The sequence below is a fragment of the Gorilla gorilla genome, chromosome Y, assembly GCF_029281585.2.
Source record: "Gorilla gorilla gorilla isolate KB3781 chromosome Y, NHGRI_mGorGor1-v2.1_pri, whole genome shotgun sequence".
Taxonomy (NCBI): Eukaryota; Metazoa; Chordata; class Mammalia; order Primates; family Hominidae; genus Gorilla; species Gorilla gorilla.
This window is the reverse complement of record NC_073248.2, coordinates 25,098,447-25,170,535: the sequence shown is the minus strand read 5'-3', so window position 1 is coordinate 25,170,535 and position 72,089 is coordinate 25,098,447. Positions and strand designations below refer to the sequence as shown.

The following is a 72,089-nucleotide window of genomic DNA, read 5'->3' as shown; positions in this document are numbered from 1 at the left end:
ATTTTATTTTCAAAATAAATTATATGAGAAATAATCTGTAGCGTCAGAGACTCTAGGAAGCATCTCCATTCCAGCTGTACTGGTTCCAAGTCTAATTAAACACTACAGATTATAGCAGAAAATCCTGGCTCCACCCACACTTCTACTCCCTCAAACAAGACACAAGTAACCACAACATCCAGCTCAGAACTCAAGATCTGTCCAAAGCAGGTCCACATGTAGGAATCACCAAGGGTATCAACAGACACAGCCAGAGAGGTGTTTGCGGTGTGCATCATGAAGTCCAGCCTTTGACTGTAGACCAACTGTCCAGTCTGGAAGGAAACTTCTTTGGAGGATGCCAGTGCTAGAGGCATAAGCCACGATTGAAGTGCAGCCATAGAGGGGTCCATCATGTTACTGCAAATGGCCAGAAGGCAGAGGAAAGGGTCAGAAAAGATGAGGAAGAGTGTGGCAACATCATGGTCAGGCCCCTGCTGGTACATCTCACCACCCTGAACTGACCTGGAGGACACAGAGAACACCATATTTTAGTGGGCAGAGGCTCTCTCAGGCCCGAGCGGTAGGACCTGGAAAGAAACTGAAGCCAAGCTCAGGAATGTGTGTTCCTGTTTCAATTTGGCCACTGGTGGCTGTGGGCCCCAGGATATCACAAATTGCAATGCCTTTACCATTTTCCCTGTGGCTGCGAAGATGGGGCAGGCTATGATTGACTTGGCCCCCTTGAGACACTTAATAAAGCCTATTACTGAAAACCCATAATACGTTAGCACTTTATTTACAATGACCTTCAATGAAGTATTGTTCTCCAGTATTGAAAATAGGAAAACAATTAACAAGAGCATAATACTTATGTGAGTAAATGATGGTTGATTATAAAGAACAATTAGGCAGCCATTCATAACAAAGAATTGGTATTTCATGAATTCTCACTGTGTCTTAATGGTACTCTTAGGCTTTGGATAAGCACCACCACTTAACCTTTACCACAATCCCCATGGCAGGTTCTGGTACCATCTCTATTTTACAGGTGAGAGGTCACATGAACATTCCTAGGGTCACACACCTGGGCAGTGCAGGATCTAAATATAAGCAGGCACAAGAGGTTTCAAGAAAGATGCTAATATCATAATGGTATGTGGAAAGGAGCAAATGTGCACATGGTGTGAAGGCCAGACAAGATGTAGGCCAGCCAGTGAGAACAGGGTGGAGAAAGCAAAAAAAACCCTGCAATTCAGGTTTTTCAGTAGTACAGGTTTAAATTATGTGTTCAATAAAACTAGATGTATAAGCACTTAAATATAAAATTTACCTTGCAGTGGCTCATACCTATAATCCCAGCACTTTGGGAGGCTGAGGTGGGCAGATTATGAGATCAGGAGACCAAGGCTGTCCTGGCTAACATGGTGAAACACCATCTCTACTAAAAGTACAAAAAATTAGCAACGGAATGGTGTCACACACCTGTAGTTCCTGCTACTTAGGAGGCTGAGGAAGGACAATGGTGTGAACCCTGGAGGTGGAACTTGTAGTCAGCCAAAATTATGCTACTGCACTCCTCCCTGGGAGACAGAATGACACTCCATCTCAAAAAAAAAAAATTGCCTTTGAAAATGCATCCTATTTTTTACTAGGGGTGTTCCAAGATGGCCAAATAGGAACAGCTCCAGTTTGCAGCTCCCAGCATGACTGATGCAGAAGACAGGTGATTTTTGCATTTCCAACTGAGGTAACTGTTTCATCTCATTGGGACTGGTTGGACAGCAGGTTCAGTCCACAGAGGGTGAGCTGAAGCAGGGCAGGGCGTCATCCCTCCTGAGAAGGGCAAGTAGTTGGGGGATTTCCCTTTCCTAGCCAAGGGAAGCCATAACAGACTACCTGGAAAAACAGGGCATTCCCACCCAAATACTGCACTTTTTCCAAAGTCTTAGCAACCCGCAGACAAGGTAATTTTCTCCCATGCCTTGCTTGGTGGGTCTCATACCCACGGAGCCTTGCTCACTGCTAGCACAGCAGTCTGAGATCAAGCTATGAGGTGGTAGCCTGGCTGGGGCAGGGGCATCCACCATGTCAAAGGCTTGAGTAGGTAAACAAAGCAGTCAGGAAGCTTGAACTGAGTGGAGTCCACCACTGCTTAACAAGGCCTACTGCCTCTAGACTACACCTCTGTGGGCAGGGCATAGCTGAACAAAAAGCAGCATACAACTTCTGCATATTTGATCATCCCTGTCTGACAGCTGTGAAGAGAGCAGTGGTTCTTCTAGCACTGTGTTTGAGCTCTGAGAACAGACAGACTGCCTTCTTACATGGGTCCCTGACCACTGTGTAGCCTAACTAAGAGACACCTCCCAGTATGGGTGGATAGACACCTCATATAGGAGGCTGCCCCTCTTGGGCAAAGCTTCCAGAGGAAAGATTAGGCAGCAATATTTGCTGTTCTGCAATGTTTACTGTTCTTCAGCCTCCACTGGTAATACCCAGGCAAACAGAATCTGGAATGGAACTCCACCAAACTCCAACAGACATGCAGCTGAGGGACCTGACTGTTAGAAGAAAAACTAACAAACAGAAAGGAATAGCATCAACATCAATATAAGGATCATCTACACCAAAACACCATCTGTAGGTCACCAATATCAAAGACCAACAGTAGACAAAATCACAAAGATGGGGAGAAACCAAAGCAGAAAACTGAAAATTATAAAAATCAGAGCACCTCTTCTCCTCCAAAGGTTTGCAGCTCCTCACAAGTAATTAAACAAAACTGGACAGGGAATAACTTTGATGAGTTGACAGAAGTATGCTTCAGAAGGTTGGTAATAACAAACTTCTCCTAGCTACAGGAGCATGTTCGAATCCATTGCAAGGAAGCTACAAACCATGAAAAAGGATTAAACAAATGGCTAACTAGAATAATCAGTGTAGAGAAGAACTTAAATGACCTGATGGAGCAGAAAACCATGACACGAGAACTTCCTGATGCATGCACAAGCTTCAATAGCTGATTCCATCAAGTGGAAGAAAAAATATCAGTGATTGAAGATCACATTCATCAAATAAAGTTAGAAGACAAGGTTAGAGAAAAAAGAGTAAAAAGAAAGCCTCCAAGAAATATGGTACTAAGTGAAAAGAGCAAATCTACGTTTGATTGGTGTACCTGAAAATGATGGAAAGAATGGAACCAAGTTGGGAAACACTCTTCAGAATATTACCCAGTAGAACCTCCCCAATCTAGCAAGGCAGGCCAACATTCAAATTCAGGAAACACAGAGAACACCACAAAGATACTTCACAAGAACAACAACCCCAAAACACACAATTGTCAGGTACACCAAGGTTGAAATGAAGGAAAAAATGTTAAGTTCACCAGAGAGAAAGGTCGAGTTACCCACAAAGGGAAGCCCATCAGATTAACAGCGGATCTCTTGGCAGAAACCCTACAAGCCAGAAGGAAGTTGGGGCCAACATTCAACATTCTTAAAGAAAAGGATTTTCAATCCAGAATCTTATATCCAGCCAAACTAAGCTTTATATGTGAAGAAGAAATAAAATCCTTTAAAGTCAAGCAAATGCTGAGAGATTTTGTCACCACCAGGCCTGTCTTACAAGAGCTCCTGAATGGAGCACTAAACATAGAAAGGAAAAACTGGTACCAGCCACTGAAAAAATATGCCAAATTGTAAAGACCATCAATGCTATGAAGAGACTGCATCAATTAATGGGTAAACTACCTGGTGAACATCATAATGACAGGATCAAATTCACACATGACAATATTCACTTTAAATGTAAATAGGCAAAATGGCCCAATTAAAAGACACAGACTGGCAAATTGGAAAAAGAGTGAAGACTCATCAGTGTGTGGTATTCAGGAGACTCATCCCATATGCAAAGATACACATAGGCTCAAAATAAAGGGATGGAAGAACATCTACCAAGCAAATGCAAAGCAAAAAAATGCATAGTTGGCAATCCTCATCTCTGATAAAAACTGACTTATAACCAACAAAGAACAAAAGAGACAAAGAAGGCCATTACAACATAGTAAGGGGATCAATTCACAAAGAAGAGCTAACTATCCTAAATATATATGCACCCAATGCATTAGCACCCAGATTCATAAAGCAAGTTCTTAAGAGACCTACAAAGAGACTTAGACCCCACACAATAATAATGGGAGACTTTAACACCCCAGTCAATATTAGACAGATCAATGAGACAGAAGGTTAACAAGGATATGCAGGACCTGAACTCATCTCTGCAGCAAACAGACCTAATAGACATCTACAGAACACTCCAACCCAAATCACCAGCATATACAAGACAAGGATGCCCTCTCTTACCACTCCAATTCAACATAGTGTTGGAAGTTCTGGCCAGGGCAGTCAGGCAGGAGAAATAAATAAAAGGTATTCAATTAGGAAATAAGGAAGTCAAATTGTCCTGTTTTCCAGTGACATGACTGTATATTTAGAAAACCCCATTGACTCAGCCCAAAATCTCCTTAAGCTGATAAGCACCTGCAGCAAAGTCTCAGGGTACAAAATCAATGGGCAAAAATCGCAAGCATTCCTATACACTGCTAACAGACAAACAGAAAGCCAAATCATGAGTAAATTCCCATTCACAATTGCTACAAAGAGAATAAAATACCTAGGAGTACAACTTACAGGGGATGTGAAGGACCTCTTTCAGGAGAACTACAAACCACTGCTCAACAAAATAAAAAAGGACACAAACAAATGGAAGACTATTCTATGATCATGGATACGAAGAATCAATATCTTGAAAATGGCCATAGTGCCCAATGTAATTTGTACATTCAATGCCAACCTCATCAAGCTACCAATGACTTTCTTCAGAGAGTTGGAAAAAACTACTTTAAAGCACACATGGAACCAAAAAAGAGCTTGCATTGCCAAGACAATCTTAAGCAAAAAGAACGAAGCTGGAGGCATTAAGCTACCTGATTTCAAACTATACTACAAGGCCACAGTAACCAAAATAGCATGGTACTCATACCAAAACAGGTGTATTGACCAATGGAACAGAAGAGAGGCCTCAGAAATAACACCACACATCTACAATCATCTTATCTTTGAAAAACCTGAAAAAAGAAGAAATGGGGAAAGGATTCCCTGTTAATAAATGGTGCTAGGAAAACTGGCTAGCCATATGTAGAAAGTTGAAATTGGATCCCTTCCTTACATCTTACAGAAAAATGAATTCAAAATGGATTAAAGACTTAAATGGATTTAGACCTAAAACCATAAAAACCCTAGAAAAAAAAAACCAAGGCAATACCATTCAGGACATAGGCATGGGCAAGAGCTTCATGACTAAAACACCAAAAGCAATGGCAACAAAAGGCAAAATAGACAAATGGGATCTAATTAAACTAAAGAACTTTCACAAGGCAAAAGAGACTACCATCAGAGTAAACAGGAAACCTATAGAATGGGAGAAAATTTTTGCAATCTACCTATCTGACAAAGGGCTAATATCCAGAATCTACAAAGAACACAAACAAATTTACATGAATTTACATGAATTTCATGTTGTTTTGAATGAAAAAAAACCAAACAACCTCATCAAAAACTGGGCAAAGGATATGAACAAACACTTCTCAAAAGAAGACATCTATGCAGCCAATAGATATATGAAAAAATGTTCATCATCTCTAGTCTTCAGAGAAATGCAAATCAAAGCCACAGTGGTATACCATATCACACCAGTTAGAATGGTGATGATTAAAAACTTAGGAAACAACAGATGCTGGAGAGGATGTGGAGAAATAGGAACGCTTCTACACTGTTGATGGGAGTGTAAATTAGTTCAACCATTGTGGTAAACAGTGTGGGGATTCCTCAAGGATCTAGAGCTAGAAATACCATTTGACCCAGCAATCCCATTACTGGGTATATACCCAAAGGATTATAAATCATGCTACTATAAAGACACATGCACACGTATGTTTATTGTGGCACTATTCACAATAGCAAAGACTTGGAACCAACCCAAATGTCCACTAATGATAGACCAGATTAAGAAAATGTGGCCCATATACTCCATGGAATACTATGCAGCCATAAAAAAGATGAGTTTATGTCCTTGGCAGAGACATGGATGAAGCTAGAAACTATCATTCTCAGCAAACTGTCACAAGGACAGGAAACCAAACACCACATGTTCTCACTCATAGATGGGAATTGAACAATGAGATCAATTGGACACAGGGCATGGAATATCACATACTGGGGCCTGCTCAGGAATAGGGGTCTAGGGGAGGGACAGCATTAGGAGAAATACCTAATGTAAATGATGAGTTGATGGGTGCAGCAAACCAACATGGTACGTGAATACCTATGTATCACACCTGCACATTGTGCACATAACTTAAAGTATAATAATAATTTTTTTAAAAAATAAATAAATAACAATGCATCCTATTATGTGCATTTCATGTGTATGACATGATGCTATGGGATACATATTGATATTTCAAAGGCTACTATACTGAAGCACATTAACATATTTGTAATCTCACATAGTTACTGCTATAGTTTGGATATTTGCCTTTACAAACTTCATGCTGAAATTTGATCACCAGTGTTGGAGGTGAGGTTGAGTGGGAGATGCTTGGTTCATGGGGTTGGATACCTTGTGAAGAGCTTGGTATTATTCTCGTGATAAGAAGGGAGTTCTTGTCCTATTATATTTTGATAGGTCATTTTACAAAAAAGCCTGGCTCTACCCTCCCTTCTGTTGCATATATGTGAGATTATACAATATTTTTCCTTCTGTGTCTGGTTTATTTCACTTAGCAGAATTTCTTATAAGCTCCTCCATGTTTTGGCAAATAGCAAGATCTCATTCTTGTTTAGGGCTAAATAATATTTCATTGTACTGGACATTAAGGTTGTTTTCATATCTTAGCTATTGTTAATAATGCTGCAATGAATGTGAGAGTGCGGATATCTCTAAGAAGTAGTGATTTCCTTTGGTTATATGTCTAAAGGAAGAGTTGGTGAGGCATATGATAGTTCTATTTTTAATTTTCCAGAAACTTCCATGCCAATTTTTATAATGGCTATACATTACCAGCAACACTCCGCATGAGTTTCATTTTCTTTTTACAGTGAGCCGAGATTCTGCCACTGCACTCCAGCCTGGGTGACAGAGTGAGACTCCTTCTCAAAAAAATAAGATAAATAAGTATAAAAAGAGTTTCATTTTCTCTACATCCTAGCCCACATTTGTGATCTTTTGAGTTTTTGATAATAGCTATCCCACGTGAGTTATGCAAGGTCTCAAAATACCTTTGATTTAAATTTTTTCTGATGATTAATGATATTGAATAAGTTTCAAATAACTGTTGCCCATTTTTATGTGTTCCTTGGAGAAATGTCAATTCAGAGCTTCTGCTCATCTTTTAATTTTGTAATTGGTTTTCCTCCTAATAAGTTGTACAAGTTCTTTATAAATTTTAGATCTTGACCCATCATCAGATATATAGCTTGATAATATATTTCCCAATATTTAGGATATTGTATTCTGTTGATTTTTTCCTTTACTGTGCAAAAGCTTTTCATTTTCTGTAGTCTTGCTCATTTATTTTTGTTTACACAGACTGAGTTTTTAATATGGTATCCAAATTAATTATTACCAAGGCCAATGTTCAGGAGCATTTTCTATGTTCTGTTCAAGGTGTTTTAGAGGTTGCAGTCTTAAATTTAGAATTTTTCAACTCATCTGTTGATTTTTGTGTATGATGTAAAATGTGTGTCCAATTTTGTTCTTTTGCATGTGGAAATCTAGTTTTCCCAGCACTATTCATAGAAGAGATGATCCTCTTCTCATGATAACATTTTGCTGCACATTTCCAAAACTAATTGACTGTATATGCTTGGACTTATTTCTGGACTCTGTTCTGTTCATTTGGCCATGTTTCTGTGTTCACGCCAGTTTCAAACAAGGTAGTGTGATTCTTCCTACTTCATTTTTCTTTCTCAAGAATTGTTTTGACCATATAGGGCCTTCTATATTGCTATTCAAATTTCATATTTTGTTTTCTATTTCTGTGTAGAATGCCATTGAAAATTTGATTGGAGTCCATCATCTGCAAATAGAGGTAATTTTACTTCTTGCTTTATAATTTGGTTACATTTTATTGTTTTTCTTGTCACATTACTCCTGCCAGTACTTTCAGTACTATGTTAAATACAAGTGGAAAGAGTGGGCCTCCTCTGGTTATACCAGATCTCATTTGAAAACCATTCAATTTTTCCTTTTGATGATATAGTGTGCTTTTTTTCTTAAATGGCCTTTAATACAAATAATCTTTCTTTCTTTCTGTATCTAAACTGTTGAGGGTTTTTCATCAAGAAAGGGTGTTGGAAATTTTCAAACTGTTTTGCCACATTAATTGGGATGTATATATGTTTTTAATATTTTATTCTGTTAATGTGATGAATCACACTGATTTACTTGTATATCTAACCAGCCTTGCATGCTGGGATATATAATCTTGGCCATGATGTATAATATTTTTGGCTTGTTGTTGGATTCAGATTGCTAATATTTTATGGAGAATATTTGCTCAAATGTTTATCAGAGAGATTGGCCTATAGTTCTCACTTCTCATATTTTTGTTTGCCTTTGTGTCAAGGTGATATAGGCCTCATAAAAAAAAGTTTGGAAGCATTGCATTTAACTGTTTTTTTTGAAGACTTTGAAGCATATTAATATTCTTTTCTGAAAATGTGGTAGAATTCATCTGTAAAGCCATCTGTTGTTTAGCTTTTCTTTGTTGGAAAGCTTTACAAAATCACTCTTCATTCTTCATTTGTAATTGATTTGTTTACATTGTTTCTTCCTGACTCAATCTTTGTAGGTTATATTTTTCTATGGATGTATCCATTTCACTAGGTTTTCCAAGTTGTTATTATATGTGTTCAGAATTATTCCCTTTGATTCTTTTATATTTCTAACGTGCCTGTGGTAACTGTAATATAATTTTTATATCTAGCTAAGGGTTTGTTGATTTTTTTCCAAAAAAACTCTGAATTTTATTGATTATTTCTATGACGTTTATGTTCCCTATTTGATTTATGTCTATTTCAATTATTATTATTTTATTCATTGTGTTAATTTTGAATTTAGTTGTTTTTGCGTCTAGTATGTTAGGTACAATGAAATGTTGCTTATTTGGAATCATTATACTTTTTTTTAATGTATGCATTTATTGCTATAATCTTCCATAATAATGCTGCTTCACGGCACACAATAGGCTTAAGTATGTTGTGTTTCCACTATCATTTGCCTCAAGATATTTTTGAATTTTTCTTTTTATTTTTCTTTTCTTCGATTGGTTATTTAGGAGCGATGTTTTAAAAATGTTCATGTATTCGTGATTATTTTTTCCAAGATTCCTCCTGTTACTGATTTTTGGTTTGCTACCATGGTGGTCTGAAACAATATTAAATATGCTTTTAGCCATCTTACTTTTGTTAAGACTTGTTTTATGGCCTAACATATGGTCTATCTTAGAGAATCTTCTATGTGTGTTACAGCAAAATATATTTTCGGCTGCTACAGGGTGAAAAGTTCTGTATATATCTGTTGGGTCTATTTAGTTAAAATGCCATTCAAATCCAGCATTTCCTTATTAATTTTCAGCATTTCCTTATTCTTTTTGATAACTGAGGTACTGAATTGTCCAACTATAATTTTATTGCCATTTTTTCTTCATTTCTATTTATCTTTGCTTTAAATATTTAGGTGCTCCAATGTTGAGTGTATCTGTGTATATATATAATTGTTATATCCTTTTGATGAATGGATTGCTTTATTATTAAATGATGACCTTCTCGGTCTTATGACAGGTTATGACTTGAAATCTCTTTTATCAGATATGAGGATAGCCACTCCTAATTTTTTTATTACCGTTTGCATAGGTTGTATTCTTCTATTCCTTCATTTTCAGCCTACGTTAGTCCTTAAAGATTAAGTGTGTCTTTTAGGTAACATGTAGTTGAATCTCATTTTTAAAATCCATTTGGTCACTCTACGTTTTTTAATTGCATAATTTAATTCATTTACATTCAAGGTAAGTATTGATAAGTAAGTTCTTACTACTGTTATCTCGTTAATTGTTTTCTGATTGAGTCATATCTCATTTTTTCCTTTCTTCCTCTCATGTCTGCTTTTAAATATTTAGCATTTAAATATTCTCAGTAGTGATATGCTTTAATTCGTTTGTCTTTACCATTGGTGTTGCTGCCATAGTTTTCGATGGTCATCAAAGGCTCAGAGAAAACATCTTATAGTTAATAATCAACTAGTTTAAGCTGACAACTTTTGTCACATAAAAACTCTAGACTTTTACCATCTCTTCCAATTATGTTTTTGACATCACAATTTGTATCTTTTAATACTATGTCTTCCTTGGAAATCTATTTTTGACAAGTTTTTTGCCGAATGATTTCAAGCTCCTCCATTTTTTGTTTATTTTCTCTTAGTGCTGTTAGAATTTTCATTATTTCTTGAAATTTGAGAGTTTGATTTTTATTTGTTTTGGTGTAGTTTTATGGTGTATAAATGTTTTCTGTAGTCTCTCATCTTTCTGAGGCAGTATATTTATATCTTTCTCAAATTTTTGAAAGTTCTCACTATTCATTTGAATGTGCTGTATATACCTTCCTCTTGCTGAGCTCTTTCATGAATATTGCTAAAACTTATGTTTGCTTAGTTTAGGTAATTTTGTATATCTGGTAAATATTCATCATCCTTTTGGATTGTTTTTCTGTTTTGTTGTTTGTGCATTGCCTAATTACCTGTGTTAATTTTCTTTTTATTTTTTGAGACAAATTCTCTTTTCTGTGTTGTTTTAGAGATCTGAGATTCCTGAAAACTGATATTTTGAATTATTGATCCAATAACCACTGATAGCCATCTCATTAATTAGCACTGGTCAATGGTTTATTGCTTTCTCCATTTAAGGAGGTTATAATTTCCTGTTTCATATTATTTCTTGTGGTTATACATCTATATCTTTTTATTGAAGGACTAGTTATTTAGTCCATTTTATTCTCTGTCTAATTTTGCATTTTATTGTATGTGATTGCTTTGAGTTTTCTTTAAGAAAATTGTGGGGGTTTTATTTGCTTGCTTTTGGCTAAGTCAGTGACTCTGTTTTGTCAATAGATGGTGCCTTAAGCCCAGATTTGTTTCAGCTCTAACAAACTTTGAAACACTGCTAGTATCCTATCTGAGAGATCTTGAAGGGGATGTCCTAACAGTGTAGGAAGGCTGTCTATAGGTTTGTGATTAAGGAAATTATGAAATATATCTCCTACCTCATGGTAATGCTGCACAGTCAGTTGGGTTTGGCATCTCCTGTGACTGAGATACCCAGGCTGGAGATGGTAGTCCTACCTTTCTGCTTCGTTCCTGGTTGTCCTGAGATTTTTTTCTCTTTTCAGGCACTAGCAATGCCTCCTTGGGCAAAGGCAGGAATAGGTCTCCTGCCAGGGAATCCAAAGTGGTGGGGAAACTGGTCATCCACTTCAACTTTATTTTATCCAGTGTAGTAACCATGAGTCACAGGAGGTTTTTTTTCTTTCTTTCTTTCTTTTTTTCACACTTGGTTGTCAGCAGACTAGGGGAAGAGTGTCATGAATATAAAAGACAAACATTCATATCATCTGCCTGGTTTCTTCACTTCTCTGTCACCCTAAGAGCTGCCTCATTATCATATTTGAGCTCTGATACATCACTGGTGATATCTCAGCACTGTATACCTGGTTTTGGTTTTTCCGTGTGTGTTCTTGGGGGGTTAGGGTTGGAGACGAATGATGGAAGCTTCCTTTATTATGACATTGTTTTTTAAAATACTCTCCTTTAGTTTGCACTTTTGCTGCTTCCTTGTGTATAAATTTATGTTATAAATTTTACATTTCTTCTGGTTTATCTATATGTTTACACATATATATTTCTCCACATTGATTTAGCTGCATTTCAGTAGTTTTAGTATGTTTTAATTTTTCATTTATCTGCCAAAATTATATAATTCCTTGCAGATTCTTCAGTTATCTATATGTTGTTGAAGAATGTATTTTTTTAGTTTCCAAATATTGTATATTTTTCAGTTTTTAGAAAATGAGTCTCAGCCAGGTGCAGTGGCTCATGTGTGTAATCTGAGCACCTTGACAGGCTGAGGTGGGTGGATCACCTGAGGTCAGGAGTTTGAGACCAGCCTCATCAATATGATGAAACTCTGTCTCCACTAAAATACAAAAATTAGGCAGCATGGTGGTGTGTGCCTGTAGTCACAGCTACTCAGGAGGCTGAGGCAGGAGAATCGCTTGAACATGAAAGGCAGAGGTTGCAATGAGCCAAGATCACACCACTGCATTCCAGCCTGGGTGACAGAATGAGACTCCATCTTATTTTAAAAAAGAAATGAAAGAACAAAAGAAGAAACAAAGAAAGAAAAGAAAATGGATCTCTAGTTTTACTCCATTGTGGTTGGAGAAAGCATCATGTGTGATTTCAGTAATATTAAATATAATGAGACTTGCTTTGTGGCCTACCATAAAGTCTATTCTGAAGATAGCACAGAAAATGATCCATATGCACTTTAGAAGAATGTGTAGTCAGCTTGTGGAGTGGAGTGTTTTGTATATGTCTGAGAGACTTACTTGGTTTATACTGCTTTTGAAGACCTTTGTTTCCTTATTGAACTTCAGTTTGGTCATTTCACACATTGTTGAAAGTGGGGTGTTGAGATCTCCAACTATAATTATTATTGCAGAACTGTCTATCTCCTCTAATCTATTCATTTTTGTTTCATATATCCTGAGAATCTGTCAGTAGGTATATATGTAAGTATCATATCTTCTTGCCTGAATTAAAATATTTTGATATTTGTATAGTTCTTCTAGCTCTATTTTGGTTACTGTTTGCATTATTTTTTCCCTCACTTTTAAAACATTTTAAAAGTTATTCTGCCAGTCTTTGATTTTTAACTGGATTTTAGTTTATTTGGATTGAAAATAATTGCTGACAATAATTTATTTTCCGATTTTGGCCCCTTTTATCTACAAGTTTTGTTGTTGTTGTTATTCTTAAATTCTTCTGTAACTACTCATTTTTACATTTGATTGCCTTTCTGGGGTACAATTTGACTCCCTCATTTCTCTTAAGTATATATGAGCAGTTATTTTCTTAGTGGTCATTAATGGTATTACAATTAATATCTTAAATTTATAATAATATAGTGTGAATTATAACAACGGAGTGTTGACATGATACAAAAATCATTTTCCCATACTGTTCTCCCTACCTTCCTATGTTTTTTTGTCAAAAATTGTTTGTTATACAATATGTGCTAAGAACCCATATATGTAATTATTGTTTTATTCTTTGTCATTTATTTTATCATTGAATTTTATTTTACTGCATGGAGACAGGGTTTCAGTCACACAGTCTAAACATGGTTCACAGCCTCGAGCTCCTGGGCTCAAGGGATCCTTCCACCATGCCCCCCCATGTACCTGGGACAGAAGTGCATGCCACCACAGCTGGCTAATTTTGTTTATTTTCTGTAGAGACAGGGTCACATGTTGTTGCCCTGGCTGGTCACAAACTCCTGGGCTCAAGGAAATCTCCCACCTTGGTTGGGATTACAGGTGTGAGATACTGTGCCTTACTTCTGGTCATTTAAATCTAGTAGAAAAATAAAGTCGCAGAACTCCCAAATACAATAATATTGGCTTTTCTATTTCCTGGAGTAATTACTTTATTGATGTTCTTTGTTTCTTTATCTGCAGATGAGTAACTATTTTTCTTTCATTCCTTACTTGTTTTTATCTTCTTTTGTAAGACTGATCTAGTAGTGGTGGTGTACTCCCTTTAATTCTGTTTGCTTGAAAATGCCTTATTTGCTCATAAATTTGAATTTTGGTTTGGCCAGATATTGAATTTATGATTGACTTTATTTTCTATTTCAGCACTTTAAAGATTTCATCACAGTGACTTATTTCCTCCATATTTTTAATGAGAAATTGGCTGTTAATGTCATGGAAGATAACTTGCATGTGATCAGTTACTTGTGTCTTGCTTCTTTTAAAGTTCCATATTTATTTGTCTTCCGTCAGTTTCAGTGCATGTGTTTCAGTGTGGATATCTCTGAGTTTATTCTTCCTGGAGTATCTTTTTCTTTGGAGATACTTGGATCAGTAGATTTGCATCTATCGGCACATTTGGGAAGTTTCAGCCACTGTTTTTTCAAATATATTTTTTCCCTGTTTTTCTTTTTCCAGTGAGACTCCCATTATGAATATGTTGATATTCTTGATGGCATCCCATGGCAACCTTAGTTTTTTCTTATTCTTGTTTCCCTTCTTGTTCGTTACACTGAATAATATCAAACAATCCATCTTCAAATTGCCTCATTATGCTTTCTGCATGCGCATGCATGCTATTCAGTCTTTCTAGTTACAGATTATTGATTTCATTTTTTAAAATAATTTAAATGTCTTTATTGGTATTTTCAATTTTGAATAACAGTTCTCCTGGGTTCACTAAGGTCTTTGAGAACATTAAAATGAAATGAAATCATCATTCTCAGTAAACTATCGCAAGAACAAAAAACCAAACACCGCATATTCCCACTCATAGGTGGGAATTGAACAATGAGAACACATGGACACAGGAAGGGGAACATCACACTCTGGGGACTGTTGTGGGGTGGGGGGAAGGGGGAGGGATAGCATTAGGAGATATACCTAATGCTAGATGACGAGTTAGTGGGTGCAGTGCACCAGCATGGCACATGTATACATATGTAATTAACCAGCACATTGTGCACATGTACCCTAAAACTTAAAGTATAATAATAAAATTTTTTTTAAATTAAATGAATTGAAATATTTCCCTAGTTAGTACATGCCTGGGATTCCTGAAGTAGTTTCTTTTAATTATGTTTTCTTTGAGTGTGCCTTTTTGTTGTTTTCCTTTGAATGCCTTTTATTTTATTGTTGAATGCTGAACACTTTGGATATTATTCAGCATATTTGGATAACAAATTAATGACCTCCACAATTGCTTAGTCTGTTGGTTGTTTAGTTGTTTAGCAATGCTCCAGAACTACTCTTGTAGTCTGTATTCTTTGTAATACATGGCCACTTAACCTGTGTTCTGTCACCCTTTTTTCATCTACTGTTCTTGGCACATTTTTAAAAAACAATCCAAGCAAAGAAAAAAAAGATGAAAGAAGGAAAAAAACACTGCCCAGACTTTGCATATGGAATCTTTGAGGAACTCTAGTGTTTAGCCCAAGTCAGGGAAAAATGAAAAGCTTTGGTGTCTTCTCCATGCATGCATCCCAAAGTGGACATACTTATATCCTACTAAATATACCAGTAGGAGTCTGTGTGTGGTGATTCATATCTGTAATCCCACCAATTTGAAAGGCTTAGGAGAACAAATCACTTGAGCCCAGAAGTACGAGCCAGCCTTGACAACATGGCAAGATCTCTTCTATATTAAACAAACATACAAAAATAAGCTGGTTGTGGCGGCCCATGCCTGTACTGTGAGATGCTGAGGTGGGAGGATAGGTGGAGTCCAGTGAAGTGAGATGATCAGGAGGCTGAGGTGGGAAGATCATTTGAACCCAAGAATGTTGAGGTTGCAGTGGACCATGATCATGCCACAGGACTCCAACATGGGCCACACGGCAAACTCTGTCTCTATTTAAAACCCAATCCAAAACAAACAACAACAAACTGAGAGTTTTTCAGAGCTGATTTTCCACATCCATTTTCTTCCCCAGCCTCTTCCTTCCAGGCATTTTGTTTGTGTACTGCTTGATCTGACTCTTATTCCTTGTTACAGGTGGCTCTGACTAGTATATTTCCTTTCCACAAATGCCTCGTAGGAGTCAAATTCTGGCCCCAAAAACGCTATGAGGAGGGCTAAAGAAAAGCCTCTGAGCTAATAATCTCCTAGGGAACCTCAGTCATTTTAAATCACACAAACACAATTCTTTGAGATAAGCTCTGTATTTTCCCCACATGCATCAAAAGCTGCATCTAGAATTTCATCTTCTTCACACTTGCCATGAAGTCATGGAGTGGGTGTTGATGGACAGTAAAAATACCGCAAATGTCTTGCCCAAACTTAGAGGCCCAGTCTTCCTTCCATTAAACAGTCCCCTGAGTTACCTTATTAGATTCCAGAGCTCTGAAAATCAATTCTGAGTTTTTTTTCTCTTTCTTATATCTCTTCACTTTTAAGCCAGTGAACTTTAATGACAGCTTAAAATAGAAACTTGATTAAATTTATGTTGCTTTTTAATGTTCAGAGAGATTTTTTTGAGATGGAGTCACTCTCTCACCCAGGCTAGAGGGCAGTGGCGTGATCTCAGCTCCCTGAAGCCTCTGCCTTCCAGGTTCAAGGGACTCTCTTGTCTCAGCCTCCTGAGTAGCTGGAATTACAGGCATATACCCCCATGCTTGACTAATGTTCTTATTTTTAGTAGAGAGGGGGTTTCACCAGGTTGGCCACGCTGGTCTCAAACACTTGACCTCAAGTCATCCACCTGCCTCAGCCTCCCAAAGTGCTGGGATTACAGGCACGGGCCATTGTGTCCAGACTGTTTTGTAAGATTTTATTTGAGGCTGCTTCCATCATTATCATGAGAGCCATTCTGTCTTTCATGTAATAAGAAATAGTTAATAAATACACATTTTTGTTAGTAACTTTTAAGTGATATAACTTTATTATTTTCCAAATTATTAAGACTTCAGTTAATTCATTTCACCACAGTATGGCAGTTGTAACAAATAATTAAGTTCCATCTTGGACCAGTTTAATCTCACAGTTTCTGACTAAACTATCTGAGTGTAAAAATTAACTCTCTAATTAGACTACATAATGTATAGCTTATATATTATTGTTACATTAGTGGTGTTTTATATAATTAAATGTAAGGGTGATATTTTGGGACATGATCACATTCATTTTGTAGAATCATACCCTCCTAAGAAGACAGAATTACACTGGGTAGTTGTGAGCATATCACTATGGAGTTCAAAACATACTCCTCAGATTTCACTGAGAAATGAAAAGTGAAATGTTATAACTGTTCTGGAAATGTGGCCCTAAACAATAAGGTGATGGCTTCTGTCTTCTATGATAAAAAGAAGGATAAATAATGAATTATTTGAGATTTTCCCACATGTTTGTTTCCTGTATTGTTTGGGTTTTAAATAATAAAACATCTAAATAATAAATGTCCTAATAAATTTAAGTAACAAAAACATTTCAATAAATTTTAAATATAAAACATTTATATTTAGTTATATGAATTAAATGGTCAGTGTACATTCATATAACTTCAACAGGGAAGAATATGTTAAGTTCACACCTCTAAGTGTCTCAAAGCTAGGATGGATAGAAATGGAAGGAAAGAGTAAAAAATACGTAAGCTTATCTATAACTCAAATAAAATCTTGTTTCATAAATAATGTATAGACTTGGTATTCAAAAATTCAATACTGAAATTACAAAGTTGTATTATTCATTATAATGTTAAACACTTATAGAGAGGTTATTATATCTCATAATTTTAGCTTAAAATGGAGGATATAATAGTAAATAACACTGAAATAGCTCCTGACTTCATAAAGTAACAGTTAATACAAAAGCGGAAAGGAAGAAGAATAGAAAGAAAATTAAAAGGGATGTGTTTCTTCATTAAAAAGAAGAATAATTCTAGACACTCAATGAAAAATAAATTGAATAGAGCAACAGAGAAGCAGGAAATAAATTAAAATATTGATATTATTATTTAGGGAACAATGCATGATGACCTCAACTGGAATGTATAAACAGCAACGAGAAAAAAAAAACATTTGTAAGTGGTAGATAATAAAAATATTATTGTAGATAAAATATGAAAGAGATGAGGAAAAATAATGAATTGGGAATATCCCCAGCTTTTATGTTATATAAATGATGTATTTTTGAACAAAAAAAAGATAGAAGAGAGAGGCATGAAGAATGTGTAAAGAAGTTCAGGGGAAGTTTTCAATTTAGCTCTCTTAATCTTGGGGTGCTAGTAAGAAAAAAAAGGCACAATGTGTAGGAATTCAGAGGTCATAACACTGGTTGAATTCCTTAGAACTGCAGGTTTAAAACCTAAAAGGCTTTTGTCTCAAAACAACATCAATAAAAAGCCAGGCGTGGTGGAGTGCATCTGTGGTCTCAGCTACCAAGGAGACCAATGTAGGAAGATTGCTTGAGTCCAGGAATTTGAGGCTGTACCAGTCAAGGTCTCACTACTGCACTCCAGGCTGAAAAAGAAAAAGGGAAGGGAAAAGGGAAAAAAGAAAGAGAAGTTAAAAGAGGTATTCTGCGTAGTTACATTAGTGGTCTAACGAACAGATATCTATGAGTTAAAATGAAGCAAAGGGCACTGACAATTAAATAGAGAAATCAGAAGAAAGTTGAGTCATGTAATCCAAAGCAAAATAGTATTTTAGGAATGAGGGTGTGAATCATTTCTATAGATACACATGACTGTTTGAGTAATATGCAACAGACAAATGAAATATGGGATTTAGTGACAAGTATAAGATATGATTCTAAAAAACAGGGTAAATGCCTGAAGAAAGGAGGGTAAAGAGAAATAAAATTAAACCTTGTCAGGGCAAACTCTTTCCATGAGTCTGGCTATCATGGAAAATAAGCAAATGAGTTGAGAATGGCATATCTAGGACTAAGACAAGCAGCATGTAGATCTAGTAAAGAAAATGATCAAGCTGGGTGTGGTGGTTAACACCTGTAATTCCAGCACTTTGGGAGGCTGAGAGGGTGGACCACTTGAGGTCAGTTTGAGACCAGTCTTGGCAACACGGTGAAACCTCGTCGCAATTAAAAATTCAAATATTAGCCAAGCATGGTAGTGCATGCCTCTAATGTCAGATTCTCAGGAGGCTGAGGTGGGAGAATCACCTGAATCCGGGAGGCCAAGGTTGCAGTGAGCCGAGATTGTGCCAGAGACTCGGTCTCAAAAAACTAAAATAAAATAAAATAAAATAAAAAGTAAAAAAATGGTCCTGCAGGTAGAGTGAAGAAGTCATGGTACAGGGAGACAACAAATAATAAGTAAATCAGTATTTTACAAAGCTGTGAAATCCAAAGAAAAAAGTGAAGAGGGTCATAGATAGGAACAGTAAAAAACATACACAAATCTACACAAGCTTTATTTTTGCTGGTGATTTCTTCTGAGAAAGAAACACAAAAGAAAGTATGAATAAGAAAGTTGCCTCCACTGCTTTGGTAGAAAAGGAAAGGAAAAAAAAAACAACAACAACAAAATGACAAAAATTGTACAATATTAAGCTTCAGTGTTCTTCATCCCTTCCCATGGTGATTCTTTCCCCAAGAAATAACAGAAACCAAATAGTCAAAATAGAAGAAAACATTATCGTATATTACTGTCTATGTATATTAAGACAAGTTTGTTTTAATTGTAATTCATTCTTTTAAAATTTTTATTTTAAATTAACAAATGTAAATATTTATGGGACACAAAGTGATTTTATAATGCATGTATATATTGCAAAAGAATTAAACTGGGCTAGCTACCATATCCATCACCTCACATATTTATCATTTCTTTATTTGTGGTAAGAATGTATAAATTAACCTTTTTAAACAATCTTTTTTTTTTTTTGAGATAGAGTTTTGCTCTTGTTGCCCACCTTTGAGTGCAGTGGTGCAATCTCAGCTCATTTCGACCTCTGCCTCCCGAGTTCAAGTTATTCTCTTACCTCAGCCACTCGAGTAGCTGGGATGACATGCGCATGCCACTGAACCCGGCTAATTCTTGTATTTTCAGTAAAGATGGTGTTTCATCATATTGGCCAGGCTGGCCTCCAATTCCTGACCTCTGGTGATCCTCCCGATGCCGTTAAGTGCTGGGATTTCAGACATGAGCCACCATGCCTGCCCTTTTTTATTACTATTACTACTATTATTATTATTATTAAGCAATTTTGAAGTTGACATTTATTAACAGTGGTCACCATTCTGTGCAATGGATCACCAGAACTTCTTCCTGTCTCATTGATTTTTTTTTTTTTTTACCATTTGACGAACATCTCCCCTTTCTCTATCCACTCCCATCACCACTGCACACTCCAATCTCTGACTACTTTTTGTGTGTTTGTTTAAAGAGTCAGTGCCTTTCTGTGTTGCCCAGGCTGGAGTACAGTAGTGCAACTATGGCTCACTGTGGCCTCAAACTTCTGACCTCAACTGATTCAACCACCTCATCCTCCCAAAGTGCTGGAGTTACAGGCATGAGCCACCACATCTCGCATATTCACTGCTTGAATGAGTTCAACGTTTTTAGATTTTACATACAATTGTGATAACTCCATACTTGTCTTTCTGTGCCTCTCTTATTACACTGAGCATAATATCTTCCAATTACATTCATTGAGTCACAAATAAATAAAAGAATTCCCTCCTTTTTTTAAGGCTGTATATGTGCCACATTTTATCTCTTGATCTGTTGATGAGCACTTGGGTTGTTACCAAATCTTGGCTGTTATTAATAATGCTGAGATGACTATAGGAGTGCAGATATCTCTTTGACATGCTAATTTTATATCCCTTGAGTACATATTCTGGAGTAGCCCGATCATATGGTAATTCTATTTTTAATTTTATTTTATTTTCAAAACCTCAATTCTGTAACCCAAAAAGCACAGGCTACAAAAGCACAACAAAAAGCAACTGGATCGGGTTACATCAAACTAAAATGTTTCTGCACAGCAAAGGGAAAAGGGAAACAAAGAGTAGAGTGAAGGGACAACCAAAATATTTGAAGAAAATATCTGCAAACCATATGCATGATAAAGGATGAATAATAAATACATAGAAGGAACTCAAGCCATTTAACAACAGCAACAAAAAATTAAGCCTATGAAATATGCTCAAATGACCTGAATTTACATTTCTCAAAAGAAGACTTACAACTGGCCAACAACTCTATATTTAATATTGATTGATTGAAGGATTCACTGATTGATCAATTTGAGATGGATTCTCACCCTGTCATCCAGGCCGGAGTGCAGTGATGTGATCTCAGCTCACTGAATCCTCCACCGACTGGTTTCCAGCAATTCTGCCTCAGCCTCCCTAGTAGCCGGGATAACAGGTGTGCGCTATGTTGCCCAGCTAATTTCTGAACAACTGTATATTTAAAGATGCTCAACACCACCAATCATCAGGGAAATGCAAATTAAAACCAACAGTGAGCCCTCCTCTCACACATGTTGCAATGGCTGTTATCAAGATGAAAGATGACAAGTGTTTTTGAGAAGGTAGAGCACAAAGAATCCTTGTGCACTGTTGTTCGGAATGTAAATTAGTATTTTAAATTATTAAACTAATGATTTCTTTTTAATAGAACAGCTTTTGTGCTTTAAGATGCATTAATATGAGTTGCTCTCTGTTAGTCAAAGTTTAATGAGAAAGATTTTAGTTACCTTAAGTTAATATAAATAGGAGCATGCTCATAAGACTTCTCTTTCAGGTTCTCCTTAAGAACAGAAGGGAACCTGTGGTAAGTACTCTTTCTGAAAAGAAAATGATCACTGATCATGTATACGGTAGATTACAAACACTTGTTAAATTAAACGCATAGGTTGCAAAAATGTACTAGGTGAAAAATGCATTATGGGTATTTATTCTGCTCAGTTTTTGGACCCAGATGGATTTTAGATTTTGTTTTATTTAAAAAGTGTACAATTATATTTAAGAAAACACAAATTACTAATGCATAGTCATAGGAGAAAAATCAACTTACTAGAAACTACTTCCAAGATTTTGCTGTTTATAATTTTTTATGAGTATCTTTATAAAGTCACATTCAGCCTCTTTACTCTTTGTTCTGTGAAAGTATATATGTATATTTTATGGATATTGCATATTTTTTATTGAAAATAACCACAACCCTTCTCCGTGAGTGATAGTAATTCCTCAGCTGCTTATTTTTATTCTTTTAATTGAGTTCTCTCTAGATGTTTACAAAATATCACAGTGCTTCTGGATGATTTTCAACATGTCCTGGCAATACTTTGCCTGATCACCTTGGGTGCAAATACTGACAGAAGAGGAGCATAAAGCCAATGGCTAATAGGTAGGTTATGATGAGCTACATGGCAATTAATGAGTCACAAGACTTCAGTAAAATTTTCCCTCCGAAGTACATAAATACCAATATTATTATCACATTTTCTAAAAACTGAAAGCTGTAGTACAGGATTCTATGGCCCACCTCTGTCTCTTGCCAATTATTTCCTCATTTGACTACTGCAGTTTTACTGCTGACCAGCAGGAGAAGTTTATGGCAGCATATACTAGCAAGATGAAGATAAGCATCCCTACTGTACCCACCATGCTGAAATTATTTTCTGTGTAGCTAGGAAGATGAGCTCCACTTTTCCAAAACTCCAGCCATGGTGCCAATAATAATACAAAATATATGATTAATAGAAAGGGTAGGCTCCTCAGTTTCAGAGATGCAGGGAAAAATGCCAGTCACTTCTTGTGAGATAATCACTAAGGAATGTCATATCATGACATAGATGAATTTTATCACCTGTAGCTTAATGTCAGCAAAGTTGTTGCTGGTGTGGATAGACAGCATATTGCAGTGAATGGCCCCAAACACAACTGATAAAAGGGAACATGTCATCAGCAATGCTATTAAAGATAAACATGAAAATATCAGAGAATAATTTTCATTACTAATGGCCCCTTTCTCTTTTAAACTTGCCATGTTAAGATATATTCCTCCCAACCCACCTCCTTCAGAAAATGATTTACTTAAAAAAAGGAAAAAAAATTTATTAACTTTCCATTATCAGGGATTTAGTGATTATATTCACGCAAATCATATATTACACCTTGGAAAAACAGATAACAAGTCAATACATATATACCCATCTTTATAAATGTATATACCCATTCCCTCAAAAAAAAACTGGAACAAATGAAATTGGATAGAGGCATTCATATCTGATGCTATAAGCTGTGACAGCACATAGAAAGAAGTCTTAATTAAGAAAAAATAAAATTACCTGAATTGCATCTTGAAAAGGTAGTTTCTGTGTTATAGAAAGTTAGAGTGTTAAGTATCAAATTACAGTGTAAAATAGTAGGTGAATGTAATATAAACTGTGTTTTAGACTATGGTGATAACAAGAAATAGGAAATAAGCTGTGGTGTTAAAGTAAATCCTGAAAGTGGAGCTGACAGATTTTGCTAAGTGATGGAATACAAGGTACTAGAGGAAAAGAAAAATTAAAACTTTTAGAAATTAAGTGTTATGTGTGTGCGTGTTTTGTTTGTGTGTATTTATGTAATTTTGTCAGAAAGTTTTTCATAAAAAAAATTTCATTTTTACATTATTCTCCCAATAATTACAGAAGGAAGAAAATCAAAATTATGAAGTAGTTGAATAATCAGTTTAAACAATTGTGTACTACATGCAGTTGAGAGAGTAAAAATTAATTTTACATATATAGGCAAGTTAAAAAAAATACAGTCTTCATACACAATGAAATGAAGCCAGAAACCAAAAAGAGGCTAAATAGTCATTACATATCTAAAGTAATTATTCATTTTCTAACACCATTTACAAAATGAATATCTAGAGTCCATTTATTCCTTCAGGAATACCCAAAGAGAAACTCTAAAGGAATAACATTTTTAACTGCATTTATGAGAAATAAGATTGAATAAAAATAAATGACCTATAAATTAAATTTCAGAAAGTAAATTTTAGCTGGGTGTAGTGACTTAAACCTGTAATCCTAACACTTTAGGAGGCTGAGGTGAGGAGATCACTTAAGCCCAACAACACCACCACCACCACCACCACCACACACACACACACACACACACACACACACACACACACAAATATTAGCCAGGCATAGTGGCACATGCATGTAGTCTCAACTATTCAGGAGGTGGAGGTGGGAGGATTGCTTGGGCAAGGGAAGTAGGCATAGGACTTTTTTGCTTTGGGACTTTTATTTCTCTATTCCCTGACCCCAGCACTTTGGCAGGCTGATATCCAGGGGTAATCTTGTAGAACAACTCCGGCAACAAATTAGAAACTATGACCTCAGTAGAATGGACTTGAATTCAAGTCAATATTCCTGCTGATTGAATACAGTAACCTGGGACAATGAATAAAGGTCAGAGGGCACATCATGGAAGTTCAGGCCTTGAGTGCACCCAGTGCTCAACCATTTTCTACAGGTGCAACTTGGCACTGAGTCAGCTTTGGCAGTCAAATTTCTCCAGCCATGAAAGTCTGCTTATTAGTGTTTCCCCTAGTGCTACCAGAGATGAAGCTAACATAGGCTTAAAGACCTTAATTTCCTTCTTCTTCTTGCCTTGAATCTCCAGACAGGCTTGCTGTGGAAGAAAGCTTCCAAACTAATCCAAACCATGGACACTGAATTAAGCACCTACATCACTGTGCAGACATTGATGCGTAGTCACAAGGATTATGATTGATGAGAGAAACATGATGGCATCAAGTTGTCAAAATAAGGTGCTGGTGGTGACTGACCCAAAAGTGATGGACGTGGACACACGGCCTGACAAGGAATTCAAAATAGTTATTTTAGGACAATGAGGTGGACTTCAGGTAAACACGAAGAATTCTGAAATTTATCAGAGAAACTTACCCTAGAGATTAACATAATGGAAGAAAAAAAACAGAAATCTTGAAGAATGAAACACAGAAAATAAAAAATGCAGTTGACAGCAGTGACAACAGAAGGGGTCAAGCAGAAAAACTCAAAGACAGGTCAATTGAAAATATAGTCAGAAGAGAAGACATAAATAAGATTCATGAGATTAATGGGATAACATCCAAAGAGCAAACGTGTCAGACACTGGCATTCAAAAGTGTGGTAGAGCTGGGCACGATGGCTCATGACTATATCCCCAGCACTTTGGGAGGTAGGCCAAGGCAGGTGGATCATATGTTGTCAAGAGCTTGAGAGAAGCCTGGCCAACATGGTGAAACCATTTGTCTATTAAAATAAAAAAGTAGCCAGGTATAGTAGTGGACATCTGTAATCCCAGCTACTCAGAAGGCTGAGTCAGGAGAATCACTGAAACTCAGGAGAGTTACTATAACCTAGGATGTGGAGGTTGCAGTGAGCTACAATCACACCATTGCACTCCAAACCTGAGAGACAAGAGCAAACCTCCATCTCAAAAAAAAAGTATAAAAAAAGAGTAGAAAGTTTATTTAGAGAAATAATAACAGAAACCTTTTCAAACTTTAATAAAAAATATAAACATTCTGCTACAGGAATATCAACGGCTTCCGATCAGATTCAATTTCAATGAAAATATACCCATGATTTAATATAATCAAACAACCAAATATCAAAGACAAAGAGACGAAACGGAATTAAGCACGAGAAAAAAAAGAAAATATTATATCAGGAATACACCTATATAAGTAATATATGCATATATATAATACAAATGTTAATAGATCCAAAGGAAGGAAAAAAGTGCAAGAAAATAATAAGAAACTTCAGCACCTTACTTTCTGCCATGAATAGATAATGCAGAGAGAATTCAACAAGTAAACATTGGATTAAAATGCCCTGTAGGGCAAATGCTAAAAACAGTTACTGAACTATCCATCCAAGAGCTATAGAATAAACAGTCTTCTCCACTGCATACGTAGAACATCTTCCAGCGTATATCATACATTAGGAAAAAACCCACATCTTAATGAATTTGAAAAGATCAAAGTGATATCAAGTATCTCTTTTGTAATTAATAATTCATAAGCACATCAAAATTAAACAACATACTCCTGAAAAACCACTGAGTCAATGAAGACATTAAAGAGAAAACACCATATTTCTTGAGACAAAATGGGAAACACAACACACCAAATCCTATGGCACACAACTAAAGTGGTTTTAAGAGGAAAGTTATGGCAATAAATGCCTTCATCTAAAAGAAGATATCAAATACACAACTTGATGTTTCAATCAAGGAATTAGAAAAACCAAAGTAACAAAAGCCCATAATAAAGAAAATCTGAGCCAAAAAAATATACCATAACTAACACCAGGAAACAAATTAATGGTAAGAAATCCAATAAGCAAAAAAAAAGTCACCTATTAAAGAAAAGCCCAGGACCTGATGTATTCACTGCTGCATTGTACCTACCACAAAAAAGAAACTACTGCCACTTTTTTTAACTTAAACAGAAGCAAAAACATAAAACAAAACAGGAAGATATGGGAACTGTTCCAACTCATTCCACTGGGAAGGCATTATGCTGATTACAAAACCAGACGAGGATACAAGAAAAAGGAGAAAACTACAGGCCAATATATCTGATAAACACAATGTAAAAATCCTCAAAAAAATACTGGGAAAATGACTTACAATGCACATGTAGAAAATCATTCACCATGATCAAGTGAGATTACAGGGATGCAGGAATGGTTTAATACATGAGAATTATTAAATGTCATAGATTACATTAACAAAATAAAGAACAAAATCTACGCAGTCATTTCAATAAGTAAAAAAACATTTGTCAAAATTCAACTTTTTTCACAATAAAATCTCTTAACAAATTATGCGTGAAACAACTGTAACTCAGCACAACAAATGACATAGACCCAAATAACTAGAAAACGCAGTATATGACAAACCCTTAGCTAATATCACACACTTAATGGGTCTTAAAATTTGAAAGCTTTGCTTTGAAGATCTGAAAGAAGACCAGGATGTTCACTTTCACTACTTACATTAACATAAAACTAAAAGTCCTTAGCAGAGCAATTAGACAAGAGAAAGTAAGAAAAGGTCCTCAAATTGGAAAGGAAGAAGGAAAATTGTCCATGTATGCTAATGACATAATATGGAAATCCTTAAACACACAAATAAAAGGAGTTAGAACTAATTCAGAAAGTCAGTAAAGTTTCAGTTTACAAAATCAACGTAAGCAATTCCGTAGCATTTCCATACACTAATAGCTAAATATCAAAAACAAAAAAAAAATAAGAAAAGGATCTCACTTACAATAGCTATGGGGAATAAAAAGGAGTAAATTTAACGAAGGAGGTAAAAAATATGCATTCTGAAAATTATGAAACATTAATAAAATGTTAAAATGACATAAACAAGTGGAAAGATATCTATGTTCATTGATTGGAAAAAGTAATATAGATAAATGATCCAATGGAGTGCTCAGATTGAATGCAATCTCCATCAAAACACCAATGGCATATTTCACAGAAATTGAAAAAATCCCTAAATTACTATGAAACCATAAAAAACCAACCCTGAATAGCCAAAGCTACCCTGAAGATGGCAGTGCCGTTGGGGAGTGAACCCACAGAACTGGAGATGTCACAATGCTATAAACCAATACAATAGAATACAGTGAGCAAAAATAAATTTACACCTGTGTAGCCAACTGATAGATATTCTGCAGAAGTGCCAAGAACACAAAATAAGGAAATGTCAGTCTCTTCAGTAAGTAGTCCTGGGAAAACGAGAGAGCTACATGCAGAAGAATATAATTAGAACCCTATCTCTCACCACATACAAAAATTAACTTAAATGGATTAAAAAACCTAGTACACTGGTGTGCACCTATGGTTTCTGCTATTCAGGGGTTTCAGATGGGAGGATCCCCTGAGCCTAGGTGTTCAAAGCTGTGGCATGAAACACTTATGCCACTCTACTCCACACTAGGTAATATAGTGAGACCTCATCTATAAGAATATATTTTTTAAAACATTTTAAAAAAAGATGTAATGAAAACATCAAACTGTCAAACTAGTAGAATAAATCACAAAACACATTTAATGATCTTGGTCTGGGCAATAATTTTTTTTGGATAAGACTTCAAAAACACAAGCAAAAAATGCACAAACAGAAAAATAAGGTTACATCCTATCAGAAAATTTACATACAGCAAAAAATAAAAATAAAGTAAAATAAATCACCAGAGTGATAGAATGAGGGCAAATATTTGCAAACTGTACATTAGACAAGGGGTTAATCAAAATATACAAGGAACTAAAAACAGATTCAAAAGAACAACAAAATAATAACCCAATTAAAAATAAGTGTCTTCTGTTTTTAAAAGAATATATATACACAGGTAACAGGTACATGTGTGTGTGTGTCTGTGTGTGTATGTATATAATATATATGTGTGTATGTGTATATCTATTTGTATGTATCTATGTATATATGTGTATGTATCTATGTATATATGTGTATGTATATATGTATATATGTGTGTGTATATATATGTGCATGTATATATCTGTATGTATATATATGTATATATATGTGTGTGTGTGTGTGTGTGTGTATATATATATATATATCAACATTTCTCATCATCAAAGAATTGCAACATCTACCTCCCAGTTTCAAGCGATTCCAGTGCCTCAGCCTCCTAAGTAGCTGGGATTACAGGGGAGTGCCACTATGCCCAGCTAGTTTTGTATTTTTAGTAGAGATGGGGTTTCACCATGCTAGCTAAGCTGGCCTCTAACTGCCAGCCTAAGGTGATCTGCCTACCTTGGCCTTTCAAAGTACTGGGATTAGAAGTCTAAGCCACCATGCTTGGCCTATTGCAAGAAATTTTATAAATTTCTTAAATTAAACTTGTAAAAAAGAAAAAGTTGGCCAGGCACGATGGCACACACCTGTAATCCCAACACTTTGGGAGGCCAAACATGGTAGATCACAAAGTCAGGAGCTTGAGACCAGCTGGGCCAATATAGAAAAATCCCATCTCTACTAAAAACACAAAAATTAGCTGGGCATGGTGGTGTGCACTACTCTGGAGGCTGAGGCAGGAGAATCCCTTGGACCTGGGAGTTGGAGGTTGCAGGGAGCTGAGATCACACCACTGTACTCCAGCCTGGGTAACAAAGTGAGACACTGTCTCCAAACAACAACTACAGCAACAAAATTAGGTATGTTTTTACTGCACAGAGATTTATTGGTTCTGATATTGTCAGGAGTTTTATTTATTTGTTGAGTTTTCTGGCTAATGTGTTGTTCATTTTTCATTGTTTCTGCTTAAGTCCTTTTCTTTCAGCAGATTCAGTCAATTAAATTTAAATTAGCTCCAGAGTATGGCCCAAAATCACTTCATGCATTGTCACTGGGATTAACACGTTGGCTTTTCAGGAGAGTTTATTGCCCTGCTAGTGTTACTAATTGCCCTTGCTATTACTAATTTTTATTTGCATAGAAGATTAAATCATGAGATTACACATTTTTGAATGTGTTTATAAACTTCTACACTTACATTTTTAATGAAAGGTAACACTTATCCCCATTGACTCCTACTTCTATAAAATGTATATAATTTTTCATACATTCTACTATCTTGGAACTCTAAATGCAGATCTGAGTGAATTACTTCTAATAAAATTTATAGTACTCATGAAAATCAGTACAGTAACAGACAGAAGTCGTATGGAAATGAATTGCTTAGCTACATTTTGGTATTCCAAGTCACAGCTACAAATTTAAAGATGTCTAGAAAATCTATCACTAACATGTTAAATCACATCAGTTGACAACATTTATGAGATTATTTTCGAGCCATATTCTTCTCACTCACTCTACTCTCATTACTTAATTTAAGCTTGTATATCTGTCCCTCATAACTATTTAGAAGGCCCACTAGACTGAATGAGAATATATCAAAAGGAACAGAAAAAAATGACTGACTTAATCCCATTTGCATTTTTTGAAAACTGTCATTACCTTATTATTGATAAAAATTGCTTAGGAAAATTTTCAAAAGTGTGAAAACTAAATAAAACTAAACACGGACACGTTTCAGTTAGAAGAACAATGATTATTACATCCTTAATCTTGTTAGCGAATGATTTATATTCTATTTACTTGTTGGAAACAGAGAATGAGAGATATTTGTGTCACTTACCACACTGCAGGGCCTAAAGGAAGAATGCACCAAAAAAAGTAATGCAGCTTTATTTCTCCTCAAGTCTGTTTTGCAAAACATTAGGCTAATTTGACCTAAAGTTACCTCCACAGTAATAAAGCTCATGGCAAATGACATCAGAATCTGTCACTAGCTTTTCAATTAATTTCAAACATATACAAAGCATAGGTGGCCTCACCACAGCAGGAAACAGTTAAGCAGAGAATGCTGAAAGGAAAGCTCATATGAGGTCTGTGCCCAAGGACCATTTCTTCTTCCAAAGATAAAACTTCTCCTGTACTTTCTTTGTCAGTCTCTTCAAATACCGTGTCCATTCTCAGCATGCCGCTAATTCAAACTCTTCTTGTCAGTGAATCCAGTATAGTTTGGTATCAAATCCAAACTGAAGAAAACAAGATTCTGTATAATTCACTATTCATGGAAAATATAAAAAGGTAAGTTTGGATCACTAATCACAATAAAAAAATCTATGTCTGGTTTAGGAAATATTGAACCATCACTTGACATAATTTAGTCAATTAGAGCATTTGACATAATTTAGTCAATATGGCAAATAAGTTGACATATTATTTCTTCAGCAAATATTGTTTTAAGGAAGTAGACAATAAAACTTCTATGAGGCATTAACTACCACTTAACACCAATAAGACAGTGCTGTCTTCAAGTGTATGAAAAAAGGTGTATATTTCTCATAAGTTTTCTTTTTGTGCCCTTCAGCCAATGTCTGCTGCTGACATCAACTAAAACAAAATGGCACAAGTCTAAGCCAGGTCTAACAATGATGACATTAAGAAAACGATTTAGCAGTTTTTTCTGATTGAGAAAGGAATACAAAATAATGAGTCCTTTAAGTTCCACTTATTGTTAGATGCTGGTCATTTTGCATTTAAAACACTGTTTCTTGGCTTGATTTAATGCTATGAAGTCATAAATCAAGTAACGTTTCAATTTAAATAGACAGAAATCCAGATTTTGCATGGTTATAGATCTAAACTCTATTTTGTTGCAGGGGTGGGGGTAAAATACCTCATGTTAGTTTCTTTCTAGACAAACTGCCCCAGAAATTACTGATATATTGTGAAGGTCAGTTAGTCATTATGTGTGGGAAGCAATATTAAACAAAAATGAACACAAAGGAATATAAAAGCAACAGTACTTTTAAATCAAGTAAATATTGGAACAGAATTTAGACAGGAAGATTTTTCTGACTAAAAATGCTGTTAGTATAATAAGAAAGCATGAAATGTGTAGGAGTCTAATGCAAATTACTAGCGAGAAAACACAATATTTCCCCACAAGATGTTGGTCATTTATTAAAATATATCAATGGGAAAAATAGAAGTAGTAGTTTAAAAAGTGAGAGGGAAGAATCAAGAAGTTACCTATTTTATTTTTATTTGATAACATGTTCATTTGCTGAACTTTCTTTGCATTACTTTTATTTTCATAACTTACCGTAAATATCCTTTCCTCCAATTTGTTAAGTTTTATGCTGCAGAGTATTAAATTCCTCAACTTCTGTTGTTTGTTACTCTGATCTAAATCACACCTTTAAATATATACACTTAACCTATTCAAAGACAAAACCTTTATCACATTTTAAGATACATCCTCTTGGACCCAACCCATCAATGTGATTAATCTTTTCCTCTTTCACATAATTTACTTCATTCACTTCTTCACTGTCCTAATTTCCTTGTCACACATTTATAAAAAATTCCATGTTTTACGATCCACAATAAAAAAACTGTCTCTTTTGGTACTGATCTTTTTCTCTAATTTTAGTTGCCACAGAGAATTTCTATTAGCTATTTCCTTTCCGTCAGTTCTTATTCTGTCTCAGGTTTTATCCCACAACAGTGAAGTCACAGTCCTTTGTCAAAGGTCATCAGTGACACCCTAATTGCTAAATTTAAAATATTTCCTTCAATTTCAGGTGAATATTTTTACCATTGATAATATGATGTCATTTGAAAATACCACTTACCTTTACCAGTCAGGCTTTCATCCCCAAGAGTCTACCAAATGTACTATATTTAAAAAAATCAACTTCCTTTTTGCCAAATATAATAGTTTTATTTAAAAAAAATTCTTGTCCTTGTTTTTAGTTTGTTTATTGAGACATGGTCTGTCTCTGTTGCCCAGGCTGGAGTGCAGTGTTGTGATCAGTAACTCACTGCAGCCTCAACCTCCCGGGGTCAAGCAATATTTCCACCCCACCCTCCCATGTGACTGTGACTACAGGCCACCCAGACTAGCTAATTTTGGTAGAAACAGAGCCTCTCCCTGTATCCCAGAATGGTCTTGATTTCCTGGGATCAAGCCATCTGCCTGTGTCAGGCTCCCAAAGTGCTGCCATTGGAGGTGTGAGCCACCAGGCCTGGCCAAATATAACAGTTATTTGTTAGTCTCCCTCTTCCTTGAACTATCTCTGATGAATTTACTCTCAATCTCCTAGTTATCTCTTCCTGTACGTTGGATTTCTAAATTGTGCTATGAGTCCCAAATTGTTATCTCCAGCCAGTCTCTTACCAAAGCCCAAATCATATATGACTCTATTGCACTTGCTCATGTTTAACAGGCAATCTGATCTCAAGGCTACACACTGAATTCTGATGCTCCTTCCAAACAACTTACTCCGTGTTTCCCGTTTCACCTGATAGTAATTACATCCTGTTGCAAAGGCCTAAAACTGTAAGGTCATCCTCAATGCTTTTCTTTTTATCTGATCATTTCTATTAATCCTTAAATTCTGCATGTTTTCCTTTTAAAACAGGTCCAGAATCTAATCATTTTCCCTGTTTCTCTTGCTGTCACCCAGATACAGGTCATCCACATTTCTCATCTGATTAGCTCAGCCTCTTTAGTGATCTCCTTCCTTCCACTATTACAACTATTACACTATTACCACTATTACAACAGTGTGAGTTATATCTCAGATACTACAAAATTAACCATTGTAAGGCACACATTCAGTGATTTTCAGGATATTCCCAATGCTAGGCAACCATCACTATTATTTAAATATAGAATGTTGGCTTTACCTTAAGAAGTAACTCTATCTATTAGCACTCAATCCCAGCTTCTGTTTTTCCTAAACTAAAACTGTGGTCTTTATAGTGCAACAAACAACCATGTATTATTTCCTTCTTATTATCTTTTGCATATCTTCTTCTACCATCCTCTTTCTTGTTCTGAGGCTCAGGATATACTAAGACTTCAGAGGTTTTGCTCTACTTGTTGTTTCAAGATGTTTGCTCAAATCTCCTTTGAGCTTATACCACTCACCTGCTTATGAATGAACCCACCGTCCTTATCCTTCTTACTTAAAAATAACATCACTGGTTGTTGTCACTACTTTCCCCTAAAACCAAAATGTAAGTTCCATCAGTACACGGATTTTTGTCTTTTGTCAGGTGAACTGGCCTAAACAATAACTGATATATTCACAGTCAATTTGATGCTTTTTATTTATTTATATGTATTTATTTATTTATTTTTGGCACGACGGTGGAGTGTGATTAAATCTTGCTCTGTTCCTCAAACTGGAGCAACAGGATCTCAGTTCACTGCAATCTCTGCCTTTCAGGTTCGAGCTATTCTCCTGCATGAGCCTCCTGAGTAGCTGGGATCACAGGTGCCCGCCAGCCCAACTGGCAGGTTTTTTTTTTGTTTGTTTTTCTGTTCCTTGTTTTTTGACATTTTTAGTACAGACGGGGTTTTGCCATGTTGGCAAGGCTGATCTCAAACTCCTGACCTCAGGTGGTCCACCTGCCTTGGCCCCCAGGAATTGTTTCGATTACAGGTGTGAGTAACCACGTCTGGCGTGATCTTTATTCTAAAAGATTCACAAACATAATTTCTGTAACAGACTTATTATTCAGTCTTCTTACTAAACTGTGGAGACTGAAGCAATAAAAGGTGAAGTAATTTGTCTCAATTATTTATCCTGGTGGCTTTATTATCAAACTAGACAATTCCATCTGCTTCTATAACAAGAATTAAAAGGCAAATTAAATTATTCAGGTGTATGCTGAACAATTTATAATTTAATGCTGGTACTGCCAAATTCTTTCTAGATTATGAGTTTCGCTTTCTTATAAAAAATGGTTTAACATTTAGGGACATATTTATAGGCATTATTTTTAAGTAAAGCATCATCCAACTTCATGGCATTTCCTCCAGTTTTTGCTGTGTAGACTGGAGAAAGCATTCTTCCATATTCAATTCCAATTTTGAGTTTAGCTCATTGTTTACCAGTTGTTCACTTCCCTGCCACTTTATGTGACTGTGACCCATTAAATACTTTTGTCTGTGTGTTTAACTTGCATATACATTCCTGCTAAGGCTTGTAGTGCTCAAAACTTTGACTGAGGTTTCAACAGTTTTTTAATTGAGAGATAAATAACACAGTATCACATTAGCCATGTTAAAGTACACACTCTGTGACATTCTGGGTATTCACAAAGGTGTACAAACATCACCACTTTTTAAATACAGAAGATATCCATCATACACACACAAAAAACTCTGCACCCATTACCATTCAATCCCAGCTTCCCCATTTCCTAGAGCACTTGGTATCCAATAAGCCATTTTCTGTCACTATAGATTTGCCTATTACAGGCACTTCACATGAATGGACTCATGCAATACGAGGCTCTTTGTGACACGCAGCCTTCTGTCGTAGATTATCTTCAAGGGGCTATGTATAACAAACCCCCATGAAAGAAAAAGACAATGCCACCTTCTGAGGCAGAGTTTCCTTTCTTTAAAATGCTGGGGTTCCCTAAGCTTGAGATTTCTGCAACAGTCTTGCTATTTTGTCCAATTATTAAGCCAAGCATACCGAGGCAAAAAAGTTTCAGTATTTTGTCCAAATTGTTTATCTTGGGGTTTCATTGTAGAATATATGGATTTGCATCAATTATATCAGATATATGGTAAGTGAAGGCATGATGCAAATCCACTGCAAGGGTAGCATCGTCCTAGGACCACCTCCACATCAGAAATTGATGGAAACCTTTACTACTATAAACATTCTTATAAAAATTGGTGTAAATATACCTTAATTTGGGGGAAATATGCTGAATGTATGTCCAATTATTTGAGAAACTACTGGACTGTTTTCTAAAAATCAACCTCACTTCATGTTCCCACTAGCAATTGGATGAGGTTCCCAAATTTTCCATATATTCACCAACATCTGCCATTTCTTTCTGATTACAGACCATTCTATTCAATATAAATTTGTATCTCATTGTGGTTTGACTTTCATTTTTCTGATACCTAATTATCTTTTCATAGGCTTAGCTCTAGATTTGGTGTGACAATAATAAAAAAAATTAGTTGGGCATGGTGGCGGCACCTGTAATCTCAGCTACTTGGGAGGCTGAAGCAGGAGAATTGCTTGAACCCAGGAGGCAGAGGTTGCAGTGAGCCAAGATTGCACCATTGCACTCCAGCTTGTATGACAAAAGAGAAACTCCACCTCAAAAAAAAACTTGCAGAAATTTTATATGAGATCTCATTTTTCTCAAACTTTCTGCTGTTGTAATATCCTGTCATTTCTCTCTATCTAACAAGTTGAGCCTATAATACTTTTTCTTTTGCAGGGTAGTGTTAAAACACAGGTGAAATGTGTGCTGATTAGCAGATACAAAGAGGAAACTTTGGGGTAAGATAAGAGTTATGGGTCTTTCATTTCAGAAGCCGTTCATCTCAAAAAGGTCAACGTTACTAATTATTAGGGAAATGCAAACCAGAATCAAAACGAGATATCATCTGAGGCCAGTCAAAACAGAGATTGCCAAAAAGCCCAGAAAGAACAGATGGTAGTAAGTTAGTGCAGTCATAGGAATGATTTACCTTGCTGTTTGAAGTGTAAATCAGTACAGACATTGTGGAAAAATGTGTAGTAATTCATCAGATATTTAGAACCAGAAATACCACTGGACTCAGCAATTTCATTACTGGGTATATAGTTCCCCTTCAAAATCAGTCATTCTATTTTAAGAATACATGCATGTGTATGTTTATTACAGCACTAATCACTGGAGCAAAGACATTGAATTCACTCAAATGCCCATCCATAACAGACTGGATAAAGAAAGCGTGGCACATATATCATGAAATAATATGCAGCCATTAAAAGGAAGGATATTATGTTCTCTGAAGGGAGATGGATGAAGCTAGGAGCTATCATCCTCAGCAAACTAACACAGAAATAAAAAACACAAGCACTACATGTTCACAATCATTAAGTGTTCACACTGAACATTGAAGACACAGAAACAGAGGAACAGCATTCAGCTTGGACTGCCAGGGGGCAGGGGTAAAAAAAGAGCTTCAGGAGAAATAGCTAATTTATGTGGGGCTGAATACGTAGGTGATGGGTTGGTAGATGCAGTGAACAATCATGGAACAAGTTTACCTAAGAAATAAACTAGTATGTCCTGCATATATACCCTGGAACTTAATATAAAACAAAATTGAATACACTAAATAAAAATAAAGAGCTTTCTTTTTTGTAGAGGTGAGGTTATAATAACTTTCAAATGTGTGTCACACTTTATTTAAGACATTTTTGTAATTACAATTCAGAGTTGCCACAAACTGCATTGAAAAGTAAATAAGTAGTATATCTCAATTCTTAATTGATTGAATTTATTTTCTTTTATTTTTATAAAGGAATCTCACATTGTCTCTTTGGCTGGAGTACAGCAGTGCAATCTTGGCACACTGTAACCACCTGCTTCCCAGTTTCAAGCGGTTATTCTGCCTCGGCTTCTTGATTAGCTGAAATTACAGGTGAGCACCACCACACCTGATGGGGTTTCACCATATTGTCCAAGCTTGTCTCAAGCTCCTGGCTTCAAGCATGCTGCCTGTCTTAGCTTCCAAAAGTGCTGAAACTACCGATGTGAGTTACCATGCCTGGCCTTTGATTGAATTTCTAATTGAGAAAACATCCATCTTGCAAAAACTTATTTTTATATCGTATTTTTGATGTGTTTCTTTATATGCTTCATAATTCAAGAAAAATAATGTAAATTTAGTGCATTTTCTTTTTATTGAAAATAAATTTATTTCCATTAATATGTAATTTAAAAAGTAGGTTAATTTAGAATGTTATTTTTCTTTTGGGTAAAGTTCTCAGGTTTTAGAAATTTCTTCAGAAATCTAATTTTGGAAGTGAATTACATTTATTGATTGTTCTTGGGTTTTTTAAAATGATTTTTCTTTGGAACAAAATTCAAAATTCTTTCAATATACAATTAGATGTTTAACTATGTAAAATAAACATATAACTATTTTCTTCAAAAGATGTATTTTTCATAACATAAGTTTTCTACTAATATGTGATTTCTTTTTCTAACTTACTAGGAATTAATTGATGTTATCTTCCCTGCATCAAAAGTTTAACTGTAATATACAAGAAGTAAAAAACTGCCAGAAGGCCGGGCGCGGTGGCTCACGCCTGTAATCCCAGCACTTTGGGAGGCCGAGGCGGGCGGATCACGAGGTCAGGAGATCGAGACCATCCTGGCTAACATGGTGAAACCCCGTCTCTACTAAAAATACAAAAAATTAGCCGGGCGTGGTGGCGGGCGCCTGTAGTCCCAGCTACTTGGGAGGCTGAGGCAGGAGAATGGCGTGAATCCGGGAGGCGGAGCTTGCAGTGAGCTGAGATTGCGCCACTGCACTTCAGCCTGGGCGACAGAGCCAGACTCCGTCTCAAAAAAAAAAAAAAAAACAAAAACAAAACAACAAAAAAAAACTGCCAGAAGAGCCATCTCTTCCAGTCTGTAGCTCTCCCATTACCATCAATCCTGGTTTTGATCTACTTGTAGCACCAGCTATTGGCTGTGTAAAGAACCTCAAAAAGATAGTAGACTGTTTGAATGCAATATATTACAGAGAGGAAACAACAACTAGTGAATTTTTACATTATAAAGCTGTTTTTCTTCATTAATAATAGTTTACTTTGAAAGTCTATTTTTTCATTTAGAAAAAAAATTAACTCATAGTTTTTGTTTCTTTGTTTGTTTTTCATCTACTAGTTTGACATTTTATAGCCATCATGTAGATATTTAAAACCATTTATGTCAGATAATATTAAATTTAAAAATATATATGTATTTCTTAAGTGCTCCCCTATACTTGGTGTTGGTAACCAAAGTGGGTTTTATTGAATCATACATTAAAAAGTACTGAAACCTCAGTGTAACCAGCAGCCAAATTTAATGGTACAAAAAGTTTATATTTAAAATGTATGCATTAAAAATATTATTATAACCTAAACCTTGAATTTGCTTAATGTTATTTTAGTTAAATTCTAAGAGAGGTTTTTGAGCGAATGTTATTACTTCTAAATGTCCACGTAAGTCCAACAGAGTAAGTATCAATGTTCAAGTCTTACACAGAGCAGAAACTCAGGCTGAGAGGTAATATAAGTAAATTAGCAAATGATAACAAAATTTCGTTTATTTCAAGAGAAAACCGAGTATTAATAATACAATTAACAACAGCATTCTGTATATCTTTAACTGTTAAATGTGAAATTATATTTGTTTATGTTTTTCTCTGCATGGTAGGAGTTTCTAACTAAACTCACTGCTTAAAAAGTCAGATCTTTGTCTTGTGAGATCTATGTAGAGAGAAGAGTTTCCTTCTTAAAAACACCTTGAATGTTAATTTATTTAGCAATTGAATTGACATAGTTTATATATATATTCAAAACACTTTTTTAAACAAACACTTTAAAAAAAACAAACAAACAGATGTAATGGCATTAAACTATGTACCTAAGGGGTCTGAAGTTAAAAATCTGTAATGGTCACTCGATTTGTTGTTAGTATGAAAATTTAAAGTACTCTTTCAAAATGGCTGCGTTGATAAATGAGTTGTTGTCAATATTAATTTGTCACTTGATGGAAAGAAGAGTGGGCACACTTATTATTTTCATAGTACAAGCATTATTTTTTCTTCTTATCTCAGATTCTGAAGCACTTTTTGAGTGGGAATACCTTCTCCCTGTTAGATCTCACCTACCGGAAAGATTCATGGGACTCAAAAATGCCAGTGCTACTTATCAAATGAATTCTGTGATCCAGCAGCCATATATATATATATATGTATGTATTTTTCCCCCACCAGAAACAGTATTCTTGCCTTTGAATCCATAGGTAAAAATGTAGATAATCATTTTTTGAAGATGAGAAGCAGAACAGTGAGGTAAATTCTAATTATTAATTACTATTATTTGTTTGAAGATTCTGACAGCAGCTACTGTTTTTCTCTCTGAAATTATTGTACTTTAAAAGAATTATGTGGAAAGTACATTTTCATAATATGGCTACAATCTCCAAGAAACTGTGCTGATATATTATCTGTGTATCACAAGCTGTGCTTATTTTTAAAATTCTCTAATATATTTTTCTCAAATGAGAGACTTTTCCACTAAAGAAGTGAATTTGTTCTTCAAATTCTGCTATGTGAATTTGTAAAACATATTAGTTAAGAAATATCATCACACTGCCTATGAAAAGTATTCATTTAACATAAAGCAGTAAAAAAGTTTGGTTATAGTGGTGATCACCTATTTAGGATATAACTCCGAAATTGACAAATGGGATCTAATTAAGCTAAAGAGCTTCTGCATAGCAAAATAAACTACCAACAGAGTGAACAGGCACCCTACAGAATGGGAGAAAATTTTTGCAATCTACTCATCTGACAGAGGGCTAATATCCAGAATCTACAATGAACTCCAACAATTTTACAAGAAAAAAATAAACAACTCCGTCAAAAAGTGGGCGAAGGATATGAATAGACACTTCTCAGAAGAACACATTTTTGCAGCCAAAAGACACAGGAAAAAATGCTCATTATCACTGGCCATCAGAGAAATGCAAATCAAAACCACAATGAGATACCATCTCACACCAGTTAGAATGACAATCATTAAAAAGTCAGGAAACAACAGGTGCTGGAGAGAATGTGGAGAACTAGGAACAATTTTACACTGTTGGTGGGACTGTAAACTAGTTCAACCATTGTGGAAGTCAGTGTGGCGATTCCTCAGGGATCTACAACTAGAAATACCGTTTGACAGCAAACCCATTACTGGGTATATACCCAAAGGATTACAAATCATGCTGCTATGAAGACACATGCACACGAATGTTTATTGAGGCACTATTCACAATAGCAAAGACTTGGAACCAACCCAAATGTCCAACAATGATAGACTGGATTAAGAAAATGTGGCACATATACACCATGAAATACTATGCAGCCATAAAAAATGATGAGTTCATGTCCTTTGTAGGGACATGGATGAAATTGGAAACCATCACTGTCAGCAAACTATCGCAAGAACAAAAATCCAAACACCGCATATTGTCACTCATAGGTGGGAATTGAACAATGGGAACACATGGACACAGGAAGGGGAACATCACACACTGGGGCCTATTGTGGGGTGGGGGGAGGGGGGAGGGATAGCATTTGGAGATATACCTAGTGTTAAATGATGAGTTACTGGGTGCAGCACACCAACATGGCACATATACGCGTATGTAACAAACCTGCACATTGTGCACATGTACCCTAAAACTTGAAGTATAATAAAAAAAGGATATAACTCCAAATAAGTAAACATAGAATACCTAAATTTTGGTAATGTTTATACTCAAGATCTTTATTATTATTATTATTTTAGTTTTTATGTAGATGTTGATAGCAACTAAATTTAAAAATCAGAATAGTTTTACTGTAGTAAATGGTTTTCCTACAATTTCTTTATTTTTCCTCTCAGTGGGACGAAATAGATTGTCTTTCAGTTACCAGTGTCTCACACTTAATCATTTGTAGAATTTACAAAACACACACATTCTTTCTCTTTTCTAGACTCAGAAAATTATATCATCCAAGCATCGCAGTTGGGGTACCTTTACTTTTAGCAGAATCTTCATATGGGATATTCACCAATACTTGGTTAACAGCCACTATTGGAAGAAAAATTGGAATGTAACTTCTGCTACTATAGCACGTGTTACCCCTAGGGTGTTGAATTTAACACATGTAGAGATGGTTAATCACAACAGCAAGAAGCAAATGAAACAGACGGAACATAAAATTTCAAATTAGGTATCTTACCTTTGCACTTGGTTTCTTGTGCTTTATGTTGTCTCATTCTTGTACTGTGGCATGTCTATCTGCCTTGTTCCTTTTTCTATGCAATGAGCTTCTCCAGGGCAGGAACTGGGGATTGTTTATTTCTTCACCACAAACCTAAGACACAATGAAAACCATACAGAAACGTCTCAGATACTTGGAAACCAACTGTATTTTGCTCTATGGCTACAGTCATGTTTTGACATTTGGAGCTTCTATCTATGCTCCCCATCCTTACAAAACTATGGTTAATAGGTGTATTTATTGAGTGTTAATAATGCTGATTTCATCATGTAAATAATCTTATATAATTTGGAAAATGCATTACTCTCAAAAGAAGCTACAGAATCCTACAAAGACTAAGTGACTTATTCCCCCAAAGTTACTTATTCCCCCTAAGTTACTCATGGCAGAGGACTCATTTTGTCTTACTCCTGCCTACTTGACCAAATTTTACCATATTATATTACCTCCAGTGTAGGTTATTATTTTACTACTCTTTTATGGTAACTTTTCTGCAAACCCAGTTATAATAGTCCACGTTTGAAATAATCAATAATAATAAAAAATAAAAAGTAATTTAAGTGCTTTGAAAATTAGGAGTATAAAAAAGTATATAATTTTATTCAGTAACTTTTTGTATTTGTTTCAACTTCTTTCTTTATATTATTAAAGTTAAATGAGTGCATTACTGATTTTTTTGGTCTTTAATGTTGATCCTCCAGATAATTTACAAGAATATTTTTATTAATTTGAAGACAAACCAGAGTTAAGTAACACAGGAGATAGAAAAGAGTACAATATTAGTGTCCTAAGACATCTTCAAGGCATCTTCATTCATTTAGCTGTTTTCAAACTACAATCCTATGTACCCAAAGAATTTTGGCAATGGTTAAGGTAAATTTTAGGTGAGTGATTATTTTAGTTTTATAAAAACCTCAATACATTAACTAAACACTACTCAGACAAAGTACTTCATTTAAGGGACATTATATTAAGTGAAATTATCCAGGAAATATAAAGGACAAGGATTGCTTGTTTTTTATTCATATGTGAGAAATAACAAAGTTGATCTCATGGAGTTGGAGAATAGAATGACAGATTATTATAGGCTCTGAAAGACATTGAGCAAACAAGTGAGTTAGCTAATGGGTAAAAAATACAGTTAGAAGGAATAGGTTCTAAAGTTTGATTGTGTAGGAGGGTGGTTATAGGTATGAATAATTTGTTACAGATTTCATAATATCTAGAAGTTCAGATTTGGAAAGTTCTTGAAACAAATATATCATATATATCTGAAATGACTAACATACCAATTGCCAGTATGCCATTTGAAAATTTGATCATTACTCATTGTGTTCATGTATCAAAATAATAGTTCTAATTTGTAAATATGTAAAATTATAATGCATCAGTCCAAAAAACAATAAATGGTGGTCTGTTTAAATGAGAAATTTCACTAAATGTGGCCATTTCTGAATTGTAAAAAGCTCTTTCTCTGTACACATTGGGCTTTTGTGATCCAAATTCTGATTTTAGAAGTGTTTGCAACATGTTCTTGGGCAGACTGAGGACATGGCAGAAAAGCCATACATATCCCTCTTCAGCATTAGCTGGAAATTGTGGTCCAGGGCACTCCAGATGCCATGAAACAATATGTGCCATTGGAAAGATAATTACTAGCTTTTCTTGCCTTGGTGTTGAGACTGCTTCTTTGACTGAAGACCATAAATAAGTATAAAACTTGCAACACCTATAACCTGTTGGGCAAATTAACGAAGCAGCCTAATTAAGAAGTGCTCAGAAGACTTCCAAATAACATAAAAATGGTTTTATAGAGGAAAATATTACCAGGGAAGTGCAAGGAGGTGCTCAACCTGTTCAAGAGCAGGCAGTCTCGTATTTTCTAGCATGTAGTTTGGAACCACCTCAGAAATTACTGGAGCCCACTGTCACATGGGCATATCCTTTGAAGAGCTCCCTATTGACAACAACAACCTGCTTGGTTGATGAATGGCAGTTTCAAGGTGGATGAACAATATCCTGTTGGCAGACTGTCATAGAGACCAGAAATGAAAAGACCAATTGAAGATGGAATGAGAAAATTAGCTCAATGATTGAACTGTATGCTGTTAAACCATTGTTTTATAAAGGCAATTGTTTGAATTCGTGAGTGGTAAATAGTAATCAATATCCTGGCCACATGAACAATAGAAAACTGAACTTTCAAACAGATGCCAGTATGTGACACATGGACTTTCAATGGGCTGAGTCACATCCTGGCATCTGCTTAATAGTAAAAATTTAAGGGGTACATTAAATAAGGACATGTTGATTCCCATTTGAAGAGTCCTCTCCAGGTTGATTGGGAGGTCATTAGAACCAGGACATCACGATGTATTCCCTTGAGGTGGCAACCTTATAGAGGTGCAGCAGTAATGCAGAAATGGGATTAATCTACACATATTTCTCTTGTACTTTGTAAGGAACAGAAATTCCAAAATCTAAGTCTAGGCCAGAAGAGAAACATAGACTGCAGATAACAATAGGCCAAATAGGAAGGCCCATAACATAGTTGGATTACAATATACCAATATCAGTAGCCCTGATAGTGTATTTATAAGTCTTGACTAATGTAGACTGCATTTGCATTCATAGTGTTTGATGCTAATGCTTAAATACTATAAAAAGATAAAAACATAGTATATTGTATCCGGTTCAAACAAATGAATTGCTGATCCTCAGGCTATGCAACACATTTCATATCCTACTGTTACCAACAATGGGCACAGAGATATTTCATCAAATAAAAAATTATATGAATTATTTATAATCAGAAGGCTCTTATATCTTCAGTAAACCCTACATCTAATGACAAAAGCTTTAAAATAATATAGAAATAAACTAGGAGACTTACTGTTTCAAGGAAAATTGTGACTGGCTAGGAAAGCAGTCAGAAATCTTGGCGCAATGGTACTTCAAAGTACGGTGGATTTTGATAATACGCACTTCACTGGAATTAGATGAAGCCAAGTTTTAGAAGCATCCCTTAGTAAATGCTACCACAAAAGTGCCCCCAGCACAAAAAATACAATCAACTATGCTCCAAACATTGTGACATACGAAAAGTATGTATATCGGTTTTAATATTTAAGAATTTATATTAAAAATATGGTGATATCTTTATCTCAGCAAGAAATTAACCTATCAAACATTAAAGGTGAAGAATGTGTAGAATTAAAATCTGCTTTTTTTTTTACATTTTTCCCCTGTTTTTTATTTTTTCTGCTTATACAACATACGATTATCAAGCAATACAGCTGTTACTCTGGGCAACTGCTGTAATTTAGGTAATTCCAACCTTTGGCTACATGAACTTGGTGAGAAGTCATGCTAAACATTATAGCACAAGAAAACCTTTTAAATGATTAACCGGGCCAGGCACCATGGCTCACAATAATCCCAGCACTTTGAGAGGCCGAGGCAGGTGGATCGCGAGGTCAGGAGATTCAGACCACCCTGGCTAACAAGGTGAAACAATTAATCTACCAAAAATACAAAATTAGCCAGGTGTGGTGGCGCATGCCTCTAATCCCAGCTACTTGAGAGGCTGAGGCAGGAGAATCGCTTGAACTCGTAGGGTGGAAGCTGTAGTGAGCCAAGATCACAACCATTGCACTGCAGCCCAGGCAACAAGAGTAAAACTCCATCAAAAAAAAAGAAAGGAAGGAAGAAGGGAAGAAAAGAAAGGAAAGAAGGAAAGAAAGAAAGAAAGAAGGAAAGAAAGAAAGAAAGAGAAGAAAGGAAAATGAAAGAAAAGAAAGGAAAATGAAAGAAAAGAAAAGAAAAAAGAAAACTGCCTTACTCACGTTGTGGCTAATCTTCCCAGAATATTTTAACAAAAATATTTGTTTTAACTTAGAAGTGCCCATAAATGATATTCATTTATATTTTGGCCAGTATTTGTTTTTTAGTAAACTTTGTATTAAAGCCCATAAAATTGTCAATTTTTACTGTCTCTGGATTTTGAGAAAGACTGAATAAATTATGCTTTTATTGAAATATCACACATTTTTATGAACTAGGACAAGGTAGCACCTAATTACAAAGAAAGTATCACAAGTGTAAAATAAAACATGACCCCACTTAAAGCATTCTTCTGATCGTCTTGCAAAAGCTGTCCTAGATAATTTGTTTCTTAATTTGCAGTCACAGCGGGTATGGTACAAATTATGTAAGAAAATAAAAATTGAAGACCATATAAGTAAAGATCAAAAAGAGTTTGAAAAAAGAAAAAAAGTTTATGTATGTATTTATTTATTTATGTATTTTTACCTGTTGATACATAAATCCTGTTGGATGAGGATATAACGGAGCATCTTCTGTTGGAGAGGACTTACGCTCATCTAAGGAATCTTGCTCATCCGGCTTCAAATTCTAAATATTTAAAAAGATTGACAATTTGATTATAAAAGTAACTTTATACTTTATATTTAATTTTCTTCATTTAGAATAAACTTTTAAGAAATGCAAAAAAAATGGCATCTTTAACATCTTTACAATTCCTGCAAATGGTTTATAATTCAGGGAAAAAATCTGAATCATTTTAGTTACATAATTTCTAGACCATTTCACACAAGTCATTTCCAAAACAAAACTTACTTTTTAAGACCAAACAAACCAATGCTAACCATTTAATAAAATAAATATTTTTAATTGCAATATTAATACATAAACATTTGCTTACACATTTAAAAATGATGACTTCTCTTTTTCCCAGATTTATCTGCTGCCCTTTGAGGGCTTCCCCCCTGCCCCGTCGTCTAGACAAGTTTGCAAGCATTTGCAAGTGTCGTCCTAGCACTCTTTGATCTGTCTAAGAAATAACCATTTGATGTTTTATTGTTCTGTACTGGAGGAGACCAACTTTTGTAGGCATACTGAATTGTTTCCAGTATATGGTCGTCTTTCAAGTTTCTATATCCACTAAACGAGTCATTTTCTTTTTTTTTTTTTCCACATGAAAGTGCAAACACAGTCCTTCATTTCCATAAATCATGCAGTTGAGTTTGGGTAAATTGCAGGGGTCAGTACATCTGGAATGCAATAGATCAACCTTGCCCTGGGAAAGCCACCTTTGTGATCATGGTATCTCCCCTGGCAGGTAAGTATCCATTTTCTTTTTAAGACTTCCATTATCGCTTGAAAAAAAAATACTACTATAACTTTAATAGAATTTAGAATAATTGTCAGTATCAGCTTAAAATGTTAATTTCAATCATCTATGATTATTCTATTCTATAAAAGTTCTTAATTCTGACACAGGCTTCTACAAAATTGTAAGAAAAACACTATGGTAAACAATGAAATAACTGCTAAATAAAACTACGATACATTTTATGCACTCATATGCTTATTTTTGATGACTCTTAGAGCATTCTATTGTATCTAATAACCATTCTTGGTCTTCTGGAATTTTATTATGTGCACTATGAGCTTTAAAAATAAGCAGATGAAAAGAATTTGTAATATCTAGTAGTAGCTAATATTTTATTGCCTAATATGTGCCATCCAGAACAAGTTTTTGAGGTAATCTAGTTAATATCAGAGTTAGTTCCCTAAGAGGGTAGCATTAGTAAATCCATTTAACAAATAAAAAAATCAATTACTGTTAGGAGAAACACTTTGCCAAATATTACATATTTAGTCAGTTGAGGAGCTAGCTAGCAATCTGACTAAAATCTGATCTCTTGGCCTGTTACTAATTTAAAATGTTTTGGCTAAATATACTATCCATGTGTTACTAGAAGTGAATTAAAAACAGTAATGCAACATTACTTTTCATAGTTCTATTTTTTACTCTATACTCAGGATTATGCTCTGTGGCCCAGGCTGGACTACAGTGGCTTGATGACAGCTCATAGCTCAATGAGGCCTCTCACTCTAGGGTTCAAGGAGTACTCCTGCCTTAGCCGTCCAACTACTTGGGATTACAGAAATGCACCACCATGTCCAACTCTCCTCATTATTTTTATTAAAGATGAGTAGCCTTTTAAGACTGCATTTTTTAAGAAAGAAGAACAACTTACTTGGTGTTCATTCATTTTTCAGAGACAACATTTTAGAATGTAAAGCAAGAATCCCATGATTATAAAAGAGAGATATAAATTGGCAGTACAAACTTGATTTCAATTCTAATAGTGTAAGAACACACACATGATGGCTAAAGCAATTTACAATGGCAACAATAAAATTTGCCTGATTTGCTAATGATCAGTCATTTTCTTTCAGGACTGGCTAAATTGCAACATATTGACACTGCCAACTGTTTACTATTCTTAGGTGTCAATATTAAAAATTCCAAATATAAAGACTTCTATCTTTTCTGTCATTACCATGAAAGATAAATACAATTTTTTTTTCTCTCTACCATGCATCTTACTTAATATATTAATATTACATTCCAAGTCAGAGGCCAAGTTTTTGTTTTTGCCATAGGAGCATTTATAATATAAACTTCTTTTGAAAAAGTTAATTTGTGTAATCTAATTATTTCAGGTAAAGAATAATAAGGATGGGCTTCTTGTAACACTTACAGTACATATTTCATTGTCTTATTCTCTTAAAAATTATAATAAAGTGAAAATCATGTCATTTGCCACATTATCAATAATATCAAATATTTTCATGTACAATTTGCATTAATATTATCTTTGCCTATATTATTATCTGCTGCCTTGAACAGTGCTTGGTACACAGCAGATGTGGATATATTTCTGTTGAATACCACCTATTGAATAGACTAAATATTCGTTAGACAAAACATTTCAAGCTAATCTTAATAAGGAGAATACTAAATTCATACAAAAAACCCACATTAATCCACATCCACTATTCTCCACATTAACCCAACATGTATACCTTTACTCTAATTACTTCCTTGGATCAGATGAGATTAAAATGTGATTTAGTCTTACTTTAGAGCAAATACAAGAAGTTACATGGTAAACAACATATGACAACAAACTATTTTTAAAATGGTATAAATTAAACCCCATTGATAGGAACTCTTAGTGTCATTTTACAACATTAATTAATCTTGAAATCTATGATGGTGGACCAAAGAACAATTAGAAAATGTTAATTGTTAAATTCTAATATTTTCAGTTGTTTAAAATTTAAGATTATCATTTGGCTTTAATCATTGTGTTCTACAGCTTTATAATAACTTCAGTTTATTATCAGGTCTTCAGTATGCTTATTATAACGTCTATAATAAGTGAGAGAAAATTGTGTGTGTTTGTGTGTGTGTGTGGGCACTTCTGTATAGAGTTTCCAGATATATAATATGATTTGTTTCTAAAATCCTATCCAATAAAACTTTTAATCTCCTGGAAGATTTGGGCAACTAATTCTGGTGCAATTCTTAGTCTTATTTTACTGCAGATGACACAACTAAGAATTCTAGAAGAAGACTAAAGACCTGCCTTTGCGTAACCATAGTTTTTAACATTGATTTTTCTCAAAACCAGTCTGGCCAAGATGGTGAAACCCCATCTCTTCTAAAAATACAAAAATTAGCCAGGCGTGGTGGCTTGCACTTGTAATCCTAGCTACTCAGAAGTCTGACACAGAGAATTGCTTGAACCCAGGAGGTGGAGATTTCAGCGAGCCAAGACTGCACTCCTGCACTGCAGCCTGGGTGACAGAGCGAGACTCCCTCAAAAAAAAAAAAAAAAATTCTCCTTCTTACATACTAATTAAACTAGCTGCTTAGAGGCTACGGATTGCTTTTGGATAACTTAATGTTATCTACCATGATAAACATTACCTTTTGTAAAAAAAAGTTTCCATTAAATGACATTCCTTTCTATGACTTCTTTTGATTATTACATCTGTAGTAACACATGTATCCTTTTAGATGATTCCAAATTCTGGACATATGTATCCAACTCCCCATTACGATTTTTTATTCAGTGTCCCATACGCTTCTAAATCACAATCCCCTCAAACAGGTTCCTTTTTTTCTGTCAGTAAATTGCATTACTATTCCCTCAGCTTATCAAGTCACACTGGGGACGTAGGTGTTAACATCCCTTTCCTGCTCCACTTCCTCAAATATCCAATTACCTACACCTGCCTATTCTAACTCATGAAGAGCTCATAAATCAGTCCACAGATGTGTTCTACATTGCCAGTTTTTCTAATATAGAGCACCCACAATCTTTTTCTACAGATAATTTTGAATATTTCCTTACTGTGGTCTATTGTGAAACTTTCTATGCTATAGCCAGTGAGATGTTACTAATTTATGCCTTTTGTGATCCTCTAATGGTTTATCAAGTCACACGGAATATCTCACATAATTGCTAAAAAGCCAAGCTATGTGAATGCTAAGTCAGTACCCACTAGCAACTTTAAAAAAGAAAACTTAATGAAACAACCCTTTTCTACTGCAAGATGCTTTTTACTCTCCAAATCTAAGTCGCATACTCCCTACAATAGGCAGCAGAGCACTTTGTATTTTCTTGTTTATTATGATGCTTTGTTTCCCACCGGGGCTGTTTATTCAGTACTGTGTTTTCAAAATCATAATTAAGACAGATTCAAAACACTTGATCTGAAATTCAAAAAGCTCAATTAAGCAAGGCTTTTAAAAATAAGGTTGGTATGTAATTCAATTTCTGATGTAATAAAGACATAATTGAGGGAAGCTATTAAGTCTTCATTCATGTACCCTTCACCCTTAAAGGGAATATTCACTTCTCTTCATAGAAACATTAGTATGTTTGATTCTTGGGTACTCTGGGGGCCTCACAGGGAATGGTACACAATGTGATGCAACTGTGTTGACTCAGTTTTCTCAAGTTCAAAAATTTCTAAAACCAAAAACACACTGCCTAAATTCCTTAAGATGTATAACGCTCTAATGAACCTTGTCAACTAAAATTACACTTAGGTTATATTATAAACCAATCATGTGTTGTGTATGAGCAACTGAAAGCTCAAGTTAAATTGTGCAAAACAAAATATTTTTTGAGTTCTTAAGTTTGATACTTTCACATTTAAAATAAATATTGTATTTATGTTTGTATAATATATGTTCCTACTCTACTAAAAGTATCCCAGTATCTCAGATATAGTCAAGCAAGGATGAGAAAAAAGAACGCACAGAGATGGTCAGAGCAAGGAGAGTAAAGGGTAAAATTTATTTCATGTTGAAGGTAAATATTAATAATACAAATAAGACTTTCATTACAGGAATGTGTGACCATAGAATTTAGTTTTGATAGGAAAATATTTGTGATTTTAACAAGTTACATAAAATGAAATGCTTACCTAATATTTATCAATATCACTGAGATGTTAACTAGTAATTAAATTTTAACTATATCCATAAATTAGTAATTTTGAAATGTTGCCCTAACACTGAAAACAATACAAATATTTTTGTTGTACATTTTCAACAATCTATCCATGCCTTTAGTACTACTGTGCAATAGGTTGATGTGAGAAAAATCAAGCTACCTTAAGAGAGATTTACTGAAAATCACATTTCTTAATTTATTCTAACATCAACAAAAAATTAAGTGAATTATTTATTTACAGTATAACTGAATTTATTTTACTGTATTTTAACAAAAACATACATACATGCTAAATTTCTCATAGAAGTCGTTTTTAAACCTGACAAGCAAAACATCCAATTGAGATCCCTTAAGGATATGGATTCCTTTTCTAAGTTCTAGAAATTCTGATTTAGATAGTGTGGCATGTGACCTGGAAGCCAGTAGTATTCAAAAAGCAACATTAAGAGATAACATCGGCTGGGCACGGTGATTTAAGTCTGTAATCACAGCACTTTAGGAAGACAAGATGTGCAGATCACAAGGTCAGGAGAGCGAGACCATCTTGGCGCATATATATATACATATATATGTATGTGTATATATACATATATGTATATATATACACACACACATGTATATATAAAAAATATATAATATTGTATATTATATATATTTATAAATATATATCTATATATTTAATATATATTTATATATTATATATCATATATATATATTAAAAAAACCAGGCATGGTGGTGTGCCTCTAGTCCCAGCTTTTAGGGAGGCTGAGGCTGAGGAATCACTTGAACACAGGAAGGGGAGGTTGCAGTGAGCCGAGATCTTGTCCCTGCACTCCAGCATGGCCACAGAGGTAGACTCCATCTCAAAAAAAGAAAAAAAAAAAGAGAAAGATAACATCAATCAGGCACAATATCTAATCTTAAAGATTACCAGAAAAATGAAACAAGTGCATAAATAACCTGAGAATACATGAAATACATTAAAGTTACACAGATTTGCAATGCATTTATATATATTTATATGCATATGTATATATGTATATGGAACATTGCTTGTACTTTAGGACACTTTACATGTTATAACTTGATTAAAATGTGCTTCTCATTTAATATTTAAAAATAAAAACTTCATTGTTACAAAATTATGAAAATATCTAAACTGTCATAAGTTACAAACAATTAAACATATTTCTGTAAATACAATACCTATGTTCTGAATCTTTTCTTCTCAGGAGATTAAATACTCCTCTTAGTAATTGATAACTCTTGTTCAAGTTGTTATATTTCTTTGAAAAATAAGTATTCATTGGTGTAATAGAATCAAGATTACAAAACAGCTTCTATTTGAATAAAGAGTCCTGTTCTATAAACAGCAAACAACTCACAAAGAAAATTATTAAATACAATTCCTATTTGAGAGAGAAAATAAAGAGCTTTGGTAAATTTTATTCTAGACTTTGTATTCTGCTGTAATTAATATAACAACAATAACACTTCTGCAACTTCAATGGAATAATTTAAGCCATTTAGTTATTTATATTATCACTAATTTTAATTTTATGTTACAGCGTTTTTACTAAAATACCTTTAAATTTAACCATTGGAAAAGTAAATTTGTTAAAAAATAAACCTCGGGGATTTCCTAAATATCTCTGCATGTTCAATACACAAAATAATTTAATCTTGTTTTTCAGAGGGCCGAGAAATCACTACTCATTACCATAAAATAATTTTTTAAACTCACAGGTGTTATAATGTATGTAAGTATGCATTTGTCCAAGGCAAATACATCAAATAGAGTCATATAAATTTGCTGATTTGAATTTACAGACAACAGAATTTACTTCTAAGTATATAATTACTCTAAAACACAAAACAAAATTAATAGCTGTGCAATTTCCTGACTAGAAAGTGATAGAGCAGGAGCACCTTCATCTTGAACAAACATCACCACTTTAATTTCCAGCTCTCTTTTTAGCCTTAGGCATTTCAAGGAAATCACTTGTCTTCTAACTACAAATAATAAGCACATTCCTTTCCCTTCAGGTGCACTAAGTTAGGGAAACTAGAAGCAGACATGGGGGATATGCCTGCAACTCCAGAAAGATGTGTGAAAACAGACACACAGCTCTCTCTGTCAGATAACCAAAACAAAGGGACACAGAGGCAGTCCAAGCCTCTGATAAACTCTCCGAGAATGAATCTTGAAAATCTCTTAGTCTGTTAACACAGTGTGGCTCTGACTTAACCTGGCCAGCCACCCCTCTCGGGCTGATTCAAAATAAACCTGTCCTGTTGACAATCAAGCCACCCTTCAGGTTTCTCTCCTCTTGCTTTAATTTTTACATTTGGTGCTGAAACCCAGGGCTGGTGTTGGGGGCGGAGGAACCCTTGGATCCCAGGAAGCTGTGGGCAATGGCAGCTTATCCTAAGTTAATTCCTGGATCCTGAGAGTCTCTGGCCACCTGCCCCATCTTTTCTCTCATTTGACTCTTCAAGCAATTTGTATGAGAAGGACAACTGACCTGAAGGAAACTGCAAGGCTCAGGCCAGGTCTATAAAACCCTCAAGTCTCAGGAATCCACCTCTAACCATCAGCAATAGGTATTTAACTTCCTAAAACTGGCTCCCTCTTTCCTCTCTCTCTCTCTCTCCTCTCTCTCTCTCTCTCTCTCTCTCATTCTCTTACTCTGTGTTCCTCATGTGGCTCCAGTCTTGGAGCCCCTTTGCCAATTCCAACTAGAACATCCAACAGACAACACTAATTCAGCCATCTGGTAAGATCTACCTTTTCCTGGCTTTCTCTTGGTACTGGAGAAAGTCTGGCCTGCTGTCCAGTTCCTCCAAGGACTAATGGGAATAAGCTATAGGAAACCTTGGGGACATGTAGTGCTTTCTCAGTGTAACTGTCCTCTTTCAGAAAGATGATTCCAGTTCTCTATCTTGTCTGGGGACATCTGGAACAAAACACACATTTTTCAAAATAACTTTATAGCAAATCCAGCTTCCCAGAAATGCTCATCGTTAAGTATGTGAATGTACCAATATATCATTCACTTGTACCCATGGGAAAGGTTTAGTGTTACTGCCATTTACGAGAAAAACAAACAAAACATGTTTTACGTTAAAGTTAAAAATTGCTAAAAGTTACATTATAAAATGTAATTGAAAGTGGTAACCATAAATTTTCATGCAAAGCGTATAAAAACACTAAAAAGTTAACAACTGTAAAAAGATTTAAAAATGTACATTTTGATTAAAAATTTAAAAATTGGTTTGGGAACGCACTGAGCTAGTTTGAAGAGTTTTTATTTATTTATTTATTTTTTCATGCCCCAGTGGTACCTGAAATGCCAGAAAGACAGAACCGTTCACTCCCTTGACAGGGAGGAGAAGCCAGGATGCCAAGTTATCTAGCTCAGTGGATGTCACCCCCATGGAGCCCAGCAAGCTAAAATCCACTGCCTTGAAATTCTCACTGCTAGTGCAGTAGTCTGAAGTCGACCTGGGATGCTTGAAATTGGTGGGGAGAGGGGCGCCCACCAATACTGAGGCTTAGTAGGTGGTTTTCCCTTCACAGTGTAAACAAAGACACTGGGAAGTCACCGCAGCTCAGCAAAGTGGCGGTAGCCAGACTGCCTCCTTAGATTCCTCCTTTCTGGTCAGGGCATCTCTGAAAGAATGGCAGCAGCTCCAGTTAGGGGCTTATAGATAAAACTTCAATCTCCCTGAAACAGAGCACCTGGTGGAAGGAGTGGCTATAGGCGCAGCTTCAGCAGACTTAAACCTTCCTGCCTGCTGGCTCTGAAGAAAGCTGCAGATCTCCAACAGACTGCCTCCTCAAGTGGGTCCATAAATCCCATGCCTCTTGATTGGGACACTCCTCCCTCCAGGGATCGACAGACACCTCATACAGGAGTGATCTGGCTGTCACCTGGCGGGTGACCCTCTGGAATGAAGCTTTCAGAGGAAGGAACAGGCAACAATCTTTGCTCTTCTGCATCCTCTGGTAGTGATACACAGACAAAAACGGTCAGAAGTGGACCTGCAGCAAAGTCCATCACACCTGCAGCAGAGGAGCCTGGAGCCTGACTGTTAGAAGGAAAACTAATAAGAGAAAGGCATAGTATCACCATCTACTAAAAGAATTTCCCAAAAAAAGAAAAAAAAAACCCTATTCAAAGGTCACCAACGTGAAAGACCAAAGGTGTATCAATGCACAAAGACAAAAAAAAAAAAAAGCACAAAAAGGCAGAAAATACCAAAAACAAGAATGCCCCTTCTCCTCCAAAAGATCACAACTCCTTGCCAGCAAGAAAACAAAACTGAATAGAGAATGAGTTTGAGGAATTGACAGAAGTTGTCTTCAGAAGGTGGGTACTGACACACTCTGCCGAGATAAAGGAGAGTGTTCTAACCCAATGCCAGGAAGCTAAGAACATCAAAAAAAGATCAGGGAATTGCTAACTGGAATAACCAGTTTAGATAAAAACATAAATAACATGATGGAGCTGAAAAGCACAGCACAGAGATTGAAGATCAACTTAATGAAAGAAAGCATGAAGAAAAGTTTAGAGAAAAAGGAATAAAAAGGAATAACAAAGTCTCCAAGAAATATGGGACTATGTAAAAAGACTAAACCTAGTTTGTTTGTTTGTTTGAGATGGAGTCACTCTCTCTCCCAAGCTGTACAATCTCAACTCATTGCAATCTCCTCCTCCCAGGTTGAAGGGATTCTCCTGCCTTAGCATCCTGAGTATCTGGGTTTACAGATGCACACCACCACACCTGGCTAATTTTTGTATATTTAGTACAAATGGGGTTTCAGTATGTTCTTCAGGCTGGTCATGAACTCCTGACCTCATAATTCGCCCATCTCAGCCTCCCAAAGTGCTGGGATTACAGGCGTGAAGCAACATGCACAGCTTAAACCTGGCTCTTCTTTTTGGCCCAGTCATAACTATGAAGTTTTCTGCTCACTCAACACTAACTTCTGTTACATTTGTCATAAATATACTCCCTAAAGTATAAATCTTGCTCTATCAGAAACATACAAACTTTAATCTTTTATCCGTCTTTAACCAAACTGTAGTGGAGCTGACTATGAGCAGAGAGGGGCTTATCATAGATTCACTGTTCATTACAAGAGCTTTGGTGTGACATTTAGGCTAAAGTGCCAGCTTCACAGTCAACTGTGACCTGAGAAAGGGGAAGAGTGAGCCCTTTTTAGTTGTTTTAGAGAATCATGGTAGTATAGTAGCCCGCTCATGGCTACATGCTCAGTAAACAACAGTCTTATTATTACACATTCCCTTGGGTTATGTGTTTTATTTCAGCTAAATGCTGATATGCATAGACTCATATAGAAGAATAGGTAGGTAAAAAGTAATGTTATGGTACCTTTTTTATTTTCTAGGGCTCTTGAAGCTCTTGAGATGAACAGTGGCAGGAAATTCATCACTTTTTAAAGTAATTCTCTTTGGAGATGGTGGGATTGGGAGGAGTTCACTTATGAACAGATATATAACTAATAAGTTTGATACTCAGCTGTTCCATGCAATAGATGTGAGAATTTTAAATAAGATTTGAAAGGGATGGACTTTTTTTTACCATGCAGATTTGTGGCACAGCAGGTCAGGAGAGATCGCAATGCCTGAGGACGCCATTTTACAGAGATTCTGACAGTTGCCTGCTTACTTTTAGTATCAGCGATTCACAGCGCTTCCAGAACTTGAGTAACTGGAAGAAAGAGTTCATATATTATGCAGATGTAGAAGAAACCAAGAGTTTTCCTTTTGTGATTATGGATTCCAAGACTGGCATAAGCAAAGGGCATGTGTTTATAGAAGTGAAGCTTATGCAGTCAGAACGGTGACTATCCTTATTTTGTCAAAAGTGCAAAAGATGCCACAAATGAGGCAGCAGCCTTCGAGGAAGGGATTCAAAACATTCTTGCAACTGAGGATATGTCAGATCACTTGATGCACAAAGGCATTCTCAACCTTCACCAAAGCCCAAGTCTAGCTCATCTTGCTGTTGAGTGTTAGAGATAAGGCAGGTGCATTCTAACCAACTCACATGTATACACAAAATCAACACGGACATGGAGAAGAGAATTAGTGTTTGCAGCAGTGTATTACTTACTAATAAAATTCAAAGAGTGTATATTACTGTGTCATTAGTGTGTGGGAGAAGGGACACATCCACTCCTGGAGAAATATAGTTTCTCAATAATGGCACCTTACTTTTATAAATTGTAATGGTTTTCTGAAAACGTTTCTTGATTTACATATGTAAATTAGAGAGTTAATAAATGAGATGACCAAGACTTTAATTATAATTAAAATAAGAAACTTGACTACTCTAGAATTTATAGTCAGATTTTTTTTCCTGGAAAAATGGGAAAATACTTTTTAGATGTACATTATTTTTATGCAATTAGCATTATATTCTTGGTGAAAGAAAATGATTTCCTAAAGCAATAATGTTAGATATGAAAGATTAGAATCTAATGTATTTGCAGTGCATTCTTATTTAATTTACTTCTTTATCCTTTCCAAAATGACTTAACCTTTTTTATTTTCATTCTACATATCATTGGAATTACTCTCACTAGTAATTACTCATCATTTGTGTGCCATTAATGAAGTTCTAACACAATAGATCATGTTTCACAGCCCCAGAAGGATGGAGGGCCAACAGTAGTACAAGAGTTGCTTCATACAGTCTGTCACACATCCAGCTAAATTTGAGCTGTCTATGAATAAAAAGTCTTTCCACAGACAGAGTTCAGTTTTCAGAAAAAGGCTAACTACTGAACTTGGAGAAAAGACAAATCTGCATTTAATAACTTAACAATTATAACATGTGTGTGGAGGATACAAAATTACAATTCCACTAATGGGATAGTTAATATTTGTGTTACTTTCTTCACTGTTGTGGAAAGTCTTCTAGTTGAAATTAAGCCATTCCTTGTTAACACAAGACACAAGCTAACTTTATCACTCTCAAAAGAAATACTAAGAAGGATTGTACTTTGTCAGAGCATAAGTGAAGACATCTTCATTATCCCATGTATTTCCTTAGTGTCTCCTCTGTTGTTGAATATTATTTAGTGATTTACTCTCAAGTTTTTTTGTGTTTGTTTCAAAAAAATCCTTGCTGCAATGATCAGACTTGATAAAGCAAATTGTGGCCTCTTGTGGCTATTCATATTCTGTGCAATTGGTGACTATCTGATTCTATGTAAGTTAACTGAAGCCTGGAATGAATGTGGATGAGACCTGCAACTGGGGAGTGATGGGGATATCAAAGGACATACTGGGTGAGGGGAGGTGGCTGTCATATAGGGAGGGGAGTTTTGAAAAATTACATCAAAACATTTCTTTTCCTGACCCCACCCAATATTGTCATCTGGAAACATTTGATAAAAAATACAATAGAAAATGATAGGAGAACAAAGCAGGTGGTGAGTGGCAGCAGGAGCAGTGAGAAGCAGCTGCAGAGCAACCCTGGACAGAAGAACCATAGATGATGCTCCATAGTTTGAAAGAAAGGTGGTTCCCAGTGGTGCAGAAGTTGCTCCATACACTATGTCATATATCCCGCTAGATTCAAGCTATGAATGGAAAGCTTTTCCATAGAGAGAGTTCAGTTTATAGAAAAAGGCTAACTATAGAACTTGGAGAATAGACAAATATGCATTTAATAACTTATGTAACAATTACAATGTGCTAAGTAGAGGATAGAAAATTACAATTCCATTCCAATCAAATAAATATTTTTGTTAATTTTCACCATTGGGGAAAGTTTCCTGGTTGAAGATAAAACATTTCTACTGTTTCTTGTTTTAAAAGAAAACTATTTACATTTCTGTACAAACCTAAGTTTTCACTTTCATATTATGACACCACCACATAAGTTTTCTCACAATAAACATGTCATGTAGAGTAGTAAAGTGATAAGTAGAGAAACACACCAGTGTGGTACCCAGTGAAAGGTGGAATCTGGACAGTGAGTGCTCTCTGGAACTCTGGACTGACAACCAGGAAGGGTTGAAGTGACTGAAAAGTTAAAGATCACAAGTACAGCATGGACAAAACAGGGATTGAGAGTATCTATGTCCATGGAAAAGGAAGTATCCTAGGAAGTTTCCAGCTATAACAAGAGGATGAAACTCCAAATGTACCTTTCTTCTGGTTCACTAAAGCAGTTAACAAACCTAGTGCTAACATACAGATGCTAAGAGGAGCCTGATTTTAAGACTGATTTCATTTCATTGCTCTTACATTAAAGAGCCTTCAGGGAACATCATCTACCAGATCCAAGCTTCGCCAGCTTACCTTTCGTCATGATCAACTCCTATCTATCAGCTAACAGTTCAACCCATGTGCCCCAGTGCTCTCCTTCACACCTTCATGACTGCAATACTTTTCTCTACAGCCCACATTGGAGGTCCCACTTAATATTCCACTTTCCTTCCAGCTCCTTCAAAGAATTGGTCACACATGAAATTTGGCACTCAACTTTACTGTTATACACCCAGGATGTGGATTACTAATTCCTACCTCATTTTCATTAGCCTGGAGAAAAGGCTATTTTCAATGTGCCACTGTGGTGCAGCTGAGCCATATCTTCCTGCTATCAGTCACCCTGCTGCTCCTGGCTGGATTTCATCATAACCCTTGGGATTATATGCTCACTGAGGATAGGAACAACCATAGTAAAAAAAATACATGTTTGCTGAAATTACTCCCAGATTTCTAGACAAGTCTTACCTTTTTCTGCACCCGTAGCTCTGGGATTTACTTTGTTTCAATATGATTGCTGTATAACATGCTAAGGCATCATATTAGTTTCCACACTATCAATAAAGGAAATAGAACAAAAACAGCTGTGGTGGGCGGCACTTTAAACTACCACAATCTTGAATAAACACCTTTATTTTAAAAATTAAATAAGTGGGGTAAAATGATGGTAGCATTTCACACAAGGACACAAGACAAAACTTAGAATTACTTGCTTAAAATTAATTCAGAATGGAAAAAACATTTTTCAAGTGCTCAACATTAGCATGGGTTGTATAATCTGATTTTTCAATGGACATTACCTATTTTACAGTAAGATCTTATTATAGGAACAAAGAGACCATTCCCAGGCTTCTCTGGTATATCATCTTGGTCTCCAAAAATGCTGAGATTACAGGCATGAACCACCATGCCCAGGCCAATTCCAAATGTTTTATAAAAGTTCTGTGACTTCCTCCAACTTCCCTTCACCCATAAAACAAGCATTATTGAAAATTCCAGTATATAATGCAAATAGAGCAACTGCTGTGACAAAAGTACCTGCACTGATATGACGGTGTATTCGTGGTCTGCTGAATTTTTTTATTGCTTTAAATAGAGGCCTTTGGGCCAGGACCAGTAGCTAACACCTGTAATCCCAGCACTTTAGGAGGCCGATGCGAGTGGGTCATGAGGTAAGGAGACTGAGATCATCCTAGCTAACATGGTGAAACCCCATCTCTACTAAAAATACAAAAAAAAAAAAGGACATGTGTGGTGGTGGGCGCCTGTAGTCTCAGCTACTCGTGAGGCTGAGGCAGGAGAATGTCATTAACCTGGGAGATGGAGCTTGCAGTGAGCCGAGATCATGCCACTGCACTCCAGCCTGGGTAACAGAGCAAGATTCCACGTCAAAAAAAAAAAAAAAAAAAAAAAAAAAAAAGGCCTCCGATGCATCTAAAAGGTTGAGCACAAATGTTAATGTAATCCTGGCTTTTCTTTGACAACTCTCCTAAAAACTGCCTTACAACTGTTTGCAATTATGAGTATCAACAGTTTACTCTCTGAGGGAAAGGAAATAATCAACAGGACCACTATTCCTAGCCACTGGCAGAAGCATGTACGCAACACTTAGCACTACACACGTTTCCTTGGCTTCTTTAGTACTGCTGTGTATACTGACTATACATTTTTATAACATCTCTAAATGTATAAATGAATTAATGTGAATGTATGTGCTATCACATTTCATTGCCAATTGCAGAATATGTTAGTTTTAAATCTATCTACCAAATCTTGACTCTGGCATTTATTTTTGGATTGTTAACATTAAAATCAGCTACCTAAGACACTCACCATGGCTCACACCTGTAATCTGAGGGCTTTGGAAAGCAGAGACAGGTAAATCACCTGAAGTCAGGAGTTTGAGACCAGTCTGGCTAACACGGTGAAACCCTGTCTCTACTAAAACTACAAAAATTCAGCACACATGGTGTTGGGGCCTGTAGTCCCAGCTACCCCAGAGACTGATGCAGGAGAGTCACTTGAACCCGGGAGGCAAATGTTGCAGTGAGCCAAGATCATACATCACACTCCAGCCTGGGCAACAGAGCGAGACTTCGTAACAACAACAAAAATAAAAACAATAGAATGACAAATAAACAAACAAACCAAATAAACAAGTGGCACCATTCTTCTTGAATGACTATTTGATCATAGAAAACTCAATTCCTGCCAATTCATGATCGCTATTAATAGCACAGCTACTTATTTGAAAGTAGATGAAAACAATTTAAATTAAATTTTTAGTTAGTTTTCCTTTTTATAGGCTGCTTGCTCTCTTTAGGATTCCCTAATAAAATCAACCATGAACACTAAGAGGGAAAACATAAAAACAATTTGCCTTCACAATATTCTATAAATTAGTATCATAAGTTTTGTTCCTAAATACCTATTCAACTCGCTATGAAGACTTGCTTGCCAAGGGAGTTGACAGAGACAGTTCTGATGAGAAAAAGTAGTCTGAAAGGTAAGCTGTGCAGCCTAAGGGAGTTACTTCAAAAGGCCAGTTTCCTGACAAAGATCAAATATTCTTTTCTATCATCGGATTTTAAAAATTATACAACATGCCTTACTTTTATATGTAAATCATAAACATCAGTAAAGAAGTGATTTATTCCATCTTCTTGCCTTATGCCATGAAGCATAATAAATCTCATGTGTGACATAATTAAGGCAATATTTTTCTTCGAAATAAAAAACAAAAGGCAACCAGTTCACTGATAACCTATTCTTCAGATTAGTCACATGCCATGTATTTGTGATGGAAGAGTTGAATACATTAACTGGGTTAAGATTAACTTAGTTTTATCAGAAAGAGAACATAACCATTCTAAGTGAAAAAATAACTACAAAATAAAGTAACATCACCCTTAATATGATTCAGATAAACTTTTTGATGTGTATAAGACTTGGTTTAAAAATTAGCTGTTCAACAACATATTTTCTGGCCTAATGAAACAAAAATATCCCCATAAATGGAAACGTTTACATTCATACAAATACATTCTGAAGTGTACAATCTCAGAGCCTGGCATCTGTGTTCCATGTTCTAGTTTTTGAACCTGAACTTTATTTAATTACCTTTACTAAAAAGGTAAAGTTATGCCCTGCAGTAATGAATGCTAACACAAACCACTTGCTGGACTTGTCCACACTTTTCAAGTGCATATTGTTCAAAAGCCACATGTTCTCATCTATGAGGTCGAGAGCAGCATGAGCTATGAAGTGGTGCAGATGACGATGGTTGCGGTAAATGACATGTGAGAAACAACAGATTAACATATCCACATGGAATGAGGAATGCTGACATTTCATTCTGTAAATTCTATAGACGGTTTTCTTGTGCAGAAAAAAAAAGTTTGCTTTTGCTTTGTTTGTTATTGTCAAGACATACACAAGAGGTCAGTTTTCACATTATATGTAATTCTTTCTTTTAAAATATAGTTTAAAAATAACACCTCAGTTACGAGTTGAAGTGTATTCTCTCCAAAATTTCTTTGTTGATGTCCTAAGTGACAGTACCACAGAATGTGGCTTCATTTGGAAGGAGATGTTACATGTAGATATGCTTATTTCAGATGAGATCATTTTAGAGTAGGGTGGACCCCTAATAAAACCACTCATACATTTAGAAAAAAGGAACATTTGGAGATGCACACAGCAAGAAAAATGACACAGGAAGACTGGAGTTACACTGTTGCAAGCCAGGGAACTTCCAGAAGCTGGGAGAGAAACTGAACAGATTCTTACCTTAAGACCTGCATAGCAAGCATGGCACCACTGACACCTTAATTTTAGACAGGGGCCCTCAGAAATGAGGCAATAAATTTCTGCTTTCCAAAGCCACTACATTTTTGGTACTTTGTTACAACAGGCACAGGAAACAGAGACAGCCTCCTTGCCAAGGAAGCTGTTCCCAATCCTGGGCTGGAGGAGGGTGGCCTATTGCCCCAAAATCTCTCAGACATCTAAAGCATGTTTTACTTCACTCATGTTGTCATGACAAACCTAAGTGAATGTTCAGATAAATGGATGTTTTTGTGTCTTGATCAAGCAGTGGTTTCTTTTACAATGATGATCAATCCTGAAAGATTAGGAGCAAATTGTCAAAATGCCTTAACAAGGTGAATGGTAGCAGGAGAAAGAATTAAAATCAATATATGCAACAAATTATTTTTATGTGTGCTCCTTTCTCCACCACATGGCCAGTGGAATGCACTGAAATTATATACAAGTAGCTGCATCCCAGAAAGCAATACTGCTACAAGTACTGCACACAAGTTTTAATGAGCAGTGTTCTCATAATATGAGAAAATAATGTCACAACAACACCTGGCACCTAATCCTGTCTATCATATTTTGGTGGCAAGTCCTGAATAGTTGAAAACTATCACACACTTAAACATACATTGCAAATAACTTACAATATCAATTCCTCAAAGATCATTAAAGCTGACTTGGGTGCTTGAAACAGTGCAAACGTGCCGGCAATGTATTAGAAACATAAATTGGAAAGAACGAGGCTCCTCTCATGTCAAAATTCTGTGGGCCTGTTTGCTCTGAATGATGACATGTTCTCGAGCCAAGCCTGGTTTCTGGAAATATTCTTGACAAGAAAGTTGGGTGTCATCATCTCTGGTGCTGCTTTTGAGCTTCCCATGCATTGCCAAGGTGGTCACTGGGGAGGAAAGCATGCATGTATGCACCCCAGCCAGGAAGCGCCACTGAGGGTCACACTTTTAACCCCATACGTCCTGATGAAAAACAAGATTCATAAAAACTGCCTGAATTTTAATGGATGAAACCCAGTAGGTCCTGATGAAAAATATGATTCATGAAAAGTGCCTGAACACTCATGGATAACATTTCAAGGCTGCAGCTTGCTACAGGTGGACTAGGTTTGTAAGTTCTCAAGCAGCAGCAATTCATGGTGGATGACACAGTGAACTGAATATCATGGGAAAGTCAGAGGTCATGCTAGTCTGTGCTGAATTAAAGTATACATAAAGAAGTCATAGGATATTCCTTGTCCGGCTTCTGTCAGTGTCTGGGACTCCAGAACAAGTCTCATTTAATTGTGCTGGATTTCATTTACCTCCTCTGTCCAGTTCTTCTAGTTCTAAAATCACATTACACTACATTATTACAATAGAATAAACATTCTTATGAAATTTAAGCTTCCACATGCACTTTGGATTCTGCCTTCCCAGCTGGCAAAAACTCCATTTCAAAAACTGGATTATCATGGTGGCCAACAATTACAAAGTAGAAGCTCCTAGACATGGTCTTCGATATGTGGCTCCTAATGAAGTAAAAAATCATACATATTTTCAGCAGTCAATATTGAAATTCAAAGATGACTAATCAGAAGTGTAAAATTCTTCATTTGTTTTGCTTTCTAACTTAAACCTGGAAGACGCCACTAATCTTGTCACCATTTCCTGCATACTAGTGAAGATGTGTGATTTCTGGAATAAACAAATTATATAATTGATATTTCTTGTAGAATCCTATGTATTTCCATAAGAAAACTAGAAGACCTCTAACATAAAATCACAGACAACATTCTCAGGATCTGAAAGTATGGCACATTGAGCTCAAGGGACTCTGAGTGTCTGGTGGAGTAAGCTAGGCTTCACTTGGACTGGAGCACTTAACACCAGCACTGACACTTAGAAGATTTAACAGAGGTAGACGGTAAGTTAAGGACCATACAGAATGGTGAGAAGACCAAGGAATTAGTTAGCTTGCCTTAGAAATTTCCATAAGGCATCTGTTGGGGGAAGCTAAAACCAATTTTCACTCATTTCACTTACCTAGAAAACAGAGGCAATGTAGCACTTTGTCTTCTGTTTGTCTTCTTTCTACCTGAACGACATGTGTTGTCAATATATGTCCTTGCAAATAAAAGAGAATATGATGTGCTTCTTGACACACCAATTTGTAAGAAAAATGTTTACTCTGTAAAAGATGAAAGCAATAATCCAAAAGGGAAGACATTCTGTGGCACGGAGAGATCTTACAACTAAGTTGAACAGATTGGGGCAGGTGTAATGGCTCATGCCTATCCCAGCACTTTGGAGGGCTGAGGCAGACAACCTGTTGAGCCCAGGAGTTTGAGACCAGCCCAGGCAACAGCATGAAAGAAGAAACATTTCTCTACAAAAAATACATCTCCACAGAAATACTAAAACTTTCTGGTTGTGGTGGTGTATGCCTGCAGTCCCAGCTACTCTGGAGGCTGACAGGGGAGAATTACCTCATATGGCAGTAAACTGAAATATCCTAACTCAAAAAAAAAAAAGAAAGAAAAACCTTCAACAGATTCGCAAAAGAAATGAGCCTATGAGAAACTGGGGAAAAATATAAGCGATTCCATGGCTTCTAGCACAGAAAATTAAAATATAGATGAATAAAGGATGGGTGAGAACGTGGAGGGGTATACTTAGTGGTAACCCCATTGTTGTATTTTTAACACAAAGGATTTGAAATCAAATGAAGTTAGGTTCTATGTAGCTCGGCTACTTATTTGCAAGATGGCCACAGGGAGCCCTTAATCTATTGTTGGTTTTCTCCTTTGTGGAGTAGTGGTAACTTTGTAACACCTTATGGTAAAGTACCCAGCACAGCGTCTGACTCACAGGATATGCTCAATTAATATTATCTAGAATAACATGGAAGGCCAAATGCAAACTGAGAAGTGGTGACTGGTAAAATTCTCAACATGGGGTGGAAATTGAGTAAACAAGGAGTTAGTCAAACTCCTGCAAGATGCATCTGAGGTGGGTTAGAAGCCAAGGATCATCAAGCCTCACTGGGCCTTCTGCTGATTCACATACACACGATGAAATCAGAAGAAACATGATATGTATGTGCTAATAAGTGATACATTTTATAAAGAAAACCAAGTCACAGCTGACAGTTTTAACTTTAGAATTGGAGGGTTATGGCTGTTGAAGGAAAGGCAGATCAAATACTCTTGGCATGATGAAGTAGGATTCACAATACCAAGTGAGGTGGGGGATGATAGCCTAGTCCACTTTCTCACTACTTTCCAGGCTGCTCTCACCCTTCAATGGCAGAGTTAAGTATCTGCAACCAGGGTATCCCACAGAGCCAACAATATTCAGTATCGATCTTCCAAAGAAGACCTTTGCCCCTGCTTTAGAAAACAGATGAAAAACAGATTGCGATAGAAAAATTGGATAACAAAGACAAACAGGAATGATACAAAAGCTGTGAAAAACTAGACAACCTGGCAATAATTCTCCAGAGAAGGTGAAGGGAGAAAGGATGGGGAGTTGAAAATTGAATAAAGTAAACAATGATATAATGAATTATTGCTGGGCTGAATTTTAGAGCTGAAGTTTGCCAAAAGAAGTGCTTGCTACTTTCTTCAGCACAAACATTGAAGCAGCAGCAGCACCAAAAAGGTGGGGGGGTCAAATGTGTGTGTGTGTTTGGATGTGGGTGGTTTGCATGTGTGTGTGGATGTGGGTGTGTCAGTGTGTGTGTAAGGGAGATAACATGCATCCCCACACTCATCCCTGTATGAAAAGCCACAAATGGGTAGGTAGCATGGTGCTAACTCAGCAGGAGGACAGACAGTAGGAAACTCAAGGAGCAATTGCATGAGGGTGCTGTTACCAATTACACAGATGGGCAGAAGATAAGACAGAGCTTACTTTACACAATTCCATGCTCATCTTTAGTTGCCAATTTGGTTTTGCTTTTGTAAATAGCTGAGTAAGAAAGAAGGCTGTAATTTTTCATTCAATTTTGGCAAAGAAAAACTGAAAGGTGCAGTGGAAGATTTAGAAACTCTGGAAGAAAATGACCCCATTGTCATAGGAAGGGAATTTGGCTCACTGCAAATTCCACCTCCCAGGTTCAGGAGATTATCCTGCCTCAGCTTCCTGAGTAGCTGGGATTAAAGGCATGCACCATCATGCCAGGGTAAGTTTTGTAATTTTAGTAGAGACAGGGTTTCACCATATTGCCCAAGCTTGCCTTGAACTCCTGGCCTCAAGTGATCTGCAGACCTCAGCCTCCCAAAGTGCTGAGATTAGAGTCATGAGCCAACATGCCCAACCCAATTTCAACTTTTTTAATAAAATTTCTCTGACATCCTCCACCTTCCCTTCACCCACAAAACAAGTATTACTTTGAATTCCAGTATATAATGCAAACAAAACAACTGCCATGACCGACATACCTGCATTGGCATGAGTGTGTATTCATGGTCTGCTCGATTTTTCCATTGCTTTAATAGGGGCCTTTGAAGCATCTCCAAAGAACAGTTGTCCCAGAGGCCCTCAGGAGTTAGCTATATAGAATTAGATAATAGATTAAATTGGGAAATTGAGGACAAGAGGAGAACCTAGGATAGTTTCCAAATGTCTGGCTGAGGGGAACAAACAGAATGTTTTCTAAGATGGCCTGATCCCAATCTCTAAAACTTGTGAGTATGTTACAGCTCATGGCAAAGAGAAATTAAGGTTGCTCATCAACTGACCTTAAGATAGGAAGATTGCCCAGGATTATCCAGCTTGATCAACACTGTTAAAACAGCCTTAAATGTAGAAAATGGCAGCAAAATAGGAAAGTCAGAGGGAAATGACAGAAGAAAGGTAAAAGCAATGTGATCTTGATGGCTTTGAAAATGGAGGAAAGGGCTATAGCTAAGGAAGGCAGGAGGTCCCTAGAAGCTAGAAAGTACAAGAAACAAATTGTCCTCTAGAGCCTTCAAGAGGAACACAGTCCTGCGCACACTTAGATGGTAGCCCAGCAAGATCTGTGTTGCACTTATGCTACAGAAGTGTAAGATCATACACTTGTCTTCTATTAAGCCACTAAATTTGTAATAATTTTTTACCATGGTAGTAGGAACCTAATGTAAGCCAAAGCCAGGAAAACCGGCAGATATGAGAGAAAAGGAAGGAAACTCAAGGAAGTGTCAGCAAATGACTAGAAGGCACATTCTATTAAGAGACTGGGGACAAAGGGGGTTCATCTGCCGGGGGCATGAGTTTCAAACCACTGTAGAAAAGTTGTTGCATAGAGGCAATGAGGCATCAGGGTGAAGATGTCTGCAGCAATATGGAAATGAGAGTGTGAGAAAAACACAAGGGGTGGTTCTTCTCCACTGTGTATCCCAACCACTAATACAGAAATTGGTACACCGTTAGTGTTCAATGCTTGCAGAATGGTACTGGTGGGTAGTGGCAGGGGCTGCAGGGTAGACAGTGTTGAAATGCAAGAATGACAGACCTGGTGAGATTTCAGTGTTAAATAGACTCAACAGTGCAAAGAGCCTTCTGAAACTTCCCGTGCTGAGAACTCAGGGGTTTCAGAGGCTCCATGATGAAGTTTATGTTCAGGTGGTTGACAGCAACCTTGTGAGAAGTTACTGAAGTTTTAAAGTTACCTATGAAGCAATCCTCCATGACAAGAAACTGGGCTTGGTGGCTAATGAGAGGCAGACAGGACCTTTATTTTTTATGGAAACTGCAGCTGTCTCTGATATCTAGGGCAACCTGGTCTTTGACAGGGAGAAGACTAAAGAAATCAACTTTGTGATATGAAGAATTCTCTCAACACCTTAAATTTAAGAAGTCTACATACACTAACTAGTAATCAACATAAGCATGGGACCAGAAATCAGTGAATCTACCATCAAAAGAGTAAAGGCCTCCAGTAGGTGGAAGTGTGATATATACATATATATATATATACACACACATGTATGTATATGTATATGTATGTGTGTGTATATATACACACATACACATACATATATGTATATGTATATATACACACATATACATATATGTATATACACACATATATACATGTATGTATATACACACATATATGCATATATGTATATACACACATATATGCATATATGTATATACACACATATATACATATATGCACACATATACACATATATACATATATACACACACATATATGTACACATATATACATATATACACACATATATATACACGTGTATATATATATATACACACACACATATATATACACACACACACATATATATATGTATATATCAGGCTTTGGGGTTGACCTTAACTTAGTCTAGCTCAGCATTTAAATCAATAACTTGAATGAAGACAACTTATCACAATCAAAATATCACCAAGAGTTTGTTTATTAGAATTTCTTAGAAGACAGAAGTTAGGATTCAAAGTGATCTCTGTGGCTAAGAGAGTTGGGTGGAATTAACAAGATAAAAGTTAAGTGAATAGGAAAGAAAGCCCTGTACTTGGGATTAGAAATCAACTGTAAAACAATAGGACAAGGGAAATCTAGATTAAGAACAGTTCACCTACATTAAGAAAAGTGTTAACTTACTGCAAGCTCTGTAAGAGGTAAAAGTCTGATAGTTTGGTCAAATAAGCTGATGCAATTCTAGGCGGTATTAACAGCAAAACCAGGGAGAATGTTCATGTCCTTTTTGGGGAAGAAACTAAGTTCTGGGAATCATATCATCTTTGCAGAAGAAACTCAGTTCTGGCAATCTATTGTAAAACAATCAATAACTCTGACCTGTGCACGTTATAGGTGAGGGGAGGGCAAGATTGATGGTAGGGAAAGCTGTGGAAAGAAGACAAACACAGCTAAAGGAACTGAGGACATTTAACCTGTTCTGGGAAGACCTTTTTGAGGTAGAAGGGGAGCAGGGTACAGTATAGTACTATCTTTAAATACAATAAGCTGTCTAATGGAAAAGGAATTTGGCTTAGAATGGCAAATGAGTTTCCTCTCATGAGTGAAATCTAGTCAACTTGTATTGACTGCCATTAACTGGTGCTGAGAAATTTTCTGAGACTAAGTGTGGAAATAACAGGGAAGAATGCTGTGTAAAAAAGAATGTAGGGCATAATGCTGCAATCAATTAACCATGTCTCCTATGGATTTCAGGAAGTGCAGTACCCACATGGGGCTGAACTGGACAGACTTATTGCAAACCGTTCCATAGGTCAGTCCCATGGCTCCTAATTTGAAGTCACTGAAAACTAAAATCTAAGGGGTGGCTAGAACACCGCCAGTGTCAGAGTGGGAGGATGCTTAATGAACTTGGAAATCCCTGCTCTTAGTTTAATTTGCAGGAAAATGCACGATAAAACTCAGGGACTCTCATTCCAAACACAACCGTTTTAGTAGCTGGCCTCTGTAGAGCCTCTATAGAAAAGCTTCTACAAAACTGCTCGTTCTTCCCAACAGCAGTGTTTTCAGTCATCTCATAGACCTGGGGTCACTGGTCTGGCATGGTACATGTCTATTGCAAAGAGGAGAGGCACTTGGAACATTACTGATGGGTCTCTAATGTGACATTTTTCTATTAATATTATAAGCAATTTTCCCACCTGAGGGGAAGTTATGCTAGTTTTTGAAGAACATTTTATCTAATTGTATTTATATATTCAACTATGAGATCAAAAGTAGGAGTGGGGTCAGGAGTGAGGGGATCTTCAGAAACAATCTTTTTGTTTGTTTGTTTTTGAGATGGAGTTTTGCTGTTGTTGCCCAAGCTGGAGTGCAATGGCGCGATCTCGACTCACTCTGCTTTCCCGGATCAAGTGATTCTCCTGCCTCAGACTCCCAGAGAGCTTGGATTACAGATGTGCGCCACCACGCCTCGCTAATTTTTTGTATTTTTAGTGGAAACAGGGTTTCACCATGTTAGCCGGGCTGGTCTGAAACTCCTGTCCTCAGGTGATCCTTGTGCCTCCGCCTTCCAAAGTGCTGGGGTTACAGGCATGAGCCACTACTCCCTGATGATGATGATGATTATTTTTTAAACAGTGGACTGATAATACTACGTAACAACCTTTGCAAGCTATCAACTTCTTTTTAGAACACTGTTTTCATCAGTTCATTATCCCATTCAAAAGCCTTGATGCGTCTCAGCTGGTATTCATGTACCGGTATTCAAAGCGGACCCCCATATTTATCATGTCTTTTCTCAGCCCTACTGTTCCACCTCTGCTACAGTTTAGTCGTTTACTTCCCCCCCCCCCCACCCCATATCCACTTTGACTGTATCCACTTCAGAGCTACTATTATTTCTCTCTTCATGCCTGGAATGTACTCCATGATTCTGCCTGCAACCCCTACCTATTTTTTAAAATCCAACTAAGTGGCTCCTCCTCCTCGATTATTTCCAAAAAACCCTAAGGTTCTCCACGTCCTAAAAAGTCCTGTCATTCATGCTGTCTCTTAAATACTTTAAGTTTTTCACAACCAGTGATCAAAACTCATTGTATACTTCTTCAATGCTGTATACAAAGCTGACACTGATCAAATTTTGTCCTCACAGGACTTAGATACTTTATCAGGCTTATATTCCCAGCATACAACTCTAGTCAGGGTGGATTCCTCACTGCCCCCAAGAAGGTCCTGGATTTTTGTTTGTTTGTTTGTTTTTTATTCCTTTGCTCATTTTCCCTCCCTGCAATACTCTTCTTTTGGTCCACCACCCAAATCCTACGAATCAAGGCTGTGATGAGTTTACATTTTTTCTGAGATGATCTGGATCACTTCCATCTTCACCCACCTACCCTTTAAACTCTTTACTCAGTTTATAATGTTATCTGAGCTCTTGCTCAATTCTCTAGCAGTAATGTTTTCATTATTGCTTCTGAGAGGTTTTGTTTGTTTTCTTTTTAATTACACGTAAGCATCATAAGGTCAGGCTCTCCTTTCCTCACAACACGCAATGGTGGCTACTCAAAAATATTTAGCTCTGTGGATCTCAACGCTGAGCCATCTTGCTTCCAAGAGGACATCTGGCAATGTCTGGAGACATTTTTGCTTGTCTCGCTTGGTGGAGAAGGTGCTATTGACAAAATAGAGACTAAGAATACAGCTAAATCTACAATGCATAGGACAGCCTCCCAAAACAAAGAATCCGCTGGCTCCAAAAGGCAACAGTGGCTCCTTTAAGAAACCCTGGGTCCGCTGAATATTTGGCTGTTAACCGTCAAAGCAAAGACCCCAAGAGGGCAGACTCTTGCAGGTGATAGTGCTCAGTGCATGGATTATCCGATCTGGGCGTGGCAGATCTG

At 36.2% G+C, this 72,089-nt stretch overlaps 3 pseudogenes; 1 reads left to right on the top strand and 2 right to left on the bottom strand.

Moving 5' to 3' along the window:
- Positions 1-22,320: 22,320 nt before the first annotated feature.
- On the bottom strand, positions 22,321-22,805 carry LOC129530291 (testis-specific XK-related protein, Y-linked-like; annotated as a pseudogene).
- Positions 22,806-30,412: 7,607 nt separating this feature from the next.
- LOC129530324 (ras-related protein Rab-9A-like) lies at positions 30,413-56,681 on the top strand (annotated as a pseudogene).
- Positions 46,290-46,444, bottom strand: LOC129530442 (uncharacterized; annotated as a pseudogene).
- Positions 56,682-72,089: the final 15,408 nt, after the last annotated feature.